At 43.1% G+C, this 72,089-nt stretch overlaps 1 long non-coding RNA gene across 1 annotated transcript; it reads left to right on the top strand.

The window, feature by feature from the left end:
• Positions 1-2,974: 2,974 nt before the first annotated feature.
• LOC138064085 (uncharacterized) lies at positions 2,975-53,671 on the top strand. Its single transcript, XR_011137328.1, has 4 exons — positions 2,975-4,043; positions 32,193-32,275; positions 47,844-47,891; positions 53,083-53,671. It is a non-coding gene; the product is annotated as an uncharacterized lncRNA (long non-coding RNA).
• Positions 53,672-72,089: the final 18,418 nt, after the last annotated feature.

Raw genomic sequence — 72,089 nt, forward strand, 5'->3', positions numbered from 1 at the left:
CCGGGGCCGCTCCTGCCGTTTTCTTTATTTTATTTATTTTTTCCGCGAGCCCCCCTCCTCTCGCTCGCTCGCTCGCTAATTTTTTTAGGGAGGGGGAGGGGGAGATGGAGGGCTTTTTTCGCGCTCCCCCCCCTCTTAAAATACCCCCGTCTGGCTATTTCCCCCCGTCTCGCTCTCGCTCTCTCCTCTTCTTCTTTCCCTCCCCCCCCCCACCACCACCACTTCAAGTTGCAAAATCAGAAACGGCAAATAAGGCTGTCGGGAGAGGCATTCAGGAGAGTAACACACCGGACACACACACACACACACACACACACACCCGCGCGGCGCGCACACACACACACACACACACGCACACGCACACGCGGTCCGAGCGCTAGGAGTGCAGAGGATGTGCAGACATAGAGGAAGCCGGAGCGCGGAGGAGGAGGAGGAGGAAGAGGAGGAGGTCGGGGCCGCCGCTCGCCGCCGCTCGCCGCCGGGGCCCGGCCGCCGCCGCCGCTGCTGCCGCGGAGGCTCCCGCCGCCGCCGCCGCCGCCGCCGCCGCTGCCGCCGCCGCCGCCGCTGCGGGCTCTCGGGGCGCCGGGCTGGCGAGGCGGGCGCTGGAGGCACGGAGAGGAGCCGGCTGCCGGCGATCAGGGCATGGAGGTGTCCGGGGGCCAGGTCCAGGGCAGGGCGCCGTCAGCCATTCAGGGCGGCAGTGCCGGGGAGCGCGGTCGAGGCGGGCTGGGAGATGAGACAGTTTGATTTTGTGTTGGTGGCGGTGGTGGTGGAGGAGGTTGCCGGTCGCTTCTCTTTCTCTCGCGCTCTCTCTCTCTCTCTCGCTCTCTGTCTCTCTTGCCTTTTTTTTTTTTAAAGAAAAAAATACAAAAAAAAATATCGGATGTGACTAAATTCGCAGAGGAGACGAATTCACGGCGAAGTGTAAAAATAGAGAATGGGAATAATAATGACACACGCAGGAAAAAGAGAGATCCAAAGTAGGTCGAATAAATAAATCCTCTTCTTTTCCTCTTTCTTGTCCCTTCCTTCTTCTTCTGTGAGAACACACGATGCTGGTTGCAAAAAAATCAGTGGAAATCGCCCCAAAAAAGGTTCTTTTTTTTTGTTTGTTTGTCTAAAAAAAGTATTTCGGGTAAAAACTCATCAGCCAGAAGCAAAACCCTCCCCCAAAATAAAAAAATAGACAAGAACGGTCAAAATAATAATGGTATTAAGATGTGAACGCGTTCTCTCTCTCTCTCTCCGGGCTTTTTTTCCCCCTGTCTCTCTCTCTCTTTCTGCTTTTTTTCTCCTTTTCTTTCTTTCTTTTTTTTTTTAGTTTCACCTCTCTCTTCTTCTCTTCTCCTGCAGGAATGAAGCGAAAGACACAAGGAGGAAGGGTGGAAAAAAGAAGAAAAGGAAGGAGAAGAGGGAGATGAAGGGAAAAAAAACAACTAATAGAATATGCAAGAAAGGAGAGAGAGCGAGAGAGAGAGGGAGAGAGAGAGAGAGAGAGAGAGAGAGAGAGACCCAAAAAATGAATGCGTTTAAACGGGAAGCCTAGCAGAGCAATGTTTCCGAAAGGGGGATCTGCGCGAATGTCTGTATATAGTGAACTTTGACACTACTATTGAAACTGACACGTTTCTATGGAGATCGCTGCCTTATATGGAGCTCATGTCAAGGAGCCAAGAGAAGGGCTGCTGGCAACTGATAATCAAAGGCGACTGACTGGTCAGAGCCCTGAATTGGGGGGAGAGAAAATGGGAGGCTAAGGTTAGCCAAGCCTCCTTCACTCCATTGGTTACCCCCCCCCCCGGTCTTTTTTTTTTTTTTTTTTATAATTCTCTGCTACCTACTGACTGGGATGGGGAAGGGAGGGGAGGAGAGAGGGGGGGAGTGAGGGAGGGAGAGGGGGAGCGAGGGAGGGAGGGAGGGAGAGGGGATTCTTCTGACAAGCACAATTTACATTGAGATCGCCCTGCGCTGCTATTTACTTTGAGACCTGATTAGTATGGGTCGTCTATGGTCTCCCTCGCTCGCTCGCTCGCTCTCACACACCCATGCACACACATCAAAAGAGGAGGATGCATTGCGATAGGCGGAGAGGGGAATTAAAAGGGAACGATTTGGGCTCCCCGTGAAAAGTTTTTCATATTTTAAAATGGGATTTCTGTGTCTGTTTTCAATTGCAAAAACCAGGCGAGGGATTTTAATGATGGAGAAGAAAATATGCTTTATGCAGGAAGGGGTATATGTGTATGTGCGTGTGCGTGTGCGTGTGCACAGACACATTCACGTACATATTTACATCTGCATATACTCCTGTCCCACTTTGGGCTATTTTTGCTGCTGGTCTGTCTTGCTCTCATTCCTCACCGAATATGTCCACCCTCCTTTTATTATACTGCCCATGGCCCCGGTGGGGTTCACAGTGTCATGAAATGGGATCAGAAATCAACACCCGTCTTTGCTCGGGGAAAAGCATTTTTGGGGGTGGGGGGTGAGGTGGGGGAGGGAAGCGGCCGGACCAAACCCGAATGCCTGTGCCCGCCGTGCCCCCCCGTGTCACGCCCGTGTCTCCTCTTACAGAGCGCGGCTGGCCGCCAGGAGAGCCCCGCCGGCGAGTAATAAAAGCCCAAAAGTAAGTTCTGCGCGCGCCGCCTGCGCGGATCGATGCCGGTGAAGCGCAGTCCCCGGCGGCGGGGGTTGCGCGCCCGCGCAGGCCGGCGCGACGCGGCGCGGCGGAGGGGCGGGAGCGGGGGGCGGGCGGGCGGGCACGGCGCCCCCTCCGCCGTGCTGCGCCGCGCCGCGCCGCGCCGGGGCCGCGCTGCGCCGCGCTGCGCGCCCCGCTCCGCCCGGCGCGGCCCCGGCGCGGCGGTGGCGGCGTGGCGCAGCGGAATCGCTGGATCCGGCTGCCATCTAGCGGACAGGCACCCAGCCGAGCCGCTGCGCCCGCCGCAGCCACCGGCTCCCGCTCCCCCTCCTTCGCCGCGCACAAAGCCTCTGCCTTTTCTGAAGCAGTAGGAAGCCACAAAATCTTTTTATGGCTTTTTATCCCCCCCTCTTTTTTTCTTTTTTCTTCTTCTTCTTCCTTTTTTTTAAAGTGACTGCACTGGGGAAAAGAACCCCCTTCTTTCTAGTTGTGTACCTCTCCTAGCCTCCTTTCTCACAAGCCTTCCTTCCCTGAAACCTCCCCCTTTCTGCGAGAGGTTTAAAATTCGCTTTGGGTCAGAAGACTGTTTGTGATAAAGAAGAAAAAAACTGTAAAGAAAAAGAGAGAGAGAGAGAGAGATGAGGGAGATTACCCTCCTCTTAGCTCCCATAAAAGTTTATAATCAGATTGGAAGCCGGGGGAAAAAACTGCAGGGGGAAAGGGGATGAAATATATGACAAAAGTTTTGTTGTTATTTTTTTTGTAAAGAGATGTTGCTTTCATTAAAAAAAAAAAGCCCTCAACTTTGACGTATCATGATCACAATTTTATTTTTGTGTCAGCTCTGAAATCTGAGACTGAGAGCCGGCTGGAAAGGAGAATCCTTCATCATTTCTGAGATCAGACTAAACGCTTGATTTTGTCCTGAAATAATGAAGAGATTTTCAATGAGCCCCTTGGCCAAGCGGTCTCTATTGTATATTGCATTGATAAAAAGGATGTTATTGACTATGCAACAGTAGGCTCCTTTCCTCTCTCTCCTTCTTCCCAAATAAACTCTCGGTCCTGTCTCTTGGTCAGTGAGAAGGTGAAACGAATAAGATTAAATCAGACAAAAAAGCGAGCTCCGTATGTATATCATCTAGATTTTACTCCCCAGACTGTGAAGAGACAGGGAGTAAAAGAGGCAGAGCAAGACACAGAGAGAGAGGGAGAGAGAGGCAGAGAGAGAGAGAGAGAGAGAGAGAGAGACAGAGACAGAGACAGAGACAGAGGCACAGACAGCGAGGAAGCCTGGGAGAAGGTGGACGGACCGAGCAGCCGGAGCCCCGCTGCTGCCGCCACGGGCTCCGCGGAGCGCGCACCGCCGCAGCTGGCGCCGGGCCCGGCCGACCCGGCCCCCCAGGCAAGTACCGCGGCTTCGGCCGGGCGCCGGGTCCCGGGCCGGGGGCGGCCCCGCTCCGCACCGCTCCGCTCCCCTCCGGCGGCAGGGCCGGGCCCGGGGCTGCGCGCCACCCCACCTCGCCGCGATAACTTTTTTCTTCCCCCCTTCCAGGCTGCGGGCTGCTTTCCGCAGACTCCCCAACGCGAGCCCGGGCGTCCCCTTATTTGTGCAGTTGAGGCGTGTTGCGGCTGGTGGCATGAATAGCGGATGGGGATATGTGTAGCCCACAGTTTTTAGTATTTTGTTCTGAGACTTTCTCTCCCCCACCCCACACAAATACAAATACGTGTGCGGGTGTTTACACCCCCCATTCGGGTAACAGAGTGTGTTTATCTGAGTTGACCTACGCCGATATTGCAGACACAAGCGGTAGACCTGCACCTACCCCACGTAAATATTGAGCCCGACTTATACTTCTAATGACGGCGGTCGGCTGCCCGGTAAAGAAGTGTAAGCGTACTAATGCTCTTGTCTTTCACCTGCTCTGTTTGTTATTTGATCACCTAATGCAAAGATCGATGGCAGCCTGTTTATCTGGGCGATAGTGTCAACAGATTAAAGGGACAGCAATCAGATTCCTCTGAGCTGAACTGAATCAGGAGGAAGCCCAAACCCACTCACATTGCTCTGGTCGCAAAGGGTGTGTGTTGGGGGGAGGTGTTTTCTCCCCTCGCCTTGTTGTAAATGGTGCTGATTTTCATTTGCTGCGTGTTCAGAGAAAGCGACTATTAAATGTGCATTTTTAAAAGCCGAGGCTTGAAGGACTGGTGAAGTTTGCGGGATTCCCGAGGAAAAGCCCATCTTCTGTGTCCTGTTGTTGTGCTGAAGTGTGGGGAAGCAGACTGGTAGCAGTTGAGCTGGGACGGAGTGAATCTATCAATAAACCTGGTCTCATTCCTCAGCTGCCCAGGTTAAAGCAAAGTTCAATCGACAGGAGGCATTTCCTCTCCCCGACAAATCACAGGAATACTTAAAAATGGTCACAACTCACATTTAATTGGGAAATGAGCTTAGATTGCTTTTTAACCTCTGCGGATCTGGAATGGGCAGATGAGACCACGCTAGCAGCTCGGCGAGGTTGGGGACTTGCTCAAACTTAATTTTCACTTTACCTCGCCAGATCCCACTTCCCTCAGGCGAGAGTCCAGGCTGGGATCTGAAGGTCACAGAGTTCTGGGGAGATTTAGAGTTCTCTCTTTGGGATTTTTTTCCCATTCCTTCCTTCTCTCTCTCTATTTTTTTTCCTCTTGGCGTAACCGAACCCTGGACCGCGCTAGCTCCTCTCTCCTTCGCAGTTCTCTTGTCCCCTCCGGAAAGGAAAAGTTAATTTTGGCGATTAGTGGTGACAACTTCTAAAACCTCTTTCTAGCGGGCAGAGGGAGGAAAGGATAAAACCCAGCCGAAGGTATTACCATTCTTTAAGTGGCACAGGAAAATGCTACATGTAAACTAAGGGTTGTGAGCTCTGTATTCTGTATTTTTCAAAACAAATGTTAAGTGCCTGCTTCACCTGCCAAGCTCCGCAAAGCAATATATATAGATACACACACACCCCCCACACGCACACGTACATACATATATATATATATATATGTATGTATGTGTGTGTATATATATATATACACACACATCGTATTGTTGTTGGAGGACAATAAATCCATAGACTGTTGTCATAGGACCCAGCGAGCAGCTCTGCCATGTAAAAATATATTTCTCGTTCCCAAGGTTTAGCATTTTTAACCATCCCCTGCTCTGACAAGAAAATGCATTAAAGATGGGAAACTATATATATATAAAAGTGACATTTTGAAATTCCCTTCCGAGAGCCCGTGTGCTGCCCCGTCCCTGCCTGCCTCCCCCGCCGGGCCCCCCCCCCCGTTGCCCCCCATCACTTAGTACCTTCGGCTAACTATAGACAGGCGGTGGCTGGCGCTGCCGGGGCCGGGAGCAGCCGGCTCGGGTTGCAGGGGAGCACGTATTTTAACCCCATTTCCTGGGATGGGCCGCTTGGCAAACCTAATGACACGGTAAACACGGGGACGCTCCCAGGCTTGAGCATCTGGCCCGTCCCGGCTCGGCCGAGCTGCCCTGTGCGGCGCCCTCGGCCCGGCCCGGCCCGGCCCGGCTCCCAGCTGGGCCACTCGCCAGGGTGCTGCCGGGCCAGGCCTCGTTAGGGAGCAGTGCCCAGGCAGGCCTCATTTCCCATCAGCAGGGCCGGGGCCTTTCCTCTCGGGCCTTTTGCCTCCCTTTCCCTCACCCTCCCTTCTTCCTCCCCCATCGCTTTGGCCAGATCTGAAGGACAACCGAGATCTTTTAACAGCACAATAAAAGATATATTGACTGGAGGTTGTGTTTTATAAGGGGAAACGACCGCTCCTTGCTTTGGGAAGTAATCTCTGGTGGGTTATGTCACCCTGCGCAGCCGGAGGGCAGTGGGGGGGTAGGAGGGGGGAGCATGTCTGGCCTCTCATCAGGTTTTTAGGCTGTTCACTTGCAGCCAGCCTGCAGCACCAGCCCAGGAGTCTCCCTCTTGCTCTTCCTCCTCAGTGGGTCACACCCCGGGAGATTTCTTTATACGGACCCTTTTCTATTTCCAAATGAAGCAAAAGCACTACGAGATTAGGCTCCTTTCCTCCACCCACCCACCCCAGCCTCCTTCGGTGTTGCTGGACGGGCATTTGCCCGCTTCTCTTCAGTTTAATTCCTGAAGCCCGTCCAGCCAGGCCGTTTCTGCCTGCTCTTTAGTGGATCCCACTGAAGGCAGACGGCCGCGGCAAAGGAGGAGGGGGGACCTCCGTGCTCCGCACATGCCCCGACCCCCGCGCCCCGCTCAGGACCCCCCCCCCCAAATTTTTCTAGCCTCGCTTGTAGCAGTGACAGCCTTCAGTGACGGCTCTCAGGGTCCCGCAGCAATAGCTCGGCGGGGCTAAACGCAGCGTGAACCCCCGGAAGCCGCCGAGGGGCCGCGGGCGCCCCGGGGGGCCCCGACGGGGCCCCCCGGGGCGCCCGCGGCCCCTCGGCGGCTCCGTGAGCCCAGCCCGGTCGCGGCCACCCTCCCTCCGTGCACGCCGCCTGCGCTCCCGGGAATTATTTTAGCCCGTATTGGCATAACGCGGCGTGACAGCGAGCCTCTCCTCCCCCCCCCTTCCGTCCCCCCCCCCCCCCCTCCGCCGCCCCCCTCCGCCACCCCCTCGGCAAGACAATCTGCCGTCCCCGCCGTCTCCCCAACAGCCGGGGCTGCTGCGAGCTGGGTTTTGTCATTTGTTCGCTCTCAAAAGTTCCGGGCTCGAGTGCCAACCCGCAAAGCAGGGCGCTGAATCACAACTTTGCGCTCGCCATCCATCCAAACAGAAACGCCTGAGCATCCGAAGCCTGCCTTAAAACACACACACACACACACACACACACACACACACACACACTTAAAGTAAAATAAAATAAAAGTCTGTGCATGAAAGTAAAAAAAGCGTCTGCGCGGGAAAGGGATGAGAAAGCACCCAAAGCGAAGGCCACTTATCTAAAGGTATAAAGGAGCATGGCAATTCCCAAGTAAGCGCCAGGAAAAAAAAATTGATGACCTCTTGATGCAAATCAAACCTTCCTATATAAGGCAAATCTGGGAATCATTTTCAACACACTGGTGAATCCAGGACCAAATATTTACTTTCGGCACAAATAAAGCTGCGGTGATCTAAGCGCTGAAGCCAAAAGAAACAAAAGTGTACAAAAGCCATTAACAGGAGGCTTTCCATTGAAACACATTTGACTGTATTTTAAATCCTCGACTTCTGTTAGGGATGAATTTGGTGTTACTTATTATTCTGAATTGGGCTAGAGCTTTTGTTGAAGAGTTGACGTTTGGGAACGAGTTGGAAAGTTGCTAGATTGTCCTGACAATGCAATCGACTGTACTATATAATCATTTCCTTAATAGTTACCTGTCAAAGATCCTGTTTCTTTTACTGCAGGGATTAGTCCATCAGAAGTAGATTTGAGCTGGACTTTTCGCAGACCAAAGATCGCTGGAATACGTTTAAGCATTTAGTGACACTTTCTCCCCTGCCTCTAAGATAAAATAGTGCAAAAGTATTTTGCTCGGGAAACGTGGCTGGTAACAACAGTGGTGATATAATCACATTCGCCTCATCAGAAGTTGATCTCAGTAATAAACCTGAGCACTTTCACTTGAACTGTCAGTAGTAAGATATGTTTATTACAGCGTATTCTGTCTGCGTGGGGAGGACGAGGATGCGCTTTAGCTAAAGTTTGAACGATATAGAATAAACATATCAAACCGCCCCAGCCCAGCACAAAAGCTGTAAATGACTGCTGTGTATTTTACCATGCGACGGCTTTTTTATTCCCACGTTTCTAGGGGTGAAGCTCGGGCATATCCAACGGTGTCGTTAATAAAGTATACAAAATTGCATGATCCTACCAAACTGGGCTAGAGTTATATGTTTTATTGTTAACCCCTTGCACTGAATCTTCTGAAGCTGAAAGGGGAAAGGAAAGGGCTTTTGTCCGAGTTGATCCTTGGCTATTCTGGGGCTCAGGTTGGTGTGAAAGGGACGAGGAGGTCACTTGAAATCTCCTTTTATCTACTCCTATTTTCTCTCTGGATCAGCAACTTTGAATAGACACCATCTAATCGCTCGTAATGGAAAAAAGAAAAAAAATAAAGGGCTCTGGGAGCAACGAAAATGCTTTTACTCTGGCAGTGCCGGGCTGGCTGCGCGGGTGTGTGTGGACGCGCACCCCGCAGCCCGGGGCGCGCAGCCCGCCGCGGGTGCCCCCTGCGCGCCCGCGCACGCCGCCCGGCACACGCGTGTCCGCGGCCGGCTCCCGCGCAGCCCGCGGCGGGGCTCGGCTCCCCCCGGCCCGCGGCCTCGCCCGCTCCCGCTGCGCTGCCCGAGAGCTCAGGGGCGAGGAGCTGGGGGACGGTGACAACCGGGGGGCAGAGGCAGCGCCGCAAAGCCCCTCTGGCTGCTAAACTTGCGGTGACCCTTTCGGGTGAGCTGACTCTCCGAGGCATGCGAGCGGGGCGGCGGAGGTAGCGCACCGAGGCAGCCAGTAATTGTTTTATTGGCAGACCCCAGGTCTGGATTATTTATAGGCAGGGCACTGCTGACTAATTCTGCCAGGACAGGGCTCGGTCGGAGGTAGCCCCGTCCGCTGGCACAGGATAGCCGTGTGACTGAGCCGTGCTTGCGGCAACGCGTGTAGCTGCCTCCCTCAGGTTGGGCAATTAACTTCAGTTTATTGATATCACAATTCCTTGAGCCCGACTGATGTGGTGGCTAAACCGGGAGGGGAGTGTGGTTTTCTTCGCACGCAGCGGTCATCTTTCTAAGGCTGATTGTTATTTTTGGAGGCTTGAGGCGGGGGGGAGGCGGACAAAACTGGGGGCTGCTGGCAAATAGAAAAAGCTTTGTTCTAGAAGCTGAAGACCTCACGGCTCAAGCCAGGGCACTATCTCTTCCCCTCCTAGCCGCTCAGAAATTGGCATTTCTCTGTGAGTCCAGGATGCTTTCGCTGTAAATTCCTTTAAGTGACTACTTTGTTGCTAAGGCTACAAGTTCCCATCCCAACACACAAATCTTTTCCACTCCAGGACCAACTCAAGCCCTGAGCGGGAGTCTTGACTTAAGAAACCTACTTCAAACTCCTTGGAGTGCCTCCTTGCTAAATACCTGCTAAAGTCCGCAGTTCAGAGGAAGGACTAAACAGTCCTCCCCCTCTTCTCCCCCCCCCCCCCCCCCCGCTCTCCTGTGATACGTTTTGCTGGGACTTCTGGTCAAAGGATGGCAAGAAGAAACCCAGTCCAATAAAGATTAAATTAAGTAGAAGAAATCCAGCCGGTATATATTTTGAAGCTCCGGTGGGGCGTCAAACCGATGTTTAACACATTTTTTCCACTCACTGTGCACAAGTCCTAAGCCTGCACCGCCTTTTAATTTTTCCACCTTCGAGGAGGAGGAGGAGGAGGAGGAGGAGGCAGTTGCGAGAACTGGCAGGAAAGGGCTCCCCCGGCCGCAAACCTTTCCCCGGGCTCCTCGGCCACCGAGGGGGCCGGGGGGGTCGCGGGGGGAAGGGTGTCGGGGTCCCTGGGGAATCGGCACCTGCAGGCTGGGGGGGGGGCGGGGCTCACCTGGGCTGCCCCTAAGTGCGGGGCTTGGGCTGAAAGCGACTCGAAATTATTTTAGCAGCATCAACCTCCGCCGCCTGCCTTCCTGCCCGGCTCCCCACCGCCCTCGCTCGCCCAGTTGGCTAAACTGGCGGCAGCCCCCGAGCGGCTGAGGAAATATTGTTTTAACAACCCGGCTCAGCACCGTGGACAAATGTTCGTGACCCCCTGAGCCTTCCCGTGCTGACGGACCGCGGAAGGACTCAGAGGCGAGAGCCTGGCTTGTTTAATTCAAAGGGAGAAAAAGCCAGCCCCAGAGACGCTGATCTCTCGGAAAAGTTAGGCGTGACGCGGGAAACGTCTGCAAATGCAACTAGAAATGAATAAATAAACCTCAGACCAGGTAGTTTGGGTGTAATAGTTTAGCAGGACTAATTGCAGACAATGGAGCTGAAATGACTTCTCCAATTAGCTGCTGGTTGGAGTTTAGTTGGAGGAACTGTCAGCTCCAGCGATGGGTAATTGCTTTATTGCTCACAAAACTATCATCTATTTAGAACATATGTGCTAATTACTCTGGATGGGCGTCGGAAAAGAGATCATAAATCTATTAGCACTTTAAAAAGTCTAGGGTACTTGTAAGCAACCAAACTCCCTGCCTTGGTGCGTTAAAGGCGAGAGCCAGCCCTGGATGACAATCTTGGCAAAAAAATAAAATAAAATAAAAATTTCAGTATAAGCCACATGTATGCTGGGGCACGTTGGCGACCTGGGAGGGAGCCGGGGAGGGAAGAGTGGTCATCTCCAAGTCAGGAAAGCCTCTTTCCATAGATCCAACTAGTGCAATAAATCACTGTCATAAGAACGATTTTCCTCCTTAGCTTTCCACTTTTTTTTTTTTTTTTTTTGCAAAAAGATTAGTTTAGAAATCTTTTAATTGGATTACTCTGGAAAATTAAGCTCCTTTAGACTTGCTAAGTTTGTGTACCAAATATTTGGAAGTAATTCACTGTTACTAAAAGCATCCGGGATGCCTTTTGTTGGAACTAACTAAGAAAAGGAACAGGTAGGGAAGGTAACATTTTAACGTATGCATTCATGTGCACTCAGAGCTCTCTATGCATATTCATTGCTATATATGTCGCATTATAGCGCATAAAATTACTATTGTAAGGAGATAAACAGAATTGTGAGGTGTTTCTTTTTTTTTGGCCAGCTATGGATCAGGGCTCCAGCACGGGGGGGGTGGAGGGTACCTGTCAGGAAAAAAGAAAAAGGGGGGGGGGAAATCTGCAAGCAGTGTTGAAGTCCTGCTTGATCGACGTGGCTGATGCCAGTGGGGCTACAAGGCGCCTCTGGGAGCTGCTGCTCCCCCCTGGGAAACGCGACCACCGCTCTCGGGGCGGCGACCCCAGGCCCCCGCGGGCCCTGCTCCCAGATAAGCGCAGTTTTGCCTCTGCCTCCGGAGCGCGGAGCGGGGCGGGGGGCGGGGGGAAGCAGAGAGAAAAAAATTGAGAAAAAAAAAAAAGAAAAAGTTTTGCCCGCTCGAGGAAGAGCCCTTCAGGCTCGGTGCCGCGAAGGACCATCCCTGGGCCGAAGCTGTCGCTGCCCCGCTCACCCTCCTCTACAGGCGCCCGCCCTCCCGCTCCGCTCCGCTCCGCCAGCCTGCGCCGCCGCGGTCCGCGGGCGCGCAGCCCCGCCCGGCCCGGGGCCGCTCCCCGGGGCTCCTGGGCCCCTTCCTGGGGCTGACCCGGCACCGCGGGGGCCTCAGCCCCTTCACGGCCGTCTGAGCGGATCTTGCCAGCTAGAGAACCGCGTGGGCACGCAAGGGGATCCCTTACTTTTAAGCTCAATTTAGCTGTTAGCAGCAGCCCTGTGAGGTGTGGTTAATTGGTGGGGGATAAAGGCGTAATGACTTGTCAGGAAGACGACCGCGATTCTCTAATGCACTCTCTCCCCCGCTTCCCTCCCTTTTTACAAACACTGACGTGCCATCTCTCTGCTAAAAGAGCAATAAAGCGGGATTCATTTATTTATTTTTACTTATTTATTTTTCCCTGAAGGAAACAAACGTGCAACTTGTTCTGGGTGATTTACGCGCAGAATATGACAGTGCTGGGAGCCGTGGCGGCGGGGAGGGTGGCAGGAGCCCGCCAGCCCGCAGCGTGGGAGCGTCCCCGACCCGCGGGCTGGCGGCGGCGCGCTGAGTCGCACCTGGCCGGAGCAGGCGGCAGGGACAGTGTGTGGCAACGTGTCTGCGTGTGCGAGAGACCCAGGCTGGGCAGCTGAGCCGGCAGCGCGGGGCCGGGCTGGAGCAGGAGGGAGGGAGCCTTTGGACCTCCTGAGCGCCGCCTGAGCTCCGCGCCGCGGGGATTTCGCTTCGGCCACTTGCGCCCGTCCCTTCCAGGGCACCGGCAAAGCCACCTCTCCCCCCCCACCCCCAGCAACCAAATCCCACCCGCTCTCCGCCGGCTTCGTGTTTGTGGCACCTTCTGGATCTCTAGTGAGAGTTTGCCATTTCAGAGTCAGCATTAAATTTTTAGCGTCAGCCGTTATTGAACTACGAAGCACCGAATGGGATTATGTGCATTTAATAAAACATGTGATACAGATGCACACATACTTATACATCAGCCGCAAGGAGACAAAACATACACAGAAACGTACGCTCGTAAACCCATAGAGGTGGATGGCTATATCCAAAACCCATACTATAACTTCTCACGCTCGTACTCAGACATATATGTATATAAATATATATATATACACATAAGCCTAAATTCGGAAACTCTGCACACACATGGCACACAACCGTTTACATACAGCTGTGTGTGCACAGTGTGTGTATAGACACACATATGCGATCCCTGTGCGAACACACATAAGTACGTAGCTATTTCCAGCCAGAGTTTATATACTTGCTAAACAACCCTGTGGTCTGCAATGAATTAATTGTTACGGTCCTAATCCGGCCGTAAATCTGTTCAATGTCTGCTCACCTTTTACCTCCCGCTCTGTTTTTTTTTCCTCCTACCTCGTGGCTTTTCTGCTGCCTCTATTGAATTGCACACAGGTAAAAGTTTCACATCCCTGTGCTGTAGCTAAACAGATTAATACACGTTGACAGACTCTTTATCTCTCTTCGCACAATGTTAAATGAATCTTAAAGTCCCTTCTGAGACGAACGGGGAACTCTCTCTTTCTCCGTCTGTCTGTCTGCCTGTCTATCTGCTTACGCCTCGGATGTGCCCTGTGGAAATTGTTTACAGTTTGGAAGGCTCTAACCTTGATTTTCCAGCTTTGAGCTCCCTCTGGAAGCGGAAAGAGCAATTACTCCACATTACTGTACATATTTTATTGCAATGATAGATCGCAGGTGTTTCAGCTGCTGCCATTGTCTGCCTCCCGCCCAGAGCCCTTTAACTAGGGAGGAGCAGCTGCAGGAAAGTCCTAGTTAAGCGGAGCCGGCTCACGGCCCCCGCGGCACCAGCCGCACCGGTGCTGGGGTGCCCGGTGCTGCAGCGGCGCCGCGCCCCGCCGCGGCGCCCCTCCGCCCCCGCGGAAAGCCGGCGGGCGCGCAGCACCGCCGCCGCCGCGCTCGCCCTGCGCGGCCGCTGCCGGGCCGGGGGCGGCCGGGGCAGCCTCCCCCCGGCGGCTGCGGGAGGGGCCGGGCGGCCGGGGCTGGCCCCGGGCCGGCCCCGCGTTTGCTCGCCTGCAGCGGCCGCGCTGCCCGCTCCGCCGCCACCGCCGCTGCCCCCGGCGGCCCCGCAGCCGGGGGAGGGGGGGAGTTTTGCCCCCCGCTGCCCTCGCGCTCTCGCTGCCCGCCCGGGCCCGCGATGACTAACTACCGACGCTGGCGGGGCTCGGGCTCAGCCCTTGCGTGAGCAGGTGGCAACGACTCGGTGCTAACTTGCTGGGATTTTTTTTTTTTTTTACCTTGTAAATCCCTACTAGGGCCGTGGTACTTTGCCCGAGGAGTATTAGCCGAGCATAAGGGGCACACAAAGCCTTTGGAAAGCAGTGGCATCCCGTCAGTTCCCATTTGAACTCTCCAGCCCGCCTCTCAACCCTTCCGCTTTGGATGAAAGCAGAAGGCAGCTTAAATCTCCGCAGTCGGCACTCGGGCCGAGCCTCCCTTCCCCGGGAGAGCTCGCTGCATTTGTACAGATGAGCCAGCTACACGGCGCGGGGGCGAGCGGCGGCGTGCCTCTCTCTGCCCCGGGCGCGCAGCGCGCCGAGGCGACGAGCGGCCGCGGAGGGGGGGGGGGGGTTGAGGGCAAAGCCATACATCCGTGCGACACTGCCCGCTGCAGCCCGCTGAGACCCAGCCGCGCACCCGCCCGCGGGTGACCTGCTCCACGCGCAGCCGGCCGTAGCCCGCGCTGTCGCGTCACGGAGCTAGTGAGGGACCCGGGGTGGGGGGCAGCGCCGCTGCACGGGGGGAGAGGTTGATGTTGTTACCCCGGGCGCCGCTCGCCGCACACGCTCGCGCGTGTGTGTGTACGGAGTACAGGGAGGCTGGCGTTCGCCCACGCGCGCTATAGATAGCTCGTTTGTGGAAATGCAAGTTTTCTCAGTTGAATTTCAGGAGTGCTCACCGTCTAACGCATCGGCATACCGTGCCGCAAGCAACAGAGACCTGACGGGCTGAACAGAGGCTGCCTTCAGCCGAAAGGTGGGGAAGGGAGGGTAAGGACAGCTCCTGAATGTGGGAGCCGAGGCAAAAAAGAGAAGGGAGGGGGGAGTCCGAAACAAAGCCCCAAACCAAGGAAATGGCTAAAAACCCAGAGCAGCGCGCGTTCGCCTGGAAGGCGGCTAAGATGGTCGCTTTTAATTTAAGCTATATAATGGTCCTTTTGAGAGGAAGCCAGAGGATTCATTTCCAGCGAGTTACAAAGGTACAGAGTGGAGGCAGCCTGCTATGCGATGCTGAAGCATCCCTGAATAGCATTAAACTGTGTCATGGATCAGTGTCATGATGACGTATGACACAACACAAGGGATCATTATGAGTGACTAGCATAATAGACAGGGAGAGTGGACCAAAGTCTCCTTGACAATTCTTAGTCATATGTCTTGGGGGGATAGTTTTACATTTGTGATCCGTTTATTTGGAGCCAATTCCGAGAGAGAGACACACGAAGCACATGACTGACTCTTTCTAAGTAGGATGAAGATGGGCTTACACGGCACAAAGGATTGCGGGGGAAATCTGAAGAGGTCACCAGTTTGGGTGCAAAGCACTTGGCAAAACACCTGCTATATCTAATTAAATAGGACGCCCCTGCCTTCTCCAGCGAGCCTAAGACAGGGATGGCTACACTGTGTACTGCTAAGCGCATCGCTACGCTCCCCAGCAGTCCAGTGCAGAATGATTTCAGCGTCGCACACGTCGCATACCCCTTATTAGGAAAACCTCGTATCAGATCGCAACGTGAGGGATGTAGCTCGTACCCTGTTTCTTACGCGTGTGCTCTGCGCCAGGCTGTGAAATGCTGAATCTGTGCATAACATCAAGTCGTGCTTCGATAGTAAGTGAGAAACACACAAAAGTAGCATCAACATAGTTTCTTCGAGCAGGCAAGCAGGCTAAGAAAACGCACGTTTCGGAAAGCCATCTAACTAAGCGGAATGCATACCAGCGTTATCTCTTGCGCCTTTCACCACGACGGGGAGAACCCGACAAGAACCCGGAGCTTTGGGTTTTTTTTCCTTTTGTTTCCAAACACCCCGAACTACAGCTGGCAGTTTGGGTTTCTTTGCCTGCTACGCACTTGTCCCCGAGCCTGTGCCCCCTCGGCAGGTGTCCCAACCCGGGCGAGCACGGCTCGGCTGCGGCGTGGTGCGGGGGGACACACGAGCAAACCGCCCGCGACGGGCCGGGGCTCTGCCTCGGGGAGCGCCGTGCCCTCCCCTCGGCTCCCCTGCTCCGCAGGCAGCCCGGGAGGCTCGCAGGGGACCCGCTTTACACAGCCCGGTCAGGAACATTTATCACCTCTAAAAATATCCAGAGGCGGTATTTATCCCGCCAAGAGCAGAAGGAATAGTATTCGCCCTGAACGGGGAGTCGCAAAAGGGAAACCACCTTTCAACCTGATACCACCAAAACTGCTGATCCAGATGTTGTACGAAGTTCACTAAATGTGTGAGCAGGTAATGCAGGGAACAGCGACACTGTTAACAGAAAACATCTAATTAACAATGACTTCATTTGATTGGGAGGATGAAAAAGCCTTTTTAAATCAATCCAGATTTACTGGCCTAAGCACAGCCAATTTATGAATATGGAGGCTGTATTGAGTCTGCCTTCTTTCAAGATGTCATCCGAGGGGTAATAGTATAGGTGAAGTCATTTAGTTACACTGTGGAAACTTTTATAGTCCCTTTCTTGGGAATTTAATTCAGTGCTTCTTCATTTTATTAGGAACAGACTGACTCCATCAACTGCGCTCTCCATGTTTAGAGGCATGACTGCTTGAAGCAATTAGGCTCCCCAATTAGCATACTTCTCCTGACCCCAGCAGCACCACCAGGTCTTTACATTATCCATCGCTTCAAAGTAGGGGAAAGCCAGACTAAAACATGCCTCCCAAGCGTCCAGGGTGGTGAAACCAGCACGCAAGCGGGCTACCAAAATTACCCCTTTGCCCTTAAGGGGTGGGGGAAAAAAGCCTCCTAATAGCACCCTAGCGTTTATGTTTCAACAGCACGGGCAGCCCTTCCCGGATTCAGTCATTCCGCTGCGGTTCCTCCCTGGGCTGTTCTAAGCGTTTCGCCCAGATGTCGAGCGTGTTGCGAAACCACTGACTAACTGATGGTCGTTTCCCCCCTCGCTTTCAGTGCGGTTTAGCGCGACGCAGTGCCCGAGCGGAGAGAAACGCTGCCGGAGCGGGAGCCGCGCGGGGGTCCCGGGAGCGGGGCGGGCGGCGGGCTGAGCCCCCCCCCCCCGCGTGTCGGTGCGTGGCGGCGGGACGGCTCCCCGGGCGCCCTGCCCGTGGGCCGGGAGCGGGCAGCGGCTCCCCGGGCCGCCCCGCTCCCCACGCGCAACGCCGGCTCCCGCCGCTGCTCCCGTCCACCAAGGCACGGAGAGACAAACGGGCGGCGACGGGGCCGCCTGCCCGGCCGCGCAGGGCAGAGCCTCGGCAGCCGCCCGCGGAAGAGCCGCGGCTGGCCCGCGGACCCTCCGCAGGTGCTTCTGGAGGTGACCGGCGCCGGCCCTGATCACCCTCTATCCGAAGGGAGGATGCCTTGCACCGACTACTCGTCCCCCGCCCATCCCGGCCCCTCTTACCCCTCTCCCCGCCGCGCAGGTTCCCGAAAACACCCGCCGGCGCAGGTGCGCCCCGCAGCGCGCACTCTGCGCCCGGGCTCCGCGGGGCCGGGGGCCGGGCCGGGCCGGCCCTCCGCGGGGAGCCGGGCTGCGCCTGCCGAGCCCTTCCCGCGGGGGCGGGCGGCCGCCCCCTCGGCCCCCTCCGGCCTCCCAGGCCGGCCAGCACCAACGCGGGCTCCGCGCGGCTCCCAAGCGGCGAGTGCCGGGGGGCCCCTCCCGCCGCCCCCGGGGGGCTTCGAGGAGCCACCTCTCCCCCGGCGCCCAGACACCCCCTTCAAAAGTCACTTAACAGCCAGCTGCCTATCACGGCTAAAAGGACTCGTTTTTTTCCAGCCGTACTGAAATCCCAAGGAGGGGATCCGGGGAGCCAGCGTTCAGCAAGATAGAGCCATCCACCCAGAGCTTCGCAGCACTATGGAAGAAAAATCTCTGTAAAACGAAATAGGCAATCAACTGAAATCTATCCTCTTTAAATAAACTGATTCCTTAGTATTTTCCCAGTGTTGCTGTAAGTTGTTGTCTATGATGTCCCCCAGGGCTCTTTCCTCTGCTCTCTGATTTGGTGTATAAAAGCAGCTCTGAATGATGGATTACTGTGTCATTGCAGCCTGCGAAGGATTAATTTGTTTCATTGATTTCTCTTTAGGCAGATTGCCAGAATTCTCTGCTTCCCACCTTTCCCCGGGACTTCCAGCAGTAATAGACAGTAATAGCCTAAGACAAATCAGCCCATTCTTGTAAAAATAGAAACACAAAATCCTGAAGTCCCAGGGAAGCCATCAAGAAGTTTTTCCTTGCTGTGCTGTAAAATTACCCAGTCTTAAAAGCGAGTCTGACTTCTCCGCCCTCCTCTCCTTCCCCTTATAGAAAAGCTTGCAGGGTCCTTTGGAGGGGCTGCTTAGTTTTAACAGCAGCTTCAGCAAGTAGTCGCATGTAAACGACGGGCATTTGACAGTCTCGAAGAAATGTTTTGTTCCTGCTTAACAATAGGGGTAGGTGTCCTAGAAGGACTAAGTAAACCTCACAGTTCATTCTTTCCTAAAATCCGGGGCCCGTCTATAGTTGATCTAGTATCGATCAATCTGCCTGTCTGGGCTATCGTGAATAAATGCGGTTTGTGTCAGGTCTCAGAAAGACCAGCCTGCTGTGGGGGTGGCTAGGATCGGACTCCCTCAGCTCAATCTGTCTGCAAGCTTTTGGGTGAGCTGATCGCAAAATAAGGCCTTGAAACACTGGCGTGTGGCAGGAAAAGGCAGCCGGGCACTCCTTTCGGTGCATGTTGCGGGGAAGGACGAGGGAAGGAGAGAAAAACCCCATACCGTAGCCTGCTGCTGGTAGTCAAGCCACAGTACTGCTCTTTTCAGACCTGCTTTACTGTCTGCAGACATGGGTCAGCTGTGCTAATCTATTTGTTTTCACAATGCAGCGCTAAAAATTGTATTGATTTAGTGTTCTCAAGTTAAACTTTAGATGTAATTAGTCGTGCAGTAAAAAGTAACGTTGCCATGCGCTAATGTCTCTCCAGCTCGGGCTTGTGTAAAGCTATGCCATGCCGAAGCAGCACTTTTGGATAGCCCTGAGAGTAGAGAAGTATTTATTTCACTTCTGTATCTGCCTTATGATGAGAGTAGCTCAACAGCTGCTTTCAAAGGGACAGCAAATTTATCGTGCTCCACAGCACAGGTCCAAGTGCCTTGCAAACCTAGGAAATTCTGGAGTTACAACCCTATTTTTTTCTGCTTTCCAGGAGGCTGTTAGCCTGCTACTTCCTATGTTAATTTTACGTTAATTTCAGGTCAAATCCATCACCTGGGTCATAGCAAGATTTCCTTGCTATAAAGCCGGAAAATATTCCTTGTCTGCCTGAGCACCGCTAGTATATTTACTTGCACGAGATCCCTCTATGTCATGTAAAGTTCAACTTTTCTCCATCTAATATAGCGACTGAAGGAGTTATAATAATAGTCAGAAGGAGGGTTATGTTCGCTCCTGGGGTTCTCTGGAAATCCGACGTTCTCCAGGGAATGCCTTCCCGGCAGGTTAGCCTGCAGTAAGGAAAGGGCGGCTGCCTCAGGCACAGCAGCCTGGAAAACGCTGGTGGGGAACGCCACAAGCTTCCCTTCAAAGGCTTGTCTGGTGTTAGAGAGGAACCCCCCCCCCCCCCCCCCTTTCCTGGTATAATACAGTTTCGTTCTGCCCGGCATCCTGATGGTTTTTCACTGTCAAGCAGCTTTGAAAGGAAAGGCACAAAATGCAGCAGTTGGCAGCTTCCCTGCTCCGACAGCCAAGCCCAGAGAGGCTCGGATGTAAAAGCAGGGCTTGTCTTGCTTGGGAGCAAACGCTCTCATTTTCTCCACCCCTTCCTCCTTGCCGATCTTTTGAGGCTCACATAGGGCAAACTTTCTGCGCCTTTGTCAGACACCAAAAAAAAAAAAAAAGTTTTGCTCTTGGCAAATAATAACAACAATATTCTTGGCTTGGAAAGTCTGAGTTACAAATGGAGACAGATTTCCACCCCCGTCCTTCCCATTTGCAACGAAACAGGCAGAATCCATCACAGATCAAACTTAAAAAGCTTAAGTGAAGCTTGCATCCTTTCATCCCTGCAGGACTGGAGAGAAACAGAGTCTGTTAGATTAGCAAACATTGACCTCTCGTATAGCTCTGCATGTTGGATTAATATCTAATGAAGGGACAGCTGTATGACCCTCACCGATACACTAACTATACATTAGGGCTGCCTCTCTCTCGACAGACTGGGAGAAGTTTGTGTGAAGACATGCTCTCCACCAGGGAACAAAACAGACTAGAGCAAGCAAAGCCATTTGTGCTCTACTAAGACGTACTTTTAAAAACTTGCTTCTCATTTATGGAATTCAAAGTGCAGATTAGCCGAAATCTGCATGCTTCAATTGCGAGGTTCTGCTGCAGACAGACCACACACACAATTTCCAGCTGTGACCCTGGGATCAGTACATCTTTGGGCAAAAGACATCTCTTCCTATGCCAATGCTGGATTTGCACATAGTAGAACATGACTTAGACTCTGCCCACATAAAGTTTAGATTCCCCACAGGATTCTTACCGGCTGTACAATACTAGCATATCTATCCCCACATAATTTGGAAGAGATTTGTTTGTGTCCGGGATTTTCCGTCCCTCTCCCTTTGCCTAAAAAGAAATTGGGGTGAATATTATGTTTGTCAAACTCTCTTCCCAATAAAATAGGAAAACTTTCCGCTATGAAAACACAGGTCCATTGTTTCCTAGGGTTCATTGGACAAGATACAAACACTGGGTTTAACTCTGCTCACACCCTATTTTCATGTGAGCCTAACTGTTTTCATAACACACGAATTCCACAGATGTAACAGCAGGTTCAGTGCATTTTTGAAAACATGCTTATTTTAGTTATGTAAATGAAAATAAATGTTTATTGCTTAATCCTGTATATTAAACATTACTGGTTTCTTGGAGTTAGATCCACACAAATATTTGGATGTCCAAAAATGAACTTTGCAGCCCCTGATGCTAGGAGAAATGACAGTGCTGTGGGCTCCCAAGCATGCCACAGAAAGAGAGAGTGGTACATAGTCCAGAACAAACTCCACCGACACCTGCTTGCCTAGCCGTTTAGGGAATACTAAACAGCAGCATGGTCCGTTGCGGATTCATACTGAACTTCCTGCCAGAGTTAGGTGTCTAAGCTGTTACCTTCTAAAGGCAGGTGGATGAAAAGGTAACACAGACTATGCAATAAAATTAGCACCTTTTTATCCAAAAGGGCTGTGGTTACTTACGTTTAGAATATGGGAATTCCTTCTCCTTCCGAAAGGGACTTGCAGACAGATATGTCTCCTATAGGCATAGGAGATACCCAATCCTCATCAACACAAGCAAAACAAAACAGAGCAATGCAGTACAGAAAACATTAAACTTTGATTAATTGTCTCTCTGGATCACATTAGTAGTAACTGCCTGTGGCTGGAGAGAAAGGTCTTGCGGACAACATTTTGTTCAGCTTGTGTGCTGCAGCAAGTCATATATTCATTTTTTTCTGCTGAAGCCGCACAGACTAATTCCAGACAAATCGGTCAGAGAGCATGAGAAAACATGCTGGAGCTTAACTGTTAAGAGCTTCCTTTTAGGGGGCAATACAGAGTGGACAAGGCCGTATTCAAATCCCTTTCGGCAGAGGAAAGGTTGAACTTAAATCAGCTTCCAGTTTTCAACAACCAAACCAAATGCTTATCAAATAGCTAAAAGATGGCTCCTCTGTGGTGGTACTTGCAAATGGAGGCAGGCGGCAGAATCCCAAATCCATGCACCTAGGCCCAGGACCAGAATAAACTTGAAATCTCAGCAACTGAGCTAAACATTACTAAGGCCTGCAAACATACTGCAGGGCTACAAGGCTGGGCGCTCCAAAAGGCTCAGCAAAGCAGCCACGGGCACAAACACAGCCCAAGCTAGTGGTGAGGTCTGTCACATGCTTTTATTCTAAGCTCGCTTCCTGAGATACTACTTACCTGATCCAGAAGTCCATACAGAGCTGTCTGACTCTAGAAAACCGAGGTCGAATGTTAGACACACCAGACAGAGTGGCAACACGTGCAGTAATGTAGAGGCAGTGCACTGATAACTGATCAAACCGTTAGTGGGTCAAAAATTATCCACCAGAACATTTTCCAAAGACAATGCTGATTTGGCAGAAGAATGTTTCAGCAGAACGATCAATTTTTTCACTTTTTAAAATAGGGAAGCATCAAAACATTTTGTTACAGCAATCTCAAAGTATTTGCCATCGCTTCTAGTCCATATAAAGATAAGAATCAAGACTAAGGGGAAAGAACCTGTTTTAAAAATGAGTTTTTCATTAAGGTTAAAACAATGTATTTTAGAGTACATTTATTGATGCTGCTTGACATTTTCTGAGAGTCTTGAACTTTGTTTTTAGTTGCTAGAGGCCTAAAATGTCAGAATTCTGGACGATTCAAATATTGGCTTTGGTTGGCCCTAATCAACAGGTACAGAGCAACACGAACCCATGGAGAAGAGAAACAAAACCATCTTTTCTGATTAGTGCAGTGGGGAATGGTGTCTTGCTAACCCAGGATCCATCTCTTACACTTTGTGTAAGAAAATTGGTAGGCTCTGGGCCCAACTTCTGGATAGTATTAATGAGAATATGCTGGCTGAAAAGGTAAACATGCAGTCAGACCTCTGACACAGTTTATTTTTGGCACGTTCAGCAGCAGGAGTAGCTTTCTTCTTTACGGAAGACCATATATCCATAGCGAAGTGTGTGAGTAGAATGAAAGTATAAATGATAACGGATGAATGAAAGTAGTGTAGATCTTCAGTGCTCCACGCAGATGACAAACTACGTTGCTGTAGTCCACCTCTAAGTAATTAAGCTCAAATTGCCCAATGAAACATTAGAAAAAATTGGTATGCCAGGGTACAAATACAGTCAAGACTTGCCAAAAAGTGGGCACCATGGCTTCTACAGAAAATATGTTCTTCCAACAAAGACCAATACTTGCATTTTTCACTGAAACAGACAATGATAAGCAACAGCTGGTATGCTGTGGGTGTCTAAAAGTCTGCCGCGATTTAACTACAACTGTCCTTTTTTTTTTTTTTTTAAATATTCACATAGAAATTTAAATGAGCTTGCATAATGTATGAAATGGCATTCAAGTGGTTAACACTCACACACTTCTGAGCAGTATTTAGAGAGGAAGTATGGTCTCCTGCCCACCCATTAACCTCTGCTATTATGGGGCATTTATACCAGCAGCAGTAAAATTCACCTCCCTGTTGTATGTGTTGTTATATCAAAGATCAAAGTTCTGCAGTGTGCAAAAACACGGAAAGTAGAGCATAATTAAATCTATTTGTTTAGCTAAAACTCAGTGTTTAATGAATAACAAATTTCTACTTCTCTATGAGGGGCAGGAACACTGACACCACATGAATGAACACAGATTTCTTGTTTTAGTTTTTACAGCCATCTATTTATTTTTGAGTGAGCAAAAAGTTAAAAGTACATGGCTTACTACAGTGGTGCCCCATTATGATCATCACAGGCAGTGTGTTAAAAATGGTGGGATCCTACACAGCTCCAGTGCTTTACATAGTTATTAAAATTAGCTACACTAGCCGTTTCTTTCATTTTACACTACGTTAAGCTGTGCTAAAGAAATACATTTCTGGCTCCAAGCAACTTTTCAGCTTTACTGTGTTTCAGGATACTGAGGAGACTGCTACTAGTAAACCATATAGCAAGTTCCTGTTCAAAAGTTCCTGTTTGTTCAAAGCTGTGTTGGCAGAGAACACAGCCATGGAAGGGAAGCATGGCAGTCTGATCCCAGAATCCACTCATTTTTAACAAAACAACTCTAAAATGTCTGCATGAACTCATGACTGCTGGAAAGCGATCCCTGCTGGACATCTAGTTCTAGAGTGATCAACAAGAACTTGCAACTGCTAAAGGCTCCAGTTCAGCTAGAAACTTACTGACAGTGACTTCCACTGACCCTAAATCCAGTAAATACTGCACACCAGACTAAAAGTATATTTTGACTTTGTGCTTTTTTTTTTTTTTTTTTTTAAATTCAAAGCCATTTTTAAGGTGACTTTTGCAGGGAGAAATGACATGAAAAACTATGAACTATGTTACTTCTCCAATCAAAACTGACCGTGTTTTAACTTCTGAATAATGATTTCAAGATTTCCCCATGCAGCTGAATAGCAAAGACAAAATTATTTCAGTATTTTATTTTATTTTTTCTCAGCTTAGTTGACACAGCTAGAATAATCCAGTCAACATTGCTATTTCAGTTTTCGAACTTCCGTTCTTCCGTTCCCATTCAATGACACAACAGTATCCCATCTGGACAATAAATATTTCCATGGATTTACATTCAGAATGCCGCATTTTCACTGGAAATAAAAGATGTCCCAATACATCAATTTTGCAACTGGTTACGTTTCAATTGTAGTTCACATTTGAATTGATGTGGTCCCTTCAAAAAGGCAACAGCCTTAGAGAAGGTGGAAAATGTAGGCTCTGATCCCTTGCAATTACTTTAAAGTAGCATGAGAACATCTGTAACAGTAGGGGTGACCATCCTAGCATCTTGGCTATATTCCAGTTTGGCTAACTGCATCCTGTTTTGCTAAATTCAGGTTTATTTGGGAGCTTGATCTAAAGCCTTCTGAAATAACGGAAATCAGTTTTCTGTATAATTTCAGTGGATCACTCCCTTACAAAATACATTCCTACTCTCAAAATAAATTACGTTGGGTTGGTATATCTCATTCGACAGTTGTCACATTCTAGTTTGGACTGACTGTACTTCACAGTCCTGTGAAGCTATATGCAGGTCCTGTGTATTTTCTTAATGAAGAAATAACCCTTGGTTTGAATAGGAAAGTCTAAACCTCACATCTGGATTGCAGATACAGGACCAGCAAAATACTTAAAATCCTTCTGTTTAAAGTATTACCAATGCAGTTGTAAAAATATATACTAAATGTAATTTTATTAGTTAACACTTCTTCTCTGTCATACATAACTCCCCTGCCACATAAAACAAAAATTATACCAGCATAAATGGAAAACAGAGCAAGAAGCAAAAATTTGCTAATGGATCTGCTCTGTACATAGGGGAACCTGCCAAGGAGTAAGGTATCTCACAAAGTGGGTGCACCGATCGTTTTTAGATCACAACACTGTCTGATTCAATTGTCAGAATATCGAAAGCATATATTTAGAAAATTAGGAGATAACAATAAAATATCAAAACATTGGCTTGAAATTTCAATGTAAAAGAAATCTGCAACTAGAAGACTTTCTGTGTAGTGCTGCTTGTGTGGTTTAGAAGTTTGGTTCTGTAGCAAAAATCTGAAAAAGAAACTAAACATATTTTAAACCTGCACTTTTACATTTAAACACCACACATACATTAAGCTACGACTTCTGCAGTTGCCCGATTTTTCTGCAGGTTTCCAATTTAGAGTGGCTATTTCTTGTTTACTGTTAAAAAAAAAAAAAAAGTTGGAGGTCACATCTTATTAGATAGTCCTCTTATTAGATAATCATACAGCGTAAGATTCTGCAGCGTCTTAGCTACAGAAACAGGGTAAAACAGCTGCTCTTAAACAGATGCTACGATGTATGAATTATGTCATTTCCATAGTTCTAAAACAACTTGAGAAAATGTACTGTAACCATACGATCTATGCTAGGATTGATTACCCTAAAAATCCTTTCAAGAGGAAAAACAGAGGGAGGAAAGAGAAAGAATGTTTCCGTCTAGGTTTCACGTCCTAAAGGTTTCGCTTCTGTGGAGAAAAATCTCATATTTGGTTGTTACATACAACGGTCACTCTGTTTGTATATTCATTATGCACATTAAACAGTCAAACATATTCCTTCCAGTAAATACGAATGGTTTAATTTGCTCTACTGAAAGAGAGACAACTATCAGAAACAGCAATAAAAGTCACATAATGAAATAAGAATACTAGAAAATCCAAGAATTTTAGTACGGTCCATTATTCATTCAATTCCTGGCAGCCTTTATGATTACAAATCACTTGATTGACTAACTAGACATTCTCAAAGTGAATTATGAATCAGGTTCATTTTTCCTGCTTGAGAGTTGGTACATGTTGTAACTCTTCCACTTTGTGATATATCAAGTTCTTGTAACAGTAATAAGAGATATAATCAACTCTTTATTTCAGGACAAATAAATTGCCTTCTCAAAAATGAAATGTGGTTGCTAACGTTTTAACAGTGCGCAATGTAATTCCTTCCTACTAGTCTCAGAGTGCAATCTGCTGTGATGACATAGCTTTTGAGTATTCGACTTTGCTGAAATCATTTTAAAAGTCTTACACCCTCAGTCAATGCACATTGACCTCAGGGAAAATGTGGCACAGGGACTAAGACCGGTCCTTCGCCTTGTGGAAAACAAACCTCAAACTTCTAAATAGTGGGCCACATTTTGCCCTTTTGTGACTAGCTCTGATCTAAGCTCGGAAATGCTGAGCAGTTTTAAAGCTGTTTAAGTTTACTTCGAAAAAAGTAAAATGAATCTCTTCTAAAGTGTGCTTGACCCTCAAGTCCTTTGGCATGGAAAAATCCCTCAGGCTTTTGTGGAAATTATGCACGTGGAATGACTGACAGACTGGGATGGGGAGTTATTTGTAGAACAAATGCACAATCAGATCCTAAATCCCCCCTAGAATAGGTTTAGTAAGGTGCATTTTACCTTTGAATGGCTACAGGGAACCCAAGGAGAAAAATGAAGACCAGAATGAGCCTGCTTGAAATCTGTGCAAGTGTCCAAGGTGAAAAACCACGATAAAAAGCATTTATGCTCTGCATCTGTTTATCAGATGTAGCCACAACTCCTGGTTTGGCATTCTTAAGTAACATCTCTGAATACTTGTGTGGAGGGGGAAGACTGTAGTAGTGTCTGTCCCAGGCAGCAAAACTAACTTCCATACAAGGAAGCACGGAATAATATGGACTGGAAATGGTGTGGCTGTGGAGTACACAATATACTGTAAGGTCTGCGAGAAAGGGTACATAACGTCCTCTGGTACACTCACTGAACAGTACATCTTCCCACACTGGGTTCTGTTCAAAAGCCTCATCAGAGTTCCTAATTTTGCAGATAGGAGAGGATTTTTCTTGCGCTTAGAGAGACAATCCCAGTGCTTGGGTGCTTATTTTGGCTCCGGTAAAGGGACAGACCGATACTCAATGGGTCCACATTATTTATAGAACAATTTCAAAGACTTTAATTTCCTCCTCTCGCCCCTAAACACAGAAACATATTTCTAAAGCAGGATTTCGTGAGAGAAAAAATGTATTACCACTTGATTTTTCAGAAAACCTTAATGTGGTCATTCATTTTAAAAACAATGGTTAAAGACTTCAGATTTATTTCTCATTCATCTTTCTATCTCAGTTCTAATCCTCTAATAACCTTAATTAAATGCCGAGTCGTTTAGAATATTATTAAATAGCTTTCACAGGATTTTTTAATTTCTGATCACATCATGAGTACAGATTATTGAATATTCTATTCATTTAAAAATTATGATTAAGAGTATAATCCCAAAAAAGATGTTTGTAACAATTTTAACTAAGCTGTATTAATTGAGTTAGCGGATAAGAGATGATTTAAAGGGTGACCGAGAGGTAAAATCAAAGCCCGCGTAGTTTTAAAATCAAGTGGATTAAAAGATTGGTCAGAATGGAAGAGGTGGCAGGTCAAAAACTGAACTAATGGCTCAAACAGCAAACGCACTTACCTTCAGGCCACGTGCCTGTCTTTCATGGAAATCATGTGGAATGGCACCAGATGTAATATGGTTAAACATGAAAGGGAAAAAGTGCTCGTTACGGGTCAACAGACTGCACATTGCTCATTGTCAGGCAAAGGTGTGGAACATGAAAGGACACGGGAAAGCCTGCTAGAGTGTTACCACGTCTGACAGCATTGTGTCCCCTGACATGGCCAAGCACACCAGAGTAGGTCTCAAGGATTCATACAGCCTTCGGGCTGGCATCTTTGCAGGAAGTTGTGTGTCGAGCAGCACTGAGACAGCAATGGCTTTGATGCATTTGGTTTAGAAGCTGAATGTGTGCCTTTCCAGCACACAGGTTCCCATGGCCTTGCGCTTGGTTTGCAATTCACTGGTTGTCAGCATAGCATAAATTTTGCTAGGCTATTTTTCCTATTGTTTTGAAATGTTCACTGGGGATTGATTCAGTGTAGCTTTTCTGGGGGCCATTGCTTTCCTGGTGGGCATCTCCCTCCTCTTAGCCACCTACAGGGCTTTACATGTGACGACTCTAGCGTGCCACCTCTCTTAACAGGAACACAGCTCTAAACGTATTTTGAACCCAGTCAAGATATTTTTACTTGTATTCTTTAAACTCTGCAGAAGTAACTGAAGCTGCTCACATCTCAGAGGCATTGCTGGAGCCATCGGTAATTATGAAAACTACAGCAACCTTTACAGTTCTCTAAAGGGGATCTGAGAACAAACCAGTGCCTGTAAGGCCAAGACTGAAGAGAAGGATGACATATAAGCAAATTCAAACTTTGATCCAGAACTTAAACTATCAGGAAGTGATGACCTGGGTCAGGTATCTTTGTTTAAAAGATGGACAAAGACAATCTGGTAAAAATACGATTAAATACAAGACTATGATCAGAGAGATTATTCCTCCATATCACTTGCACATGAATTCCTTAAAATTACACAAGCATCATTTGTGAATTAAAGCAATCTCCGTGACAGCTTCAAGGAGGAGCAGAATAAATCAGCCCGCATTACCAAGAGACCACTGATACTAGGCAGGTACTAGTGCATGTTTCCTCTTTTTTGAAACTTTTTGCTAGTTTTGCAAGTTTGGTACTGGCTCAGGGCGCAAAGGGGGATCTAAAACATTATACACCCCAAATGAACCTGCGGAGAGGCTGGGTGGGAGAAAGCGACTCTTGCACCCTGAAAAATATAAAATGCATTTCAATTTGATCATGAAGGCTAAAATACTGTAATTACTGAGGGAAGCTTTAGTTTTATAGGCTAAGTTATGTTGTAGGCTGAGATTTAATCTGTTTAGATCTTTTTCTTCCAAGCTTAACAGCTCTAATTATTTTTGCAATGAAAAAAAATCAATACATCCTTACGCACTACTAATAAGAAAATCAAATATCATTGATATTTGAAAACAGAAATCATAAAGAACATACGGAATTCACATCAACTACATACAAAGCAGAACGTTAATAACATTAACCTTTACTCTGTCAGAGATTTTCAAGAAATATCACTACATTTTTTGCAGCGGCTCGTATCTGTCATTTAACTGACATGTGATCTTTGCTAAGTTTGCCAAATCACTGAGGCCTGAATACCATTCAGCAATGTTAATTTTGTTTTCCTATTCCAGCCTTTACACAATTATTCTCATGGCAATCATTCTAGCCTTGAGTATAAATAATACTTCAAGTGGTTTGTTGATATCCAGAAAATGATGTGTATCTACATTAAGAGATTCTGGAATCTAATGGGAGAACCATGCATATTATTAAGCTGAAATGCCCAGATGGGAAGTAGTACAGGGTAGTGCCATGGCATATGCATTAATTTTATTCCTTCCGCAAATTTTAGCACATATTATTTCTGCAGCTTTTGAGTCTTTGCCTCCTACCAAATATCCAGGAGATTTAAAAAGGATTTTGCTGCAGAAAGGACCTCAGTCTTAACACTTAGGACCCTGGATAATTCTCAGGTGAGCTAGGGAATAAGGGCGTGGGAGCCAGCTCTGGAGAAGAGTAAGAAAAGACTGATTCATAGGAGGAATCCTTGTGGATTAACAGAGGCAAAAAGAGAGCCTGCGAGTAATTTTGTTGGCTCCCAAATTTCATTTTAGGTCCTACAGATTGGGTATGCTTGCTCTGAAGGTTCTATTCTAGCAATAAATAAAGGGCGCATTTTAATCAGGGGGCTAACAGCTAAAATGTAACATGGAACATAAATCCCTGTATCTGTTTGCCAGCATGGTTACTCCATTAATACACATAAATACTCTTCTATCAAAAAGTAGTCTTTAGCAGTTTTCTTGCTAAGCCTGTGGATTTCTTGCACATTCTCTTCCACAATTTTTAGTTCATATTATATGCCTTTTCTGACCCCAAGCCTTTTCTTTCTCCCTGCCACCGCCTTTTTTTGCGCCCAGTGGTATTTCTTCCTCCCCAGCACCTGAAGGAGAGGAAGGAGTATACTGCCTTACAAACAGTATGTTTACATGGGAGTAAGTTACGTGGGAGCGTTTCCTCCGGCACTTTACAGATACTGTAACGGCCAAGCTTAAAATCAGGATCGTTGATGTTTCCAGATGTGCAAGCACGGTGGGGCCTCCCCTGAAAAAGCTGATAGTCTGAGGAGATTCGAGACAGTATAAAACAAGGCTTGGACTTCATCAGTCTTTTCCCTTTGCTGCTTTTCTTTCTGTAACTTTGTCTTTATATGTGCTTGGACTCCACAGTCCACATCCATCCTCTAAACCTGCTTAGGTTTAAGCTACGTACATCAGTTAATGGGAGCGGCTCTAGAGATCTGAGTCTAGAACAGGTATGCGCTCTTACGAAGAGTCCTGTTGGGCACAGGTTCAGCAAATGATGCAGATTCAAGATTTGACTGTCCTGCCAAAGACTGGAATAAAATTTCTCCTGTACTTAGTTGAAGGCTAAGCTTACACTTCCAGCTACAAAGAGGAAAACAGAGGTAATCATAGATGAGGAAGTGAGTGAAGAAAAGATATGTGGTATCCTCCATAATCCACTATGCACAAGAATTCAAGGGTAAATTGAGCAATAAATTCTACCATGGGTGGGTACTACCTTGCGGTGAGTGGGGTGCACCCACATCAGTACTTTATAACCGTTGAGAAAAATCTTTCTGAGTCCTATTTGCTTCTCGTGCAAAGTGCAGACGGTGCACATACTATCATCAAACCCAGCGCCTCCACACGCTAGAACAGGACATGTATTGACATCCGAAAGCCCCACTGGCTAAAAAGCAAGAAAGCTGCTGCTAAATTCTACCCTGAAAAGTAGGGAGGTAGTATAGTCCTGAACACAGTAATGGAGTTGAAGGCTAGGGGTCCAAATTTGCTGCAGTTCCTCTCAGTGACATTTACAAGGTTTTAAACCGGCAAAGCTTAGGATGGAACAACCCTCGTGACTGGGGACCTACAGGGCAGCTCAAGTCAGGTTTCTTAGTAGTGTCCAAAGGGAAAGAAAGGAGCACTGAGGTGGGAATCCGGTTTGAGGAGGTGTTGAACTCCAGCTCAGCAGCGCCTTGACAACCCTGTCACTCACAGGCGAAAGGGTTTTTGCTTTTAGGTTTGAAACAGCCCCTTTGAATTTTGCATCTGAGCTAGCTATGGAGCTGTTCTATGAGGCAAGGTATTTTCTCCCCAGATGGTAGATCTTCAGCTTCCTGCACACTCAGAATTTATGGCAAATAAATGCTGAGGAAGCCCTACCTGCCACACATGCATGAGACCTCCTGTAGACTGACCGGCTGTATCTTCCAGCCTTGGATCCTGCATGCAGGCCTTTAGCAGGACCAGTGGTTCCTCTCACTCTCTAAAGGCTTTCTGAAAGGACAGATGCATCTGTCTCCAGAACAAAGGAGGACAATATGGCATACTGGAACACATGTCGATCTGAGCAGCATATTCCCCAGCCACATCAGCACCAGCTACGTAACACGCACTCTAAAGGAACATATCGGATGGCAAAACACAACAGTGCACGCACATAAATTGAGCTTTTCAGTATCTGTCCAATAGGTCTTGGCTTGAATTCATCCCATCTACACCTAATAGCTAACTCGGAACCCTCTCTCTCCCCATCGACTGGTTGGGGAGACTATGGTCACAGCACTCTTAACTTAGACATCTCAGTTCAGTGCTATCACTAAATGGGATGAAGCCAGCCTTTATTTCGGCAGTTCTTTTTCTGTCATTTTTTTCCCACCAGCATAGATGCAATCTTTGTCAGGATAACTGCTGTTGTGTCTGAATTCTTCTTTGTGCTCTTCCCAGCATTACAGGCAACGCTGTACTGCAGCATCACACCCGTCTTTGGAATGCTATTCCCTCAAGACTTCCATGGCACGGAGAGATGGGTAATGTTTTCTGAGCTTCTTCCACTATTACCACATTTTCTATAGAGGATCAAAATGGATTATTTTCATCTTGACATGCAAATGCCTAGGCTGTGCCCTTGGCTGAGATCTCGGCATTGAATACAGAAGCAAAAGATATGGGGGTAGTAGCTTTTGACTATCATATGTGGAAGTGCCAGTCTTATTTTTTAACAAAAAAAAGCCACGTTTGCCCATTGTGCCTTATTAAAAAAAAAAAGTCTAATAAAAATACTTCCTTATGTACTTGCTGAATACTGTATTCACATGCAGTCTGCACAGAGGCAGATGAACATTATGTGCAACTCAAGATCTTACTACTGTACGCTGATCTACCCATTTGCAGTGCCAAAGTACTGGTGGGAAGAAAAGATACAAATGAATAATTTTATCAAGGCAGATTACAAGCCTAAATACGAACATTTACTAAATGATGGAATTAGATCAGAAGTAGGAAGGATTTGTAAGGCTTTTCTTCAAATGCCTATAGAGCTAAAAAGGTCAAATTCTTCACCATTTTCCACTTAGTACAACACCAGTTAGGTAAATAAAATAATATGACCTGTAAATCGGTACAGGATACAGCCCACAGAAGACGTCGATATGCTGTAGAAGTTATTGTGTGGTTTCGTGTTAACATGAGAGAAATGATATCTGACCACAGGAGCACCGGCACTGACTCACTGTTTCTAATTATTATTATATTCTTTTTCTGAAACAACAACAACAACAAAACAACATCAAGCAATTGCCTCCTGGCTAGTATTCTCAGCAAACCCTCATGACTATTGACTCAAATGAGCAACCCAGAAAGTAAGATGTTAGCTTAAATGAAAACTGTAACAGAGACAAAAATGTCAGCCTGGGAACTGAACTAATAAGGGAAAGAATGTGCATGAAGCTGCCGGCACAGTTTTAAACCTCAAGAAGAATAAAAGAAAGCACAGCTACTGAAATTATCTTGTGAAATTGAGGTAAACAAAAAAAGAAAAAAATTCCACATCTATCTTTGCTTCACGCAAAGCTGATGAGTGCAAGACTCTTAACAGTTATGGCTTAAGTATGCCTTTACATGTTAAAACTCAAGATAGGGTTTACAGTACATAGTGCATTAAGTGAGGACTGACAGTTTAGCAATCCAGTACCACTGCCAGCCAGTCAATTTTCCTGCTTTTTGGCTTGCTTACAGGAAAAGTCAGAAGCTCATGGTTTCTGTGACAACACAGGGTTAGGTGACCTGGATATGTCCTTCGAAGCAGTTCCTGAGGAATAAATAGGCTGTTTGTAAACAGGACGGCAAAGTACTCTCTCACAAGATTTCAAGTTCACAAAGCATGAGGCAGCAGGGTGAGGAGTCAGAGGGGAAAGGTGATAAGCCATATTGGGCCTGTTCTGTAGAGACTCTGGCTGCCGTTCAGACTGAGGTCTTGGAAACGGTCCACTGACAGGCCTCCTGCCAGGGGATTTGTTTCTGTGAGAGCTTGGCTTAGACAGGATTTTATTATAAAAATTGTCTTGATTCTTTTTCTGTCTTATTAAAATCTATCCCACCCTTCCCTTCCACCCCAGAAGGAGGAATATTTTGTATATATCTTAGTGAAACACACAAACAAATTCATTTCCCACGGATAATATATTCAGGGTGATTTGCTTTTCAGAGTCAGAAGATCAAAATGATGAATTTATTATGCAAAGTAATAATTGCAAATTATATTGGCAAACTCCATTCCAGAAAAAAATAGAGTATTAATATAACTAAAAGGATTAAAAAATACTGGCTGTTAACTTGGGGCTACTGCAGATATTTTAGGAGGTTATATATCTCTGTTTCACCTAAACCACCAGAGGCAGTAGCTTTCATTTTAAAGGTCTACTGAGATACCATAATTAATGGGCCCACCTAACAGCATATGTCGCACTTGTACTGAGCAGTAGGACCTGGTGCATACCATGAAAGAAAGCACGGGAAAAGCTTAGCGTCATACAAATTTGCATTTCCTTTTAGTTTAATTTTTAGTGCAAAGAAGTGAAGTATATGAGAGTCAAAACATAAAAGAAATTCCATCTCGTTTTTAGGTCAAGCCGGTCTGGGCCTTTAGTGGGGTCAATGTGGGAGACACAAAGCTGACTGAATGGCATTTCGACTTTCTGGATCATTATAGGATCCTCACGGCTGCATTAACAATCCCTTGGAGCTATATAGCGTTTCCCAAGGATTACTGGAGCAGTTCAGGTGCACCCGGTGAACCTGAGAGCAGATGGCTATTTTACCTCCAAGTTGCCCAAGGACTGCCCCCCTGTTTTGATTCTTTGTGGTCAGCAACAGAAAGGTTTCAGGGTAGAGGTCTCTAATGCGCTTGTCAGCCATAAAAGATTTGCTTGCTTTGCTGGACCTGTACATTATGCCAGGGATATGCAAAGGATTAATTTGCAATCAAGGTCTTCTTCATAAAAAGTATAGCTCTCTGCTGCTATAGAATCCTTTTCATCTCTGGCACACATGTCCCACTAGGAAGTACTCTGCAGTAGATTATATTCTCCAGGATAGTTGAGATTTGTGGGTAATTATGAGAAAAATAAAGATAATGTGCTTGCAAACCCTGCAAGTAACAGTTGCTGGACTAATGCTGTAATTCACGGACATGACACCATTAGAAAGTGATGGAGGAGAAGACAAATTAAAACCTGTTAGTGACACTAACATAAAAGCATTATGATCCAAGCAAAAGGATGGGATTCAAGTGCTCCACAAGTTCCATTCCATCAAAACAGCTTACAGAACTGTCTATTCACTTGGTAGCCAAAGAATCTCCTGAGTGTAGATCTTATATGCCTTTCTCTTTGTTTTCCAAAGAACTGAGAAGGGATCACTGTTTTCTGTTAAAATACTTCTGGAAGAGGAGACAGAAAGTGATAGTGCCTTCCCCCTTCTTGTATGTAATAGCCTTATTGTCAGAGCAGTCACACAGGAAGAAGGACACGTGGGCCCCATTTCCCCTTCTGCCTCGGGGCATTCAAATCCACATTTCCCACCCTTTTGGGGAAAATGCTAGAGTCAAGGAGAGAATTCAGGATTCATGGGGCCAGTAAGTGAACATAAAAGGAAGCATAACTCTAATGCTCAGGGCATCCTTTTGGTTCCACTCTCTGCTCCCAGGATTGTTTCTGCGTTTTATTTAAAGAGTGTTTCATGTAACCATCCACAGTCCTGGGAGTAGGAGTGCACAATAGCATCGTTTCACTGCCTTCAGATAACCCACACAACTGGACTGTGCCTCACAAAAAGTATAGAATGCACACATTTTTATGCGAAGGACATTTAAAGAGATTGGGACTATTCAATTGACAAAGATGAGTAAAAAGGGATATAATAACACTATTCACAATAATGAATCATTCTGAAGGTAAATCAGGTTCTTCTGTTTATCTACTCAAGAAACAAAGTTTAATGAAGCAGAAAGGAAAAAAAAACCTAGTAAAAGGAAGTATTTTTTTCTTTTCTCTTTCTTTTTTAAACAAAAGCCATAATTAACCTGTTGAACTCACTGCATAACTTAGGCCAAGAGATTAGCAGGATTCAAAAAAAGGATTAGACATTTATATGCATAATGAAAATATCCATAAGCTACAGTGGATAGAACATGATCTCAAATTCTTTTATAGAATAGCTTACCTCTTAATACCAACTGAATCCCATGCACCAACCCCTGTATTGTCAAACATCCGGTGAAGCATCTCTCCTTTCATCCAGGATCTTTGCACATCAACCCTATAGCAAACAAAAAGACAGCTAAAATATAATACACACTTCCGCACTACTGCTATTCCAAGGAAGCAGCTGCTGAATTGCTTACACGGAATAGTGATACTTACAAACTTATACTATATTTGTCTATTTCTTAAATTGGAATTTTTACACTGTAAGTGAAATTTAGCACCGGTAAGCAAAGAAAAGGAGAAGCACCATCTGACCACCCAGCTGTCTAAGGTTCACAGACCAAAATTTTGGAGCCATCTCCATAAAATGCAATGCATACCAGTGGGAGTTTGAATTCTCACCTTAAATGTACTCCTATTTGGAATAAGACTTCATATACAAGCTCACGGAAGTGGCCTTATGGAACAGTTACATACCAGTAAGACAGGGGAAAAAAAGGGCAGCTACCAAAATCTCCAGGTGTGCACTTCATGTGGGCTGAGGTTTAACAGTTCTTTTTCGACCTAGTCAGTTGTGGGTGCAAAGTAATGCTTCGAAAATCAGCGGGCACGTCGGAAAATTAGGGCTAGTATCATCAGCTGTGTTCTCGGTGTAGTGAAAAGAATCCTTTCTCCTAGACTCAGTTATTAAGAAGTAAATAAGGACGGGCTGATCTTAAAATAACTGTCCACATTTTTTAATTGGATTTAGCCTCCAGGAGACCATAAAAGTTAAGGGAAGACTAACTCTCAGATTACATTAAGACAATAGTTATTTACTGTCTGTGGTAGCGTGTGTCAAATGTATAATCACAATTGCCTTGGAATTTATTCTCTGATCTTTTTCCTGTGCCATTTTATAGTGAACCACCTATCCCTTCTCGTTCCTAAGGAATGGGGCTTACCCTCTGACACTATTTCTCTAAACTCAGTCAGGATGAGGACACCAGACCATTTTTGGGGTTTCACGTTTGTGCTGAATATATTATTTTACTGCTGTGAAAGCTCAGAAAAGTTTCTTCTCACTGTTCCACTTTCTCAAATTGAGAGAAACAATCATGTACTCTTTATATATAACACAATGAGTTCAGCATTGGCTGTACCTCCCAAGTGTCCCTGGGCCCTCGATTGTCACTAAAGTCTTTGCAATTCAAAGACATTCAATACCAAAAGTGATCAGGACCAGAGAAAGTATTTCCTTGTTACAGCTCTTTTAACTGATTAAGAGTAATCAGCTACATTTAGTTATGAGTGATATGTAATAATCCCAGAGGTATTTTGCCTTTGGTTTGTAATTTGTCAGCATTACTTTGTTACTGTTTTGCAAAAGTTACAAAGGGTGTTGCAACAGAGATTCATTTGGGCAAATTAAACCTGCAGTGGGATTTCAAATGCAGGCGTTTGTCCCTTGGGATTAGACACTGGCAGTCTGTGGAATCACTTCTGACATTTCATCCATCATACATTCAGAATAACTAAACAAACTGGTGCTGTTCTCTCCCTACTCAGAGAACAACTTTCATAGAACCTTCCCACGGAAATATCCCAACCTGTTAGTGTCAGGAAGGTAAAAGAAAGGTAAAAGAAAAGCTCAGAAAGGTAAAAGAAAAAGAAATGTCTTTCACAAGTGAAGGTAGAATTGTCATTGCACATCAGTAACGTACGTTGGGAGTTCTCTACTACATAAATATATCAGAACGTTTCTTCAGCTGGTGTAAACGAGAACATCTTAACTGGTCTAGGTATACTGATTTTGTTCAGTTCAAGAGTTTACAGCACAGGATGACCAGATCTGTAACTCTGAGGATCTGGACTTGTTCTCCTTACTAAATTGCCAAGATGTTAAGTGAAATGGGAGGAGGACTGGTCCTCTTAATAACTACTCACTTTCCTCTCGTTTAAAAAATTAAATGTTAAAGCACAAAATCAGTTTTCAAAACAGCCTCTCACACTGTACGTTTTTTCAGCCTTTTCTCGAAATGTTGAGCACGCACTTTGGTGGCCACTTTGTTTATTTCAGTCAGTTCATTCCCAGATAAATATGATAAAACTAGATTAGCTGTAATATTTAAATACCATAGCACCAGTGAACAAAAGCTCTGGACTAGCTCATTATTACAGAATAATACCCTTTTAATCTATATTTAAAAAGAAGAAAAAGAAATTGTCTAATAGACCTCAAATTGGTTTCCCACTCTGAAGAGACCTCCAAGGATATATTGCAATTACAGGAGGGCTTTTTTTCCTTTAATAACTAATATAACGTGCTTTGAAGTAATGTGGTCTCACACTGAAACGTACAATCAAACACCTAAACTAACAGAAAAGGTAAAACCTCCACAAGGGAGAATTTAGAAACGGAAGTATATAATCAGATAAATGAGAAGAAAGTTTTGAAAAGGATTGCAGAGGAGTAACAGGAGATATTACTGGTGTGTTTCTTACTTCATTGTTGTTTTCTTTCAGTAAAAGTTCTATCAGCTGGGGAGAGTTGCTCACTTCTTTGAAGCTAGCTCTTGTTTCTCTGAAATCAGATTCCCTATTCCCAGGGCTCCACTCCACGATGCCAGCACAAACATACACCAGCAGCTGCACAGCACTTTAAAGAGTTAGCAAGACGGTATCAAGCAATTACTTATTCCATTTTAGATCTACGTCCATTATTTTCATTTAGCAAGTTTGAAGTTAGGGGAATAAAAATCAGAGAAAGCAAATAAACATTTTGGAATTGCATCTGGGCATTGCACATAAGAAGTGAAGCTCACCTACCTTTAATTAAAGAGATACGATCTATAGGTGAGAAATACTGATGAGAAGAATAATCCCTCACTCATGAATAAAGCCATATAAAGCACTTTGGTCTTCACTCTGGTGAACATACTGAGTTTTCATACGCTCAGCCAGCGTCAGCCGTACGTCTGTAGCCTAATCAGGAAGCAGGTGCAATTTTAGCTTTTGCTGCACTCTGACAGCAGTATATGAGGGCGAGCTTCATCTGTGGTGTAGGCCCTTTACAGTTAGGAGGGCCGAGCTGTGGGTGAGTTTGGTCTGTAGAATTAGGCGAATGGAATTTGAAATTCTTGGATTGCTCCCACAGAATTACTAATTTTTTTTTTCACTGAACCTGATCTCTAGAGTGTGTATACGTGTGTGTGTGTGTGTGAAATGCAATCTATTTACAGAAAGACATAGACTTTTTATATAAACAAGTGTACATTTATCCTTTTGCCTGAGGTTTATGATGACTAAAACCATTAACAAACTTCTTATAAAATAAGCAATAGTGGAACCGGTGAAACTGCCTTCACTCCAGAGGACTCTGTGCGATTGCAGCTATTAACAGTATTCACAGTGTCTCCCACTTGGAACCAATAAAGCCAAACTCCATCCCTACAAAAAAGAAACAAAATCTCAAACAACTCCCTTCAAACTTATGAGAAGAGATGGGCTTTGCAGTTTGCCCTCAAGCTGTCTACTGGCCTGTATGGCATTTAATAATTTTGGCAATTGAAGTACAACACAGATTAATCCAAAGAAAAGTTAAAGACATACAGATAACAGTTTACCATGGTGAGGAATTCAGAATATTTTAGGCCGTAACTTCATGACTCATCAGAGTTCTCTAAACGTTTAGCTTCCTAAAACTCAGCCTTTCCCTATATAAATAATCCATTCCCTGCCTGAACGGAGCCAGAGCTTCTTGTAAGTACAGTCAGACATTCCTGACTGCTACGAACGCAGAACTCAGATATTTCGACAGGGCAGCAGTGTTAAGCTGCAGGCCAGCTAATATTCTTTCTCTTAGTTGTCCCCTTAAGCAAAATTGTGGGAATGCAGAAAAAGGACCTTTCCCCTCTGCCTCCCTCTCCCCTTTCCTTCCCCTACAAAACAACGGTAGGTCGGCAGTAAGTCTTACCTCTAGGTGAGTGCTGGGAGTGAATCTTCCTCCTTATATTCTAGTGACAGAGGCGGCCAATACTCCTGCGAGAAAGATCACTCAAACTCTTCAATTGATTTATAACCTGGCACTTCATCTATCCTCCTTTATTAACCTATATATGACTGCATGTAACTGACTAAATGTCTCCAGTAGTAGAATTTCAGAAAATTATGCTGTAGACAAAGTGAATCCTAGTTCACTAGGGTATGGGCTCGATTCAGTAATTCTGCTACAGAAGTAAGACCTGAGAGCAGGTTTGTGAGCAATGCTTGGAGCGAAGCCTACAGTGACTTTTTTTGGTCACTTTACCACCTTCGTCCCAGACCAGTTTAGTTTCACTGAGAACATGTTTTTATGAACTGTGACAGAAACGGAAAGGGAACAAGACAAACTGAGTGCCTGCTGCATCAGGAATATAGCAAGACTCTGTATAAATTGGTAGTTCCGTCATTTAACTGAGGCACCAGAGGACCGGTTTTAATCCCTGAGTCAGTTACAGAACAACTTCAATAAGGAAGACAGGACCTCACATTTTTGGAGACGCAGGGAGACGTTTACAGGCCAACGTTCCAGCAGAGCAGAGACAGATGTCAACTGATGGCTAAGGACACTGTAAAATTAGGTTACTTGATGTATTTTTTTTTAATCCTCTAGACTTTTTTTTTTGAAAATCTAGTTCTGCTTCTAAAACACGCACAAGCAAAGAAAGATATCATGGAGGGTTACTAGAACTAGCTGAGTAATATGTAGCAGGCAACTATTTCAAGGAACGTTGTGGCTTTTTCTATGCAGAAAGAGTGAAATTTATTTTTTAACTTAGATGCTGGGAGTGAAAAACATAATATACCTGTAGCACCCATGTGGTGGCAACATCTTTGTTAGTTTAAACAAACAAATAAGAATAGTTTGGGATAAACAGGTCTCAAGGAATACACTACATGGAACTGATTTGCTTAGTTTCAAAAATGGTTCCAAAGGTGCTGAGGGAAGAAAAACAAGTTTGTCATTCGTCCACTCTCCCATAAAGTTCAAGTAATTAGGATGTGAACCTAACTGATAGACTTAATCTGTCTTTCTGACAGAAGGGCGGAGGCCAAAGAACATCTGCGCTCCATGATGACCGTCATTCCCTCCATCCCTTTCATGAAGCAATACATATATAAGGCCACATACTAGATCAGCCCTTGTCCTGTGTTCCCCAAATCGTTCATTATTTCTAGGCTCTCTGCATCTGAAACCTTCAGAAAAACCTTAACGATTCAAAATGGTACTGATAGAAGGCAAGACACCTATGGTAATAGTCCTGCCCAGCAGATAAATTTCTTTTGGATAATAAAGTGGAATTGACTGAGCACCCAACACAAAACTCAGACACCAGCACTACTACACTGTTCTTTGTTTCCCGGCCTTTTACATCTGGGGAGAAAAATAAATACTTCTAGATGAGTGGAACTAAATTTTAGACAGGTAAAGTTGGGTGAATTGAGGGCAACACGTTTTTTGCAGCTAGGTATTTCTATGAACAATATAAAACAAAGCCCCTGGCAAATAAAGAGAGGTTTTGTAACATTTTAGAGTAGTACCTATGCATCTCCCTAAAGACATGAAAAGTTTCAAAAGGCCATAATATCATTTCATGCACGACAGTAGCTGAAAAAGACAGTACAAGGCTCTAGGCGGCATAGAACAGCTTGATCCTGTATTCCTGCAAAACCTTAGAAGTTCTGCCAAAAAGGACTGGCCTACGTATACTGAGGACTGGCCTACGTATACTGAGAACGCTGGATTAGGCTAAGGAGAGGATTAGACTCACTGGGATCCTTTCTAGCTTCATTTAGGTTCCTGGTACGTGGTCAGAAGTTAATAAGTGTAGGTAAGTAACTATCAGACTCTGTGTTTTGCCATATGCATGTGGCATGTGTTCTGGGGAGAAGATCTGCACTTACCTGGAGGTTACACAACACTGGAAGGGTCAACGATGGCAAGTCAAGGTGAAACTCTGGTCCTCTTAGGGTCAAACGCAAACTTTGCTTTAACTGGGACAAGCTTTCCACATAAAATTTGCAAACTTCTTCATTCAGACATATCCTATCCATCAAACAGCTAAGGTCATGAATGCCTAAAATCAATATGGGCACAAAAGGCACATAAAGAGGTAAGTGCTCAACCATTATTGCTAGAACTATGGTTTCCTTACAAGAAAGGTTAGCCCTGACTAGAAAGTCTATTGCGTGACAACATCACAAAGACTAATCAATCATTGCGACAGCCAGCACCATATAGGGAATTCAGAGTAAAACGCTCATCTCTGGCCTGCACCGTGCATCGCTCAACCTTCTGCAGTCACTCTACATACAGAACCTTTGTTGACATCAACAAAGCTGACAGAAAAGTAGGTGCGAAGGTGACCCTAACTTCTGCTTTGATAAAATGACTTTAGAAATTGTCACTCTGGAGTGGAAAAAAGGGAATGTATCATTAACCTCTTTTGAAAGAACCGTACCTCAATCAAGTATAATTATTTTCCTAGATTAAACTACCACGACCTCTTCTTACACTAACAAATATTATCTTAGCTCAGATGTGGTATGAGTAAAAATATACGGAATACATTGACCTAAAATAAATTATGCTAGGACTTGGTTGTGCATCGTGCATTCTGGAAAGGGCCATGCATCCTCCACTGCAATTATTTGCAAGAAAAGGACATACATTACAAAGGACTGAGTTCCTACAGAGCAGGGCTTAGTAAGACTGCCCTTACTGGAAACTACCGCTAATATATCACTGAATACTTAGGACGAGTCCTGAGCAATTCACAAACTTTCAGCTATTTTTTTTTTTAATTTGGCCTCTTAAAAATAAAAAAGAAAAAAGAGATAAGAGCACGATTTTAAAAAGAGGCATAACCTTTAGCTATGGAAAGTGTCAACATGGATCTAAATATACGCCAAGAACTAAATGATCTTGCTCCATTCTTATCCGGGTATCATTTTGCTCAATCAGAACTTTAACATTCCTTTCTTATCCTGAGTATAAGACCATGCTACTCACACTGGTTTCCAAGCATGACAGATTCCAGCCCAATCTGATACTGCAGTGACTGTTCATTTCCCACTGGTGATCACCCCCTCATCTTATGGTTGCAAAAAGAAGCACAGAGGAGGATCAGAAGAATCTCTACAATAACAATATGCACTTTACATGTGGCTATATCATACCACTGAAGCTAAAACATTGGGGCCTGCTTCTTTACTCTGTCATTCTGTTTAGTGTAAATCTTAAAACTTAATTGGAGATCAATGTTATTTCTTGATCTTGTTTCCTTCATTTTTTCTACATCTTTCTTGCTAAGATGATCTGTACAGGTCAGTATAAAATAGCAGATACATAAAATATAGATATTTCTAGACAGCACATTGGCCAAGACCTGAAAACGCTATTCTTACAACACCCTGAATATTTTCTTCATTGTGTATAGTTTGGACTGTACTAATGCAATTGCTCACGCATATACTTGGTATATAGGTCCTTAGGATGTTTTCATTTGTTAGACTATAGCTCCACCATATACCTCTGTCTGCTTGTTTTTCACTACCCTTTTAAAGATCTTGGCGCTAGCCCTGCTTGCAATGCATGAGTTTAATTAAAATCTGCAGATGTTTTCCACAGACTATGTAGAATGGGATTTACATTTCACCAGTGAATGTGCATTGGCTCTTGTTTGAATATATGTCTGCACATTTCAAATATACAGGTAATGAATAGATCCTTTCTTGAGAAACAACAGCAAAACACACAAACGTATAAGCAAGCACTCTGTATGGCTGTGAGAAAGAAGACTTCAGCTGAAGGGCTAGCCCAGATCTTGTAGCTGTCACTTTTGCAGTATATACAGAGATAAAGAGGAAGCTATAACATAAACACTGAGAAAAGACTCAGTTTTCAGTCCACTTTAATTTGCCAGAGCATGATCTTTCACCCACATGCTGAAAACAGCAACGTGTCTTCTCTCCCAACCTGCAAACCAGCAAGCTGAAAAACTGACAGCTGCTTGAAGAGAATGCACACCTTACCCTTAGTGTTGGGCAGGCAATGTTTTAATCACAGTGACAGCGATGAAAGGGCTGGGAGGGCTCACCTTTCACACCCTAACTTAAACAAACACAACATAATGTCTCCTCTGCAATCCAAATCATTTCCTGCTGTGGCATTCCTGACACACACTTGGCTCACTGCATACTTTAAAACGTAACTAGCCTACATGCTTCTGTGTCATTTTACATCACTGAACTCAGCCTTTTAGAACTGCCGGATAATGGTTCCCCTAATCATGAAGGCTTCGTCCTAGTGAGCTGTAGCTTTATATTTACAAAAGAAGAAAGGAGTCTAAAAAGTCCTCATAATTAATTATTGATATATATCAAGACTGGCCTCTTGCATTTTGAAAACTAGTGTAAAACGCTGCAGCTGGGGAGTTCCTTTCTAGTTAGTTTTTCTTAGGAAATTGGGTCTGTTTGTTGCATGCATACACATAGAGACACACATCTCAGTTCTGTCTTTAGTTTCTCCTCATGAAAAGCACTCTGACTGTTTAACAGGCATGTGGGATCCTGCATAAATTATGCTGATTTGATATGATTCAAACGATAAAATATAAAATTACATTGTGTTTTGAGTATGCACACACACAAAACGTGGAACATGAAAGGTCAGACTGGAAATTCCTTTTCTTATTTGTGAGTAGTTTTTCATCCAATAGCCCCATTGATTTCAGCCAGGCTGAATAAGGGGTCTTACGTAAGACCACAATCTGGCCTCACTTGAAGGGCATTCCAAAGCTCCAGTCCTGCAATCTGATCTGTGCGTAGACAGACACATACTTAGCCGATGTTAGTGGGCTGCTTTTCTGGCACTACAGCGCATTTCATTTCCAGGCCATAACGGTTAAGTCAAATACCCAAACAAGAACATGACAAAGCTCCATTGCAACATTTCATCTGACATTTCTGAGATTACATTAATTCTTAGATTCATGGATGTGTGCTGTTTCTCCACAAACAAAGTATAATATTCTTACAGCTTTCCCATGGCTGAAAGAGCACAGACAAACTTCACACAAAGGTCAGAACGTTAACACCTACAGAAAATAATTGACCCTTTTAGAACACCCATTCCCTACAGGAATCTTCCTTTGAATTCTTGTACGCCTGTTTTTCTTTTTCAAACTTGCTTGTTTACATTTTAGCATCCAAATTCCAACTCAGGTACCCAACTTAAAGTGCCTCTTTTCAGCAACAATAAGCATCTATGAATGCTGTTTAGTTCACATAAAGAGGGATGTGACTTCAAAAAATCTGATACTTACTTTGGAGCTGAAGCCGAAATTTCTAGCATTCCATACCAGGATTTGGAAAGGCTGGCATTTAGAACCTGGATCTCACTGTTCTTGTATCACAGAGGGATCTGCTCTCACAGTAAGGTAGATTCTGGGCCAACACCTTCTGAAGTCAATGGAAAGTCTCCCACTGACTTCCAAAACAGTCTGAGCTGTGCCTGAAATCTACAGCTTATATTTTTCTTTTCATCCACCAGAACAGTCTGCCTTATGGGTATCTTGGGTATGGAAGATAAATTAGCTAGCCCAAAAGTTTAAGAGACCCTTACGCAGAACTGCAATTTTTGTATCAGCGAAACAAGGTACCTATACATTTTAGAGTGCCTGAAAGTGTCTATCAGTTTTCACTACTATCCATTTTAATATTATCTGGGATTACAATTACAACTACTCTTTACAGTGTTATTTTTCATATACGTTTAACTGGACTCCATCTGGTACATTCACTGATCTCTGTGCAGCATGTTTGCTTTTTACAGCTATATCAAAGCCCTCACTCCTTTAGTATATGGCATACTGGTAAGCTGATGCACCCACATGAACCCTGTTCCTTCAGTGGACTCACACATTGGTATGGCAGCCAGGAATGGTATTACAAATGGAAAGGCTTGGGCTTTACATGAATAAAAGTATCCTGTCATACCGCAGATGAGACAATCTTTAGTGACACAACTGAAGATTATTTTCTAAAGCATCAAGGCTAGTTTAATCTTAACCTTGCTGGTTACTGACGTTCAAGCACATCATCAGGAAGTCCATATGTATCTATAATTTGACAGTTTTTAAATACATTTCCCTAGAGTGTAAACAAAAATGGCCGAGGGCCCAGAACAACTTTGCTCTGGAGGTTCAAAGCTCCCTTGGCTCATAAAACAATGCTGATGTGCTACATACCTAGAACTGGTGTTCTGGGTTAGAGCAGGACTGGAAAGTCTTCAAGAGAATCCACCCAGAACGGAATGCTTTCTGCACCTCTTTGGGTCACGAAAAGTGACATAGTTGTCTACAGAGGTGTGGAAGTTCAAAAACCTGCTATTTCATGTCCTACCAGCATATCCAATACCACACTTTGGACAGTCATTTTGATGGCTATCAGGAGCTGCAGAGCATTTTGAAGGGCATCCCAATGGGACTTCTCCTAGCTGGATTTACAAGGAGCTCTCCTGATCCTTTAGATAATAAAAGGTCTGCAGAGAGTAATCAAGACAAATACTAGATTTCTTACCTGTTTACCGCTATTTACTGCTTCTGTACTTTTTCCATTCAGCAACTGAGTCACCCGTGCACATGTCTGGTACAGTTTCCCTCAGCTGTGCACGTGAAATGCTCAGAACACAGCCATCAAAATCTGGATCAAGGCAGAGCTTGAATCAGATTTCACTATTGCAGTGGAAGAAATGCTTCTTGGAAGGTTACTCCATGACATATTTCAACTATCTTCAGCTAGTTGTTTAGGAGGAAACTTTTGTTATGACTAAAAAAAAGTATATCCTCCTGGTTAAGCTTCTTCTTGTCTTTACTTCAAAAAGACACCCTGGGGCAAAGACAAAGACCACAAAGCTTAGTCTTAAATGGAAAGGTTTGAACGTAAAGGTCAGAAAAGCTTGAATACTTAAATGTAAGGGGTTAGAACAGAAACTAGTGTACCTCTTTAGTTATGTTTGTTTTCAGTACTAATCTACCTACACATAAGGAATGGAGGGACACAGACATATTATCAGCCCAAAAAGATTTCAAGTCATTTTCCCTGGCAATGAAGGGGATGACTCTACTGAAACAATTATTTGCCTGCTAATATTAATAATAATGCCAGAAAAATTAATGCTTCTGAGTGCAGAGGAACATGCAAAACAAATGAGGGTCAGAATCAGGAGAACTGAAATGTGAATATTCAATTAACAATAATAGAAAAGATGTGGGGCATGGTATGCAAATGAAGGCAGCCTGGGGCCAAATGTTCTCAGTAGTGAAGCCAACAAGATTAAAAACACCCCACATGACTTTGTTTTTCAGTTTATGAACAAATATACGTTGAAAATACGTTTATCTGTTCTAACAGCAAAAACAAACGCTTTCCATAATGTAGGTATTAAGAGGGTGCAAAATTTTCACAGCATTCATGGCTAGGAAAACGTGACTACATGCAGTAAATGCCACAGAGGGGAGGGGGAAGAAGACAGTATAGTAAGGACAGACGCTTGAGCAGAAAAAACTTGCTAACCAGAGGTTTTTAGATGGACCATGGCATCTCATGTCCCACATGCTGATTTCTTGAGCAGACCTGTTGCCAAGAAAAATTTTTCTTGGACTCTAGAATTTATAAGATGTGCTTGGCTTGCCTCAAGAACACAGCAGTTTCTTCCCCACACAAACAACTCTATCTAGCTAGGCTGGATATAAACAGAAAGACTGCTTCACTAATTATTTATATAAAGACAAAGATAGCTCCATTCTGGAAGGTTCATAGGAACTTGTTTTTTTTTTTTTTTTGGTCTTACTTTGTTTTTAACTTTCAGGGCTGTCAGACTCAGCTAAAAAGCATCTAGACCTTCATCCACAGGAAGGTAATTTGCAAGTTTACTACTTTTATTCATGTAGTGATATTTTCTTCTTGAGAGTAAAGATGTTGCTTATATAATAGTAAAGTAATTATATAAAGCAGGATCTTTATGTAGGCAAGAAGCCTCTCCTCCTACATGACCCCCTGGCTTTTGAGAGTAGCTGTGTATGTAAGGAGTACTCAAGAGCTACGAAGACTGAGCTCATTTTAAATGTCTACATTATGAGAAAAAGATTCTGACATGTCCTGGAAATGCACTACGCTGGCACGTTCCAGCAAACACACCCCTGGCTTTTTGAAGTTAACGTGACTATTTCTCAAGTGAAGTCCATTCATAAGCATTTTCAGAATCAAGGCAATTGTTTTATAAAGTGTGTCCCATCCCCTTTCCCTCTTTCTCTCCACTTTTAGACCACAGAGTTGAAATATTGAAACGGGCTTAGGAAGGGTAGTAAGAGCAAAATAATTTTCTGAGTATTACTCATTCCATTTTCCTTATTCTCTCACTTGTGCAAGAAATGCAGCTACTTTGGGCTGAAATAGCAAATACTTAGCAGCTTACAGGAAAACAACAATTAAAGGAGGTAAGAGAAGAAAGAATAATGCAGCCAGCTGAAAAACAAGCTGAATTTCAGATAGGCAGGGTACTGTTGAGGTGCAGTCAACTAGTTCCTTAAACTGAATCTTGCAATCTTATGTTAAGCACATCTTAAGAGATTGTGGGATTGGGCCTCAGTTTAGACTCTAGGATTAGCATTCCTCTTGTGCAAAGCACCATGGAATTTTAATGAATACAAGTAGTCAGGATTTCTGCCGTCTCCCAGAGATTTGTTTATTTACTGATTTAGAGACATATTTAACGTCTTTAATGGTGCATCTGCACCAGGGCCATACTGACGCAATGGTTAAAAACTTGACTCTGAGAGGGGAGTGGTGTCTGAATCATATATGCTTTCAGATACACATATAAACGCTCTTTGAGAAACTTGTTCACAGCTTAGACAATGACATATGAAAAGGTTTCAATAGATGAAACCAAGGTATCAAGGAGTCCGGCCCCATTTGTTGTGGGATCCACTTAAATAAAAGATAAATTTAAGATAAGATTTGAGTTTCTATTGCAAACTTACGACTATTTCAGTTTAGGACCAGGATATCTTTAGTACCTGAGAAGCTTACCACGTGGTTTGGTCAAATAAAGTCTTCACACTGAAGTAACACAAACAGGCCACTCATCCCAGGTCCTCAAAGGGAGTTGGGTATTTAACTTCATTTGATAGAACCTAGCAGCCACTTTTAAAGGTCTGCAATCTTAATTTTACATTAGCTAAATTCTTTTTCTCCTTCCCTGTAAATCTTCCTTTAGAAGCCCAAGGATTCACTAGCAACACAGGTAAGGACAGCAGGATGAGAATCTTTCTGAGACTCTTTAATTTGGCTCATAACATTTAGCCAAAAAGCGTTGGTTAGCCTGAGAATCAAGACAATCGGCCCAAGTATCTTGCTGTCTTCAAAACATTGTACAAATCTTCTACAGAGTATTAAGACAACTGATCAAGAATACTGTTCTTAGCTTTAAGAGGAGGTATTTTGATCTAATTAGTAGATAGGAATAATAGATAGACAGCGTCATAGTAGATGCTTTGGGACAAAGTTTTAAACCTTTCATGAAAATTTGCTTTCATGCAAAAAGTAAGTAACTGCATATATTATATCTGGTCACATAGTTTTGAAAATCTGGCTGTATTCTTCCCGTTAAACAGAACCAGATAATAACATGCAATGTGATCATTTTTATTTCAAGGGTATGAAATACTCAGGCATTAATTGCTTCTTGAAAGGAAAGTAAATTTTGACAATACCAGGAAAGCCAACAACCTCAAAAAACCAAAACCAAAACCAAAACAAAAACCCACACAAACCCAAACCCTCGCCACAACCCACAAATCCTCCCAAAGCATTTTACATAGTTTCTGAAGTTTAACCACACTCTCAACAACCTTCTGGTTCAGTTTCTGGAACTACAAAAGTTTATATCTGCTACTTAATTTGCTTCATAACAGCACAGGTATATGTTACGTATTTGCTGAATTTTCATCTTAAAAAAAATAAATGTTTTTGCTGTGATTTAAAAGAGTCATTAGAAAAAAAAATAAAAAGAAGTTTAAAAACTGCTGGAGCCGAGCGAAGTTTTGGTAAAATCTGGCTAGATAATATATCCTTTCCATGATAAATTCAACACAGTGAATATTCATTCAGAAGTAGCAGTAGCTGACGTAGTAGTCCCTGAGATACAGAATTTTTAACAGAACCGAGACTGCGTTCTTAACAGCCTATATAAGAAGGGTTTTTTAAGGCAGCTAATCACCTTTTAAGTCAATCAGTCTGCCTCTTCCCCCAGTGACTCTACTCTCCCCAAAACATATCCAGTGACTCTTGTATTATTTCCCAAACAGCAAAACTACGAAAAATCAATAGCAAAGTTCACAGGAGCAAATGGCAAACTTCTGCCTGGTTCACTATACGTTGAGATACTGATCTTATCAGTATGGGGCCTGATATTTTTAATAGAGTGTTTTTATTTAGGAAAGTCAGTAGCAACAAAGCCTTGGAAATGGTAGCCAAAAGTCAACTGCACATCTGAATACTTAATTTTGTGGCTATAAACAGCCACGTCACATTTCCAGCAACAACAATGGGATGGCTTTCAGCACTGCTCTACCAAGCAGGCATGTTTTCTATTTTCTTCTTGTATATACAATTAAAAGCATTCCCACCGGAGCAGTCTGCCCTGCATTCACTTCTGAAACAGAACATGAGGAGAAATGGCTCTCAGAAGTCAAAATTCTGCCTTTACTTGGGCCAGATATTGAAAGAACAGCTCAGCAGTATGCCATTACTTCTAAGGCTTCCATTGGAAGTTTGGATTCACTGACTAATTGTCAATACTTGCCCCAGTGCGCAATTAGTAGGAATATTTCTGTTCTAAAGAAAAGTCCTTTTTCTTTTGCATGGAAAGGTGAATCTACCTTTCATCAGACAAGAGACAAGGAATTGCACACACTAAGAACAGGCAGGTTATCGTCTTGCTCGAGGATATATACACCAGTGCCTGCGTTCTTGAGGAGTAATAATGAGATGCCATAACCAAACAGTAGAAGATGCATGTCAGATGGTTCTCCAATAACATTAGAAAAAAAGCAGCTGATGTATGGGATATTGAAGGCAGATTAAGTTGTTAATGTATATTAGTATATTCTTAATTTCCTTTTAATTGAAAAAGACATATTGACTTTAATTAGAACCATTTCACAGGAACTGTCAATTAGCACATGTCAAACTAGTTAATTCAGAACAGAATTCTTTTAATTAGGGTCTGCTTTCCTTTAACTGTGGGGCCAATGAAATCAGCCTTTCCTTATCAAGATTTTAAATGTCTCTAAGACATACAATACAAATGTAGTCTCTTATCTATTATTAGAAGCCCATATGGATAACATTAAAATGATGATGCTGGCATTGTTCATGCAGCACAAATCAGAGTTTCCTTTATGACTGCTTGAAAAAAAAAACGGCTTTGAAGAAAGACTATTTTAAATACACAGATTTATCCTCCTTTAAAGAGACTACAAAATTTATGACATGCATGTTCACATTTAAAGTATTATTTAATACGTCTGCTCAAATAAATGGGCCTATTCAAACGTTTTGTGTGTTCTATCAGCCAAAGACACATAAAACATTTTCAAAGCATGCAGTAACGTTCTTCCCTTAAATGAACTGTAATCAAAAAGGGAAAACAGACTCAATGATTTTTTTTTTTTTGGGACATATAAAAACAGCACTGTTAACTTTCATTGCATGTGCAGATTTAACACTGATTGCTAATCCAGTGGCTGCAAATACTAGTGAGCTAATGTGATCGCAGTTATCAAATAGCAAACAATCCTAGTGTTAACTTTCACGTACATTTTATAAATACGTCCGAGTTGGCTGATGAATCTCGATTCACAGCTGACATACTTGTGTAAAGCCCTCTCCCTTGCTTTCTGGGGTTTGCCATGTGCAACACCTGTAACAATGGTGACAGGTCTTCAGGAACAAGAACAGCTGAAAAAAAACCCCAAAATGTAAAAGGAATGAATACAAAATCTAGACCTAGTTTTATCATATGAGGTTTAGCCACTGTTTTATTGACCTATATCAACAGAGGATTACAGAGATTAGTGAAAGGAATACTTAATAACTGAAGTGTAGATTCCAAAGAGGATTATCTGGTAAGATATTTTATGTATCCTGATGCTTTGTTGAACATATTAGGGACCTGATTATGGGCCTGAGTAATTCAACAATAAAAGAAGCATCATTGCTCAAACTGCAGTACAATTAGAATGCATTAAAATTTAAAGTGTTCTAGAAGTATACTTCATCTAGGATCCTAATCAAACCTTTCATTTTTCCAGGGCAACTTTTTGGTAAGTGACTGGCAATACAGCTGCAAGAACGCTGTGTGCTAAGATGTGTGTTAAGGTTTCTACAAACCTTTGAGAAGTGGATGAACCTTAACTTGACGAACTGTGGAACTGAAAAACTATGTCCTGGCAGTTCTTTAGATCATGCAAGAGGCTCTGCAAATATGTCACTTCACTGACAACACGCTGTACAAAGTGCACCTTGAGTATAAGTTAACAATGGTAGTGCTACTTTTTACGTTACCTATTTACAATCACATTTTAGAATAAGACCCTTGTATTTATTCATTAATCCTATTGTGGACCACATTAAATCTCTACTTATCAGTTTAAATGCTTACCATAATTTAGAATTATTTAAGCAGATCTAAGTCACTTTGGCACTGAACTGCATAATCCAACTTCTTTTGTACTATGGCAGAAACAATGCTTTGGAATTTGATCATACTGCTCCACTGGCAATATACTGTTTGCTTCAAAACAGTAAGTAGCCATAACCCTTCCTTTAATATCATCCCAACACCAACTGTGCACTGGAAGTATGGGTCCATTTCACCACATAGGTTATACAACATTAGGTGACTGCCTTTATGTTTATATATGATGTATTACGCCGAAATGCTTTTAACTGTAGGAAATTCCATGTTAGATTACAGTAAACTTTTCAGTCCCTGTAGTATCATAGTCAGGTGAGTAATCATTTATCCAATCCCTATCTTACAGCTGGGACACATGAGAAGCAGCTGTACGGTGGGAAAACAACCTACTCAAGCCTCAAACCAAGTTGGTCAGAAACGGAGTTCACGCAGAAGCTCCCGATTCCCTTCTGCCGCATGTACCTCTCTGTAAATATTCTAACAGCAGTTTAGCGCACCTATCAGCACAGCCCACTATGTGCCATGCCCTTAAAGCAGCACAAGTAATTTTCTTCCTAATTCATATTAAGACGATTCATTGCTCAGCAGCAGCACTAGTATTTACACACTTATGGATCTCATGACTAAGTAGCAAGCTTTGACTTCAATTAAACCTGACAGGTTCTGATAGCAAAAAGTCATTACAGAACTTCAAAAGCACTTGTACTGTAGCAAGATCTTTACAATTATCTATATAATATCTTTCAGCCTCTGTTGGCTCCTTGATCTTCTGTGGCAGTCCCAACTTCTCTGTCAAGTTTGGTCTATGAGAAGTTGAACTTTAAGGCACGACTATTCTAAAAAATATACGAGAGTGCTACAATATACAATGGATTTCACCCAGTTTGACATTCATTTTGGAATAAGTACTTAATAAAGATTGCCCATTTGAATCATGTACTGTTCATGTATTGTTCCTGAATCAAATGAAGAGCCGTTCAAAAATGACGAGCATTAGGGAAACTTAATAGCTTTTAAACAGATTATTTAAATGACTGTAGCTCTGATTTCCAGTCATTTAAACCAAACAGCTATGGTAGAACTATCCCTGAAAAGGGAGTAACTTTCTGATTAAACTCTTTTGTTGTTGGATTTAAGAAATGTTTTAGAAAAGAGAATTTCTCAATTATGTATTCATCTTTCAGAGCCTGGGCATGGAGACTGTTACAATTTGATCAAACCCAGCTGAAAGCACTAATGGTTTGGGGGATTCATTCCAATTTTTTCAATCACAGCTAAGACAGTATTTAAATACATTCAGAAGAGAGAGTTTGCGCAGACTGACCAGTGTGTAAATCACTTCCTTGGAAGTTTCTGGTCTCTACAGTTTGGCTTGTCTAATACTTCTGTATTGTGATGTGACAGCATTTGTGCACTTTTGTGGCCAGACTGTCAACCCATCTAATTCCTTGATATTTACTTTGTTGGTAGTATACATCCAGATGTAATTCAAAACAGCAGATACTTTTATCTGTTTATGTGATTGTTGGTTCCTTGACATACTATTGCCAATGGCTGAATTCTCAGTCCCTTGCTCCTTTTTCAGGAAGAGTTTTTTTAACTGTGACAGTTGTGCTTGTGCTATGCAATTACAGCAATCCGTTTACAGCATCCAAAAAATGGAGCCCCCTCCCGTGCCTAATTCTAAGATGAGTCCTCCAGACCAGTGCTTTTTATTTACTCCCGTTGTTTTAAAGCATAAGTCAGATTTTCTTAAGAATTACTATCTTTTGAACAACTCGCTCTCAATTTCACAGGCTATTTCCATCACACACTGCGCGCCTTTGTATTAATGATGAAAACTGCTTACATAGAAAAAATAATGCTAAGGTACCTAATATATGCACAGTTATTTGTAATGTGATTTTTGTAGCTGAAAACAAGGCCGGTCAGCCTGCTACCCCATCTTGTCTAAGAAGCGATTGGTGGACCATCAGCAGTTCACTGATCATAGATTATGAGCTGCTGTTCTAGTTCGCACAGTATCTACAGGCATATTCCTCCAGGTCACATCGCCTCGTGCTACAGCGGTGTTAACTATTCCTTTATTAAATAATTCTCCAAGCATGACTAAAGCATTCGGGTTGTTAACATACATGATAAGTTATATTTAAGATGGTTTCAAATCAGCACATTGTATTTTGTAGTGAAGTCATAAAAATATGCTAACATGATAAGATCTAATGAGGGAAATGTTGCATGCAGATGTCTGTTTGCCTATTATCCCATAAAATGACTGTATATTTTTATTTATATGAGAAACGTTAGACACAAACACGTTACCAAAAAAGCATTCATTTAGGAAATGTATAAACACAATATGAGTCTCATAGAAGAAACTGTTCTAAAACACGTTTCTAGTGTTTATGAAATGAAGAGAAATTTAAAAAAAATAATTGTTCCTGAGTACATTTTGTTTCTCCCTTATGATGAGAAAGAAATATAGGTTCTCAGCTGGCATATTATTTCTGATGTGGCAGCAAAGTGAAATTTGTGCCTCGCGTCATGTATCCTTTACATGATGCAAAGGAGTATAATTTTATTTTTGTTTTATTTGAAGGCTCTGTCTAGGCACATTGGCCACCAATTTCATTTTTATTGCAGTGCATGGATAGCGAAGTCACATATCCTTACGTTAATGCAAAGGGCATAGGAAAGGGAAAAGAAAGTATAATTTTTTGTTGTTGCTGTTGTCATTTGAAATTTCCATAGTGTCTGTGCACATTGGGTACCATTTCATTTTTATTGCACTGCACTGATAGCAATGTCACATATCATTAAGTTAACACCAAGTTAGAAAAAAAAAAAGAAAAACATTTTTTTTCCTGCTATTACCATTGTTTGAAATTTTTGTACTGTGTGAATATAATTTCTGTGGGGATGTAGAAGTACTAAAAAATCTAATATCCAAGGTAAAAAAGGTGCATTGATTTATTTTTTCGTACTGCTATACATGACTGTGGCTAGAAATATAATGCCACTCATTTCTTATCTGTGGGATAAAGTTTTTTTTAATATCTAGGAATGGCTAATGTGGAAACAGCTATCTTTCAGGAAAACTAGGATAATCCCACAGCCTAATTTCCCCAAATCAGTCAATTTTATTAAAGGGCTTATCTCATACATCCTGGAATACCTTCCATGTCCATGACTGACCTTCAACCCCTGAATAGAGAACATGACCTACACTTTGGGATACGGAGAGTTAATAAGCAGTTGTGATGGATCCACTCTTCATCACTGACATGTGTAAATAACTGCCACTAGGATGGACATAGTGCTCATCTAAATGGGGAGCACCATGCAGCTGTGTGGCTGCTCTGTTTTACGTGACAGGTCATAGTACAGGTCAGCTCTAATAGCAGGAAGGATTACAGCCCTTGGGCTCCTTTGGGAAATTTGTGCCTTAGTATGGTGAATCTATTGCCAACAATTTTCTCAGTTTTGGAGGGCAAAAGAGGCCAACTTGTTTTATTTTATTTAATCTATTATTAACCATTCCCATATCATGCCCAGTACTGTCTTTATCCTTGACCTTCGGAGCAACTCTGTTGTGGTCCTGTAACTCAACGTCCATTTTTAAAAAGTCACCTTCGGAAAGGCAGATACAGGGCTGCCAACAGGAGATGGCAAGCAGGACCTATTACAGCTACAGGGCTACAGTTGCTAAAGACCTCCTAGCCTGAATAGCCCCAGTGCATTTCAGCTGGGACCCCTGCTCTTCTCTAGGCAGAATACCAGAAACAGGCTTCCGTAATTCATACCTGAATTAATGGCTCAAGATAGGCTGCTTCTAAAGGCACCCCTGCTCCTCTGTATTGCACTCGCAGTGTTCTCACCTGGAGCTGGCAACAGAGCTCAGCTCGTGGAGAATGCTGCTGCTATTACATCCCACAGCAGCTGCTGCTATTACATCCCACTCCTTTCTGTCGCACAGCATTTTAGAGGTAAACTCTTTTGGGGCATATGGTTTGGACCTGACATGGACATAAGATAAAGCTGTGGTAATTCCAAGCTGGTAATATGGAGACACTTTGAAGACGCTGTTACTTGTGGTAGGATAAACCAGCTTCCAGGCTGCTCTACTCTTGCCAAGGAGCAGGACAAGGAAAGATCTAGACTGAGATTTATGGTACCACAGCAATCATGCAGTCTACATGAACTAAGCTCAGTTTTGAAAGACAAGAGAACTTCAGCCAACATACACTTAATGAAAGCTGTATAGCGTTAAACAACCACAGATGTATATAATAGATTTCACTGTGTCACAATAGGCTGCATCACAATAAACCACCTGAACAAACAAATATGCGACAGTTAATATGGTTTACATTTTTAATGCGTTTCCTCTTGCAAAGAGGTTTGCAAAAGCCTCATCTTCTTCACCCATTGCCACAGGCTACTTACTTGTGTAACAGCAGTGCTCTATCTTCAAAATGTCACATATAATGAAAGAGGAAATCATAAAGGAAAGAGTGGTCAGAGGAATCCCATGAGTCCAGCCATTTACACTGAATTGGAAGTGTTAGTACCTGTACTGCTGCTGCTGCTCCTTGGACGGTGTCCATGAAATAAACACCTTTCCGCAAATAACCCAGTGACAATGAGGACTGCCTGTTCCAGAAATGACAGTCACAGATGTTGAATGCAACTTTTAACGGTGCTGGTGTCCTTTTCTTCCTATACCTTGAGCAAGACAGAACAACATCAAATATTTTGTTAAAATAAGCTAAATTGTGCAAATGTGCTAACAAAAAAAAAAAAAACAAGGGATAATGCAGCAGTTCTGTAACAAATGCTGGAACAGGACTATGCTGCTGAGCTCTCCATCTGGAAGGAAATCCAGAACCACCCCTTCCTAGCAAGCTGCAGGAAGAACAGGAGAGTATGTGTTTGGGGTTTGTAAAAGACAAATTTTAGCTTGTTTCTAAATGACTCCATATGTTTTCACTTGTGTTGTATACTTTCCTCTTGGCTATACTGGAATCTTTTGTTTTATACTGGCACGTCCCAGAACATTTTAAGTTATAAAAGACATACTTATCTCAGGGCTCCACAAACAAAGTATGATTCTTTTCCCTTGGATTTTTATTAAGCTCAGCGGGACTAATTCTCTACTGCTCTGCACCTTGTGTAGTCATTTATACTAATGCCAAGTGGGTGTAAAATGCTGGCTATAACTACATGACATGCCTTTAAGTGATTGAGCTTGAGCTCTGGGATCACACACCAGAAACCTGTGTCCAAACCTTACATCTTCAGTCTGTGTTAAGCCTGTCCAGATATTCCAGTTGTTAATAAGCTACTTTCCCTACCTCTTTTATCTCCACAGCAAAACGCTGACAAGTCTTTCTGATAGTACGTTAGAGGTAGGAGAGATCAGACACACACACTCATATATGTATGTATGTGATTTCCTACTTTTCAAATCATAGATATTAAATCTATATAAGATCTCCTCTACATATATACATATATACGAGGTATTTTTAAATGACAGGCTTTTAGAAAAAAATTAGCCTGAAATACTGTGGTAGCACGCAAACTCTTGGTGTGAAAACTCTGCTTTCTGAAAACAGCCTGTGCCAGCTCTGAGCTATGGGGAGGAGAGGCAGGGGAGCTGGGGAATTCTGTGTGCAAGCTGTTCAATGCTCTGCCTGTGCCCGTCCCAAGCACCAGGCTGGATACCAGAGGATTCTTATTTGCAAACAGTTTAACTGTTTGTCTAGAAGAAATGGCAATATACCATTTCTCGGCAATGGCAATTTATTTGCTTTCCTTGGATATGAGTCCTGGCAGTTTTGGACATCCACAGGATACCATGCAGAGTACAAGGGCTCTAATCTTGAAGACTGGCCAACATTCCCAGAGCTCAAACATCAGTTGCACATTTTAAAGGTCCAAAAGACATCCGGGTGGGGCTGCAAGCAGTTCCGAGTTTGAGAGCAGGATAAGCTGTCCATGTTGACATAGCCATTGCTCATTATAACCATGTTGACACAGAAATTACCAAAGTTCAGCTTTGGTAATTTCAAACCCACGTTGCAGCAACTGTACAACACGAGGAACAACACAGAAACAGACTCAGCATACAATACATTTTAATCAAATCCTTCATATCGTTTGATTTCTAACGGATCTCTCATCAGCCTATTGCCTGCATTTTAGTGACAGTCACCACAAACATTGGCATGAGACTGACTTAAAATGGAAAATATTAGCAAGAAAAACAGGTTTTCTCAATATGTTGAATCCACTGCCAAAATCCCTTTGCAATCCACCTGCAGTCTGAAAATTAACTCATCAGAGTAAGCAGAGTTAAATAACAAGATAGGTGTTATCTACTGTTCATATTTTGAAAAGAAAGAAGAAAAAACATCATTTTTATCATAATCTAGCTCATACTGATATTATAAATTACTACTGATTTTTGGTGCTAAAATTCCTCCATGTAAAGCTCTGCGATAAGTATAACAGATAGTGACAGAAACATGTCCTCAAATAAATTCAGGGTTTCTATGACAAACCTTATTCGTGGGGCCTTCTGACAATGAACGCTTCTGACCTGGTAGCAACCCACATCTCTCATTTCAGGCATTCTTCAATGGAAAATCTCTGTTCTTCTGCATCTTGAATAATTTATTGGATAAACTATAGAGCCAAAAATTCCTACTTCTCCTAATTTGATACAAGATCACATATAGCTCTGGTAGCTGAGATACACACAGTCTAGTCTCATACCTTTGGAAAATTTAAAAAAAAAGTAACTGACTTACGGTAACCAAGAACTGTTTTTCCTCCATTCTTTATGCATAGGATAAATTGGGTACTGATAGCTTGTAAACATATAAAGCACAGTGTGGCACAGTATCTATCCTGATAGTAATACCAGGAAAAGACACCGTTTTTCTGAGTGCTACATTTACCATAGCCAAATATTGCTACTCCTATTCATTCCTTGCTCAGGCAAAACCACATTCAACAGGAATTTTGCCTGAATTGGAGAAATCAGGATTTGGCCATATGTAGTGAGTTATTTTTCCCCCTTCATGAAGTCATGGTCTCATTAAAAAAGAAGTAATTATAATTTTTCAGCAAATTATTAAAACCACTCGGTCTGATAATCTTTATTGTCAAGTTGCATTTAATACTTATTACGAGATTAAACTACTAAAGTGTCTGTAGGTCTAGGAAATATCTTCAAACCAGTTATAAAAGAACTGTATTAAAGCAAGCATTCAGATTAATTGATAATGGAATTCAGTACTCTCTAACAGCAAAGAAGAAATCTCAGAATAAATCTATTAGCACTAGGTGGAATCCTGAGGTCATTACCTACTCTCTGCAATCACTTTTCTGAATGCTTATACATGTAAGAACTGACTAAAAATGAACTAATAACTTCAAGATTTAATCTGACTTCATTAAAGTTTCTGCTGAGTGTTTACCACATCTAAACAGCTTATGTAAATACTGTAATACTGTATAGTATGTAATCACTGTGCAATAGATGAGGTTACAGGCTAGTTAAAAATATGTGCCTTGATTATAAAATAAAAAGAACCACTGTAACTTCTGCATAATTTCAAAATGTATGTAAAAATACATTTATCAAAATATAATACAGCATCTGAATGTTTAAAGTCAAATGTTAAGATCTTAAATATATAAAAATTAACAAGTACTTTTAGAACAGATCATTTTCCATTACGTTTGAATACACTTAACAGAAAAAAACTACATAATAAACCCAGAGGTTGCTAGCACGTCCTTCAGAAGACTTGTTACGTTTAGCAAAAAAATTCAAAGAAACACGCTTTGCAAACCACTTTTTATATAAAAGCAGTACTAGCACGTTTCGTGTCATGAAGGACAGTGCAACATGGTTTGGTGCAAATACAAAGAAAGAGTTAGACTGGGCCAGAAATTCAACAGAAAAGGCTTTGCCCATCTCCTCGTACAGATATTTTTCCAGACCTTCAGCACAACAGTTGCAATTTTTTCAAGTTTTTGTATAATTACGGGTAACAAGTGTTTCTCCCTTTCTCTCAGAATATTAGTATCAGAGCACCTGTATGACATTGCATCCCGTTATGGAGAATTCATTGCAGGAGAACATGAGGGACCTGCAGATTTCAGGGTGATTATTTTTTGCAAGCTGAAACTCTGCTCATGGACTACATGGTATGACCGTCCATCCCTATGTCTATGCCATATATGGGAAGTTAATGTGGAACCCTCCTCCTGCCCCCCATTTTCTCCTCACTTTTAAAAGTAAGTTAGAGTAATTTCCTACATCATAGTATGTTATGCAACATAGAGCAAAATATAATCTCAATTTTTGTCTTTCCCGTGTGGATTTTCTCCCCCTTGCTGAATGTATTCCATCTCGTAGTGCTGATATTTGAGAGGTGTGTTGTGCATGCACGCACATTCTGCAAAGACCTCTTGACAGGTGCTTTTGTGGACCTACTTGGAGCGGGCTAAAAACTACAGCCCTCAGATGTTCATTCCTGATCCTCAGGTGGAAGTTACCTCCCCTTGATAACAACTTCCTAAAAGCCCCTAGTCTGTTTTAGCGCCAGATAACCCAGCTTAGTTTAAAGAACCTGGACAGGAGCTTAAGATCCTCTGGTTTGGTTTTCATCAGATTGACACTGTCTCCAGTTTTTTAGAAATATTTGAGAAACAATTACTTCTATACTGGATTTCCTAATCACAAGGCAATAATGATCCCTCTCCATAAATTCAATTTGTTCATAACCTTTTGCCGTATATTATAAATAATCTTTATACATTTCATATACCCACACACGATTATGCAAACAATTTGTATAAATATTTATTTTATGAAAATACAGAGTAAACATAAAGTGCCATATAAAATAGCCATTTATTAGCAAATGGTTAACTGACTGTGCCAATCAATACCTGGACTGTATGCTTACCTGTCCAGTTTGCTCTGCCACTGCACTGGTTACAAGTGCAAACCAGTAGCAAGGAAAACATCAACCAATTGACAGTGTGGCTGGTTCAGCAGCAGTCCCAGCAGAGATGAAGGAAAGTGACAGTGGAGCTCCGGGAGTCCGAAAGGCCTCTACGATTTTCTGGAGCAGACTATAACATCTGGAAAAACAAAAAAAGAAGCCATTTTTACTTCTGAAAATTGTTCTCTGTAAATTTATTTAATATTTTGTTTGCACACACGATTAGCATAATAATAATAGCAACAATAATAAAGAACAAAAGAATGTGACAGAATTCTAAAATGCTGAATCAGAAAACGCTTATGGGAGGGAAGAATTGTTCTTCCCTCAGCTTTATAATTTTTCTTAGAGTATTTTCATCAGAAAGTTTCAAAAAGCACTGAAATTCAGACATTACCTATAAATTAAAGACGGAATACCATCTTGGCTTTCTAACGCTCTTCCAAACTCCTCTTTGTGGTTTAAAACCTGGAAAAGATATTTTGCATGACCCGTTAGATGCTTTCTTTTCTTAATAAAATCCTAAAAAGCCCTGATGACATTCAGGGTAGAAAAATAACTGAACATGGTAGGCACAGGAAGGTACTGTAATTTATTATCTATTTCAACGTTAACATAACTTCTTACAATAGATTCAGGAAAAAAAGGATTAAATTAATGGCCTATTTCATTTTGATTTTTGTTCAAAATAAAAATGTCATTCATTTTGTGCCTTCCAAGTATAATGATACTGATTTACATTTTGAAATAAAAAATGAATTGTTAAGCAACTATTCCCACTGATGAGAAGGCCCATAGTTTTTTTCTCTGCTTTGTTTAGTATGCAGTATCTTCTACAAGAAACTCAGTTTTTCCTATTACCATGAGATCATACAGGGCCAGATAATGCCTAGATCTAACACAGCCATATGAAAAAGTTGTAAGTCACAGAAACTCTTTTCGTCTTGTATACCTTTGGCTTAGATGACCAGGATCTCAATCCTAGAAAGTACGAGAAAAAGGGGCAGAGAGCAGACAGACTCCTTCCCAGACACCAGGCAGAAAACCTGCCCCATAAAAGGATTTTTCAAACTACGTCTTGACAGGGCAGTCCAACTACTCTTTCTTACTACCATGGGCAGCATGTAACCAGCATACGTTATCCCACATCACAAATAACAGTAGTGTAACCAAACCAAACCAAAACATTATTTGCACTCCTATGTATTTTGAAATATACCACAGAGACTGAAATACCTTAAAAATGGATCTCTTTAAAACAACGACTAACAACATTCATCCATTTTAACTAAAAAAGAACAAACTGTCTGGTAACATATGTACTACCAGGTGCAGACACTGGTGCAGGTTTAGTATTATCTTCAATAAGTCAAATACTACCACTGGCTCACGGACACCTGAGGAGAAATCTCATCTGTATACAATGTTGCAAGTCACTCTGGACCAGCTGCAGGTGAAAAGAAAAACTCTTTAGGACTATTAATCAAAATGTGGTTTAGTTAAGGGTAGCATTTTGTTTATGCCCATTTAGCTGAGGAGTATATTATTCAGTAGCGATTAAACCTTTTGCAGCAACAATTAGTTAACATTAAATTATTACAGGTAGAGGAAATGATGGCAGTACAAGGCATTCCCTTACATAAATAACAAAATGTAAGGTGTATGAATGTAAATAGTGAAACAGAAAATAAGTTTGCACTCATAGAATCACAGAACGGTTGAGGTTGGAAGGAACCTCTGAAGATCATCTAATCCAACACTGTTGCCCAAGCAGGGTTACCTGCAACAGGTTGCTCAGGACCCTGTCCAGACAGCTTTTGAATATCTCCAAGGGTGGAGACTTGCCCACAACCTCTCTGGGCAACTTGTTCCAGTTGAACAATTCACTTGAAATCACTACATGGTTCTAGAACCGATTTATTTGTAGTCCCCTAATCTTATTTGGGTCCTCCTTTCCTCTAAACTGTCATTTTTTTCACCAAATGAAAGACATTCATTAGGACTAAGCTGATTCGTAACTCCTATGCCTTCATGTTTTCCCTAAAACACTTGGAAATAATCCCGTTTCAGCTTTATTTATTTTAATTTGGGTTTAGGTAAAATATAAATTTAAGAAGGGACCTCAAGAGCTCAGAAGAACTTTAGAGTTGAAATTCTGCCAGGTAACATAAACTAGAACATATACTATGACAGGCAAAGAGCAGTTAAGAACAAAAGATCAAAGAAGCTATGAGAAATAAAAATAGCCAGAGATTTCTAGAAAAGAAATAATAATTTTATATTAATTAAGAATGCAAGGGGTACAGGTGTAGACAGTACCATACGCCATTTAGAATGCTAAAGAGAGGGGACAGCCAATAGGGTGGTGAATTAACGGAGGACATACCTACATTTCTTTATTCCTTCGTTTGTTCCTTCCTTTCTTCACTTCATTAATCTCCCTGTCAAAGAAGGGCTGGTTTTTTACCACGCATTTAATTGGAGTTTCAGCTGGTTAATGGGGATTCCACAAATTTATCCGGGAGGCAGCTGTAGAATTCAGTGGATTATGCTTTCAAATAGTATTTCTAGACATTACCCTCTATTTGCTTTTTCATATTCTCATCCCATTATCTCAGTTTACTGTCTTACAGTGGTTGTCATTAAAGATTCAACATTAACACCAGTTACCACCCCAGTGTCTGAAATACCGAGCCCATTTTCTCTGACAGGATAGATACATCAGGGTAGATATTTTAATAGCAAACTCCCTCATTATTTTTTTCCATGATTACTATTTAAAGCCTTCAAGTATTTACAGTTTTATCATGTCTCTTCATGGTCAACACTTATCAATAGTTAGACCGTAATCTTTTCCAGTGAATCAGCTTCCCCAGTCACTTAATGCATTTTTGTTTCTAAACTCTATTCCAAGGTCACTTTTCACAGGAAATAAAAATATGGTCTTACCGGGCTGATGTATGGCATAGAAACGATGGAGCAATTTGAGGGATTCAGTCATAGCAAATTACCAGGACCGAATGATCTCCCTCCAGAATTCTGAAGGTAGAAAATTATTAAGTACAATATGTATTGATGGGGATATACACTGTCTTTTTAAGATAATAATGGTAATAATAATATATAACCCTCCCCTGCGAAGTCCCCTTCTTCTTACTGATTGGAAAGGCACTAAGCTCTGGGTTCTGCTTTTCCAATTCGTTCTGCAGGAGCAGACTCCAGAGCCTACAAGCAGGGTGGTAATGCTGACGGAGATCTACGCAAGATCCCGTTGCAAAGAGCGGCCAGCTAGCTTGTGCTACAACTTTTAGGGAATCCTGTATTTAAAAATGTAACAATTACTGAATTGGAACAGCAATGAGATAAGATTTTTAGGTGCTCTAAACCTGTGATACAGCCATTACCATCATACCATCACACTAACCACATGCTGTTGGCTATAGGAGCACACCCAGGTTTGTTTACCTCACTTTGAGGACACCCTGAACATAGGTTTAATTCAGTGTGACAGACTGGAAAACAAGCAGTAAGGCCTTGGTCTGAGGCTGACTGACACCAGTGGAAACACTTGCACTTGCTTTGGACTCTGCTTTTAATCCAGACTCTGTAAAAGAGAAAGCTAGGTTAGCGGGAGTAGTCAAAAAACCAAAGGCTATGTCCTCAGTTATACTCAGACCCAGAATATAAAAATAAAAGGCAACGCGGTTAGACAAAAATAAAGGTTTATTCTCCTATCTGGCTTGAAATCGAACTGTGGAATCCACTGCCATTCACTCAGATATTTTGACTAGATGTTTTCAAAGGGTTGGATTAGTTCATTGTTAATATTTATTGTAACTATTCTCACATAAACAGACAAATATGTGACTACTGAGGGTGAACACTCTTTCTCAGCTTCAAAATTCTACAGCCGAGAGCAAAGTTTGGCTACCTAAAAGTAATCAAGCCAAATGCTTCATGCTGTACACTAGCCTTTTTGCCTGAGGAGGTCAGGAAGGAAATATTTTCCCACACTAATGGGTAACCTCAGTTTCATTTTTCAGCGGTTGACATGTTCTTGAAGTCCTTGCTTGTTACCACTGGAGACAGAACACATCGCTGCCTAGTTCTTTGCGGCAAAGGTATTACCACTCCGGTTAGGAGAAACTATTTAACGTTCAAGAAAACATTTAATAGTTGCTCCCTTTGCTTCTTCAGGTATAACTTAATCATTTGTCTTTCTGTTGTCCTCTGACTTTCTGCCTAGTTCAGTTACACCTTCAGTCATTCAAATCTAATTTTAAAGATATATTGTAAATCTTTAAACCTGGGCTTTATTTATTAGAAACCAAGCAAACACAAAGCTAACGTATAGCGCTCAATAACTGTGATTCTCCTATATGCGTAGGAACAAAATTCCATGAATACACCTCTGCCTAATGAGAAAGCACAGGTGTTCTGACAAGCAAGAACAACAAATAAAAAAAAAGTTGCTATTCTGTCAAATACTGTGTGCATATCAAGGATCTAGAATACAAAGCAGACTTAACAGCAATCACATTTTGAGCAGAATTCACTTGAATGTAACACCTTCTCCCTCTAAGGTTTTGAATGTGGTATCTTAAAGAAGATCACACAAATTACTCATTCTGGGAACAAAGGCTCCTTTTTGAAAGCTGTCAGCTTGCTGACAGTTATGATGAGCATTTACTTCAGGCTTGTAAAACATATTAATCAAACTTGTTCCTATAGCTTTAGTCCAAGGAGGGTTACTGTTTCTTTTAGAGAAACGTTTTACATAAGTGAAGAGCTCTGAATACGTATATACCTTGAATGCAAACCACCATCTATGCCATTCATTTATTCATAATGTATAAATACTACACCACGCTTAAGGAAGATTGAAGCAGTATACGGAAATCTTTTTATTACAAGACTATTTGCAAAAGACCTATGCACCATTCAATGAACCTTGAAAAACATCTGAAAATATGGGTTGCATTTGCAAACTTCAATGTATGACATGGAGAGCTGGCAAGCTGCCTGGTTTCTACTTAAAGGATTGTCATTCTGGGAAAAATAAATTTCTCTAACTAGACAAAAGTCAATGTTTTCATGTTTTACTGCAATCAAACTGATATGGCTGACAATTTAATGTCTCAACACTTAAAATATCTGTGGATAATCAGTTACCTCAATCAATCATAACTACAAGATTTCTCTATTTTCAAAGCCTGTATACATATGACTGAGATATTTAACAGTTTAGAGAGAAACCTCCCCATCCTTAATCCTTCATGATTTCTCTTGAGCCATGCAGTTATTTTTTGCAAATGCACGCTTTGAAAAGTGCTGGGGAAAAAGAAACCCAACCCTGCACCGTAATCAGATTCTGAAACTTTTGTGTTAATGTCCTGTTTTCTTTAATTTTATGTATATTTTATAGTCTGCTTGCCTGTCAAATAGATGTGGAAATGTGCTGGCATTCCAGCTGAAGACATCATTATGAGTGAGAAAATGCTCAAGGCTTTTTCAAAGTGGGTGCTGAAGCACACATTTCTCTTCTTTGACTCCAGGGGATGCTAACAGCTGCCCCAGCGGACAGGTATCATGAGGTCAAAGGCTAGTGGTGCCGTGCACCTTCAGGATTTGGCTGTGAGCAAAGTAGACAGGTAGTTTCTCAAAACTAATAATAACAATAGCAACAATGATGAGAAGGAGAAGAAGAAGAAGAAGCTGACAACAAAAATGAAAAAGAACCTGCAAGAAGTGAATTCTGGGTAGCACAACACTTGGCAGAGCTGATTTTAATGTCTGACAGGTTGAGTTCACTAATCTTTGCTATTCATATGGACGTGAAACTTCATACAGTTTTACAAATTTGTATCTATTAAGACATGCAGCAGTGTTCCTACAGCATGAGAACAAGTTTGCTAGTGCCTACCATTCTTCTTCTTCCGTGACAAAAATTGACATGACCTGTTTTAAACGCCTAGCACATAATTACTCTGAACGCTCAATAAGGAAAGCTACATCTTTAGAGCCTGCTTTACCTTTAAAAAAAGAAACCCAAAACACCAACAAGACAAAACAACATTCTTCTCCACCTTCCCCCCCACTTTTTCCCCCCTCTCTTTTGTTTCTTTGATTACTTGGAGCCTTGTAATCAAACTAAGCTTAGTTTCAGGACCCTTGGGGCAGTGTCTCTTAGTTCCCTGTCAGGCTGCGTTGCAAAACAATCAATCTTGCTCTTGCACTCACTAGGCGGAAGTGCCACGACACGAAGAGTGCAATGCTTTGCTCTTGCTGTGAAGCTTCGATGACAAAAGTTTTTATCAGAAGCCGACTGTATTTAGGGTTATGAATATGCAATGACTCTCATTAGTATTGAAGCACAGGAGCATGGGCTGACATCCCCCGCCACTTTTAGCTGCTGCAGAATCGTCTAATGAATTGTCTTGCTCTTTCACTCACACAGGCTTTTCTGTTATGGCTCCCAGTTCCAAGGGGAGTTGCCCAGTTTGAGAATACTATTGACTGCAGAAATTAATTGCCAAGAACTGCTCTTGATTTTGTTAAACAATGTTGAGACAGTGTTTAAATTGTCCAAACAGAAAACCATTACTAAACTCTACAGGAGATAAAATCATCACGAGTGAAAGAGCCTGTATGTCTATGTACCACGCGCAACAATTTACAGGCACATAGGTGTAATGTAGGTATGCATACAGTCTTGTAACCGTACATACACATACAGACAAATATGCACGTATGTATCAGTGAAATCACGTCTCAGAAATCTGACTTCCTGTCGATTTATCTATTATTCTTCCAGCTAGAACAAACGAGGATAACAGAAAGTTCTCCAAATGAACAGGACTCCAGTACAATGCTATTTGATCAACCCTTTAATATTCTTTCTTTTCCCTCTGGGATCCTGCCAAACATTTTGCAGTTCACACAATCTGCAATCTTTCATGAATAAGTTACTGATAAGGATGTTTCCAACAAATGATTAAGACATCTGGCTTGATTTGTAGTATTTGAGGAGATGTGAAAGCATTCAGAAACAAGTGGAAATGACCCTTTTCCCCCAATTGGTTAAATTAAGTGTTTTTTTTTTTTTCCCCTATTCACCTGAAATTTCTTCTGACATAAAAGGAGCTTTTGTGACTCTCTGCAGATTGTGAAGGATAGAGTGAATTGAAATGGATAATATATTCTAAGAGGCATAAGTAGCATTCTGAAAGGTGTGCACATACCGCAAAAAATAAAGAATATGAGGTCTGCCCGAGAAGGTGTCTGCCCCACACAGCTCTTAATCCATTTAATCAGTAATGGAAACGGTCCCAGTCCAAGGAGGAGGATCTGTTTAATTTTGACTGCAATTTTTGGCTTTGCTACTCTAATGTGAGCTTGGCTTACCTCTTGACCCAACCCCAGGAGTGCCTGTTCTCATCAGCTGGAGAAAAAAATAAACATAAAGAACATCTACATGTTGGGAGTATCAAATACAAGTGCAGTTTAAAATAAATGCAGTCCTGACAAAAGTGGCTCAAGTATCATACATCAAACACTTGTTACCTCTCTTGGCCTTAGTGATTGCACGTGACTAAGAAGAGTGAGTGATAAAATCTGAAGAAAGATGAAACCAATCTGGACCTTTTTAAAGACCATCAATCATTCCGCGCAGCCATGATATTATTAGTTCCAGTAAGCCTTGTTCTCCCATTTTATGGACATCATAAACCCCCCACCCCTAGACCAATGCTACCATGGGAAATCATTTTTATGGGCAGCATCTTAGTGTGGACCAATCAGATCTAATCACATAACAAGCTACTGAATTATTCAACGTTCTCCCTAATTTTGCATTCTTCCTGCACTTTGCTGTCACTGCAGGGTTTTAAAAGTATGTGTTTTTACAATATTTATTAAGAAGATAACCACACATAGGAATTTTGCTTTCTCAATATCTTTTACTGATCGTTTGTTCCTTTAGATTGTTACAGTATAGATACATTACTATATAGAGAATATTCCTTCTAAAAAGAATAGCAATTCACAATGTGGCACTCAGCTCTAAACTCCTTCAGCTTTTAAAATACTGAATATAAGGACAACAATGGTGAAACAATTGTGTTCAAACATAAAATATTCACATTTACTGAGCAAACTGTAACCAGCATGTCTCTTAGCTGTTGCTATGAATACAGGGCTCGCATTGTATATGAAAATATTTCAGTTTTAATTGCAAATCTGTGCAGAGATGATTTGGGGTCTGTAATTAGCACATAAATTCCAGACTTTGTGACTGCTGTGAAAACACACATTATTTATGGAACGATTATCTAAATATAATTCAGTGGTTTTTGCTTTCAACAACTACTGTATAAGTCTGATTCAATAAAATGAGAAAAAACCTCCTCTTTTACACTTCTGTTTATATTATGAAGCATTAATTCCTGCGCACTGCCATTCCCCACTCCACCTGCAGTGGACTTTGCTGTCAGTGACTCTGTACTTCACTCACACCTTGGCGAGGTTCCTTCACAACCATACAGTGCCAGGCACTTAATTTGTTTAAAATGAAAGCTTGGATTATGCAAATAGCTCTGAACTGAATGAACTGAGTGTGTTTATATGACCTCCATCCTCACGCTTTTCACCCAGGCCAGAAGTGGGAACAGATAGGAGCCCTGCCTGAGCCACAGTATGCAGATTTCTAGTATCTGGACAGGGTTACTGGAAGGACAAAGTGGTCTCTTGTTCCCACCCACTTATTGCAAACTGCAGGCTCAGCCACTTCTAGCTCTCGTCAGTTCTAACTGGCATAAAATATCATCTTTTCTGCTGCAATTCTTCCGTACGGGTAATCTCATGGTCAAAATTAGTTGCTCACACAATCCTTTTAAGAGCAATAATTTTGGGGACTCTCTAGCATTCCAGGGCTTAAAAATGTAATTTCTGGGTATACAGAACTGAGCTTTTCTGTTGCCAGTTTTGCACTTGTCTCTAGGCTAAGGGATGGAGCTGCTAGTGAGAGGCCTGGTCGCTGCATGCACATCAGGAAGCAAAATGTTCGTACGCCACATTAACAGATAAAATAATACAATAAACACAGTTTAAGATGGTAACAGCAAAAATACATAGTACGGACTTAATTTACATCAGGAAGCGCCTCACCTGAAACTTTCTCCTTTCCTAACTTTTATCGCCCTCTTAGGATTACCCTGTATATAATTTTGATATTGTTGAAGTAAAATTCTTTTCCACTCTTCTCCTGAATCCCAACTGAGAGACACCTACTGTCTTACTGACTCAGCAAGCCCAGGTACTCAGAGCGTTCTACACCATAATAATCTTAACAACCACCATGGTAATAATAGGAACAACCACTATCAGAGTCAGCTCCTCTCTCCCAAGGCTGCTTCCAGACTGGCTTTCTTCCCTTTCTGTAGATTACAATACAGGCCTTATCCACGCAAAACCCATGCTGTTAGGAGCAGTTCCCAGCAGACTTCCTACTTTCTTAGTAGGAAGAAAGCAGGTGGACTAGATACCAACCCAGTGGCAAAAATGTGGAGGTTCTTCATGTGAGGCTACTAGGATTTGTCTGCCGGTGGTCAAACCTTTGGAAACAGCTGGCTCCCACTCTGGAAGTGATACATTCCCTTCTGTCCTTCTGATCGCCAAAGCAAGGCAGAATATGTGCAAGTAGATACCTCACAGCCCTGCAGTCAGTTCTGAATTTAGATTTGCATTGTATTATCAATGTCATGGTGCACATACTCTGAGAGTATGAAAGTAGTTACAAAGAATAATTGAGAGATTCAGTGTGAAGCCACTGAAAGCTGTAATTTAAAGTTCCAGTACTAGTATTACCATTAAAATTTAAGTGACAGAGGCCCAACTATGAACGGTGATTTTCTTAAACAAAACTGTATTTCCATCCTGTGTGAAACATTCATTTCTGCCTACCAGTCACTGTCACCAGAACGTATCTTTGTGGCTTCAGGTGTCAGAAGACATGGCGAGCCTTACGCCTGTGACAATGAAAGAATCAACAGGGAAGCAAAGCTGGGAGCCTCTTTGGAGACAGTGGAGTAGACTGATCTGCATGATCATCAGCAATGGGATCCAGCCTCCACATTTAGCAAAATGAAGCACAACTTTAGTAGCATGTAAGCAGAGACTAAATAAGAGCTCAGACCTGGCCCTCAGAAACTGGAAATGGTATCCAGGACTTATTAGTCTGTTTATCCAAGTATATAAAAAAATGCTTCTGAGTATTTATTTGGCTGGTGCTAACACTAGAGGACTTAAATGAGCAGGTTATACAACTATA

The sequence above is a fragment of the Struthio camelus genome, chromosome W (assembly GCF_040807025.1).
Source record: "Struthio camelus isolate bStrCam1 chromosome W, bStrCam1.hap1, whole genome shotgun sequence".
NCBI lineage: Eukaryota > Metazoa > Chordata > Aves > Struthioniformes > Struthionidae > Struthio > Struthio camelus.